Source organism: Arachis hypogaea, chromosome 10, assembly GCF_003086295.3.
Source record: "Arachis hypogaea cultivar Tifrunner chromosome 10, arahy.Tifrunner.gnm2.J5K5, whole genome shotgun sequence".
NCBI lineage: Eukaryota > Viridiplantae > Streptophyta > Magnoliopsida > Fabales > Fabaceae > Arachis > Arachis hypogaea.
This window is the reverse complement of record NC_092045.1, coordinates 14,936,516-15,008,604: the sequence shown is the minus strand read 5'-3', so window position 1 is coordinate 15,008,604 and position 72,089 is coordinate 14,936,516. Positions and strand designations below refer to the sequence as shown.

The window sequence follows — 72,089 nt, the reverse complement described above, 5'->3', positions numbered from 1 at the left end:
ACTCATGAAACTTAAAGTGGCCTTAGATAGATCAGAGACTATGTTTGCTAAGCTAGAGGGGCTCTGCTCAGCATTCTATGTCTGTTGCTGAGAAGATGATGGAAAAGGCTTGCTATTGCTAAGCATGTTTCTTCCACCATTATTAAAGCCTTGTTGAGGCTTTTGTTGATCCTTCCATGAGAAATTTGGATGATTTCTCCATGAGAAATTTTAGGTGTTCCCATAGGGTTCACCCATGTAATTCACCTCTGCCATTGCAGGGTTCTCAGGATCATAAGCTTCTTCTTCAAAAGATGCCTCTTTAGTACTGTTGGATGCATTTTGCCATCCATTCAGACTCTGAGAAATCATGTTGACTTGCTGAGTCAATATTTTGTTCTGAGCCAATATGGCATTCAAAGTATCAATTTCAAGAACTCCCCTCGTCTGAGGTGTCCCATTAGTCACATGATTCCTCTTAGAGGTGTACATGAATTGGTTATTAGCAACCATGTCAATGAGTTCCTGAGCTTCTGCAGGCATTTTCTTCTGGTGAATGGATCCACCTGCAGAATGGTCCAATGACATCTTAGACAATTCAGATAGACCATCATAGAATATATCCAGGATGGTCCATTCTGAAAGCATGTCAGAAGGACACTTTTTGGTCAGTTGCTTGTATCTCTCCCAAGCTTCATAGAGTGATTCACCTTCTTTCTGTCTGAAAGTTAGAACATCCACTCTAATCTTACTCAGTTTTTGAGGAGGAAAGAACTTGGCCAAGAAGGCCGTGACCAGCTTATCCCAAGAGTTCAGGCTATCTTTATATTGAGAGTCCAACCATACTCTAGCTCTGTCTCTTACAGCAAAAGGGAAAAGCATAAGCCTGTAGACCTCGGGATCAACCCCATTAGTCTTAAAAGTATCACAGATTTGCAAGAATTCAGTTAAGAACTGAAAAGGATCTTCTGATGGAAGTCCATGAAGCTTGCAATTCTGTTGCATCAGAGAAACTAATTGAGGCTTTAGCTCAAAGTTGTTTGCTCCAATGGCAGGAATTGAGATGCTTCTTCCATGTAATTTGGAATTTGGTGCAGTAAAGTCACCAAGCATCTTCCTTGCATTATTGTTGTTATTATTTTCGGCTGCCATCTCATTTTCTTGTTCGAAAATTTCAGTTAGGTCCTCTTCAGAGTACTGTGCTTTAGCTGCTCTTAGCTTCCTCTTCAAGGTCCTTTCAGGTTCAGGATCAGTTTCAACAAGAATGCCCTTTTCTTTGTTCCTACTCATATGAAAGAGAAGAAAACGAAGAGAGAAGAGGAATCCTCTATGTCATAGTATAGAGATTTCTTTATGTGAGTAGAAAAAGAGGAGAATAGAAGAAAGAGAAGAAAAAAATTCGAATACAGAAGAGATGAGAGGGTTAGAATTTTTGAGATGAAGAGAAGTGTTAGTAAATGAATAAATAAATAGAAAGAGATGAGAGAGAGAAAATTCAAATATTATTTTTGAAAAAAAAATTAGTGATTTTCGAAAATTGAGATAAGAAATACAATTAAAATTAAAATTTCAAACAATTAGTTAATTAAAAGAATTTTGAAAAAGAGTGAGGAATTTTAGAAAATTAGAGAGAAAAAAGTAGTTAGGTGGTTTTGACAAAGATAAGAAACAAACAAAAAGTTAATTAGTTAGTTGAAAAAGATTTGAAAATCAATTTTGAAAAGATAAGAAGTTAGAAAAGAATTTGAAATCAAATTTTGAAAGAGATATGATTTGAAAAAGATATGATTAAAAAGATATGCTTGAGAAGATATTTTGAAAAAGATTTGATTTTTAAAATTAAAATTGATTACTTGACTAACAAGAAACTAAAAGATATGATTCTAGAATTCAAAGATCGAACCTTTCTTAATAAGAAAGTACAAACTTCAAATTTTTGAATCAATCACATTAATTGTTAGTAAAGTTTTCAAAAATTATGAAATAAAATAAGAAAAAGATTTTGAAAATCAATTTAAAAAAATATTTTCGAAAATATAAAAGAAAAATGAAAAAGATTTGATTTTTGAAAAAGTTTTGAAAAAGATAAGATTTTTAAAATTGAAATCTTAACTTGACTGACAAGAAACAACTAATTTTAAAAATTTTTGACTAAGTCAACCCAAAGATTTCGAAATTTTGAGTAAAATAAGGAAAATATATTTTTTTATTTTTGAATTTTTAATGATGAGAGAGAAAAACACAAATATGACCCAAAACATAAAAATTATAGATCAAAACACATGATGCATGCAAGAACACTATGAATGTCAAGATGAACACCAAGAACACTTTTGAAAAATTTTTAAGAAAAGAAAAACATGCAAGACACCAAACTTAGAAATTTTTTCATGCTTAGACACTATGAATGCAAAAATGCATATGAAAAACAACAAAAAATACAAAACAAGAAAATTTAAAGATCAAACAAGAAGACTTGTCAAGAACAACTTGAAGATCATGAAGAACACAAGCATGAAATTTCAAAAAATGCAAAAGTTTTTAAAACATGCAATTAACACCAAACTTAAAAATTGACTCAAGACTCAAACAAGAAACACAAAAATATTTTTGATTTTATGATTTTATGATTTTTTTGGATTTTTTTTCGAAAATTACATTTTTTTAAAAAACGAAAAAGAAAAATTTTTAAAAGATTTTTGAAAAACTTTTTGAAAAAAAATTACCTAATCTGAGCAACAAGATGAACCGTCAGTCGTCCAAGTAATACCTTACGTGAGTAAGGGTCGATCCCACGGAGATTGTTGGTATGAAGCAAGTTATGGTCATCTTGTAAATCTCAGTTAAGCAGATTCAAATGGTTATAATGGTTTTCGAATATAAGAATAAATAAAGCATAAAATAAAGATAAAAATATTTATGTAATTCATTGGTGAAAATTTCAGATAAGAGCATGAAGATGCTGTGTTCCTTCTGAATCTCTGCTTTCCTACTGCTTTCATCCAATCCTTCTTACTCCTTTCTATGGCAAGCTGTATGTAGGGCATCACCGTCGTTAATGGATACTTCCCATCCTCTCAGTGAAAATGGTCCAAATGCTCGGTCACAGCACGGCTAATCATCTATCGGTTCTCGATCATGTCGGAATAGAATCCATTGATTCTTTTGCGTTTCTCACTATGCCCAACAATCATGAGTTTGAAGCTCGTCATAGTCATTCAATCCCTGAATCCTACTCGGAGTACCACAGACAAGATTTAGACTTTCTGGATTCTCAAGAATGGCCGCCAATAATTCTAGCTTATACCACGAAGATCCTGATTAAGGAATCCAAGAGATACGCGCTCGATCTAAGGTAGAACGGGAGTGGTTGTCAAGCACGCGTTCATAAGGACGGATGATGATGAGTGTCACGGATCATCACATCCATCAGGTTGAAGTGCAGCGAATATCTTAGAATAAGAATAAGCTTGAATTGAATAGAAGAACAATAGTAATTGCATTAATTCTCGAGGTACAGCAGAGCTCCACACCTTAATCTATGGTGTGTAGAAACTCTACCGTTGAAAATATATAAGTGATGGTCCAGGCATGGCCGAATGGCCAGCCCTCCTCAATGGCATATGAATTCGAAAATAGGGAAAAAGACCAGGTCAAAAGACGCTTAGTACAATAATAAAAAGTTCAATTTATACTAAACTAGCTACTAGGATTTACAGAAATAAGTCTAAGTGCAGAAATCCACTTTCGGGGCCCACTTTGGTGTGTGCTTGGGCTGAGCTTAAGCTTTACACGTGCAGAGGCTTCTCTTGGGGTTAAACGCCAAGTTGTAACATCTGTTTGGCGTTTAACTCTGGTTTGTGACGTGTTTCTGGCGTTTTACTCCAAAATGCAGTATGGAACTGGCGTTGAACGCCAGTTTGCATCGTCTAAACTCGAATAAAGTATGGAATATCATATATTTCTGGAAAGCTTTGGATGTCTAGTTTCCAACGCCGTTAAGAGCGCGCCATTTGAAGTTCTGTAACTCCAGAAAATCTATTTCGAGTGCAGGGAGGTCAGAATCCAACAGCATCAGCAGTCTTTTGTCATCCTCCTATCAGATTTTTGCTCAGGTCCCTCAATTTCAGCTAGAAAATACCTGAAATCACAGAAAAACACACAAACTCATAGTGAAGTCCAGTAATGTGAATTTTGCATAAAAACTAATAAAAACATCTCTAAAAGTAGCTAGATCCTACTAAAAACTACCTAAAAACAATGCCAAAAAGCGTATAAATTATCCGCTCATCAATAAACAACACAACATAATAAACAGGATAAACACTAATTACGAGGTATTTTTATTTATTTAAAAAAATGCCTGACAACAAAGTTAACCAATAAATTAAAAGTAAATAGTAAATTAATTTTTACTATTGAAATCACTAACTTGAGAAAATTCAGGAGATAATCTTCATTGTTTACATTGTTAAACGATAATTTGTACAGGCGGAGCTACACTCGACCTCTTTTAAAGTATCTAAATAGGTCAGAAGCTGATCTTGCTCTAGTCGAAGTTCATGAAGGAATTTGCAGCACACATATAGGAGCAAGGAGCTTATCCTCCAAAATTCTTCGAGCAGGATTTTTCTGGCTGAATTTACATAAAGACTACCATCAAAGGGTGAAAACTTGTAGAAACTGTCAGAAACATGCTCCAATAATACATATGCCAGCCGAGTTATTAGACCACTCCAATGTAAGTTGGCCATTCTATCAATGGGAGATTGATATCCTTGGACCTTTTCCTACTGCACCAAAATAGGTAAAAAATTTTAGTTGTAGCAATTGACTACTTTTCTAAATGGATTGAGGCACAACCTTTGGACAAAATCACATCACAACAAATAGTTTCTTTTGTTTAGAAGTATATTATATGCAGATTTGGTATACTTCATCATGTCATTACTGACAATGGTTGCTAGTTTGTCGATCAGAAATTCACATCTTTTTCCAGAACCTAAACATAAAACAACATTTTTTCTCAGTTGAACATCCGCAAACAAACGGATTAGCTAAAGCAGCTAATAAGGTCATCCTACATGCCTTAAGAAAGAAGCTGGATAATGCAAAAGGCCTTTGGGCCGACCTTATTTTGGAAATCATATGGGGTTATAACACCACTGCACACTCTACTACCAAAGAATCACCATTCTGACTAGTCTACAGATCCGAAGCAATGATTCCTTTGGAGATCTCTCAATCCTCACTAAGAACACAAGCAACATATCATGATGAAGCTCGGTGAATAGAACTATATTTAATTGAAGAAGTTCGAGATATAGCCTTTGTCCATCACCGAGCAATGCAACAAAACATAGCTCAAAGGTACAATCAGAAAGTTCATCCTCGCTCATTTCAAATTGGAGACTTAGTACTCAGAAAGACCGAACAAGACAGATGATCTCCATCCCATGGAAAGCTCGCTGCTAACTAGGAGGGGCCATTCAAAATCGTCGACGTCCTCGAAAAAGGATTTTATAAGCTTGAATCATTAGATGGTACAATGTTACCTAGTTCTTGGAATATTTCTTCTTTAAAGAAATACTATAGCTAAAAGACATGGACATGCTTGTACTCTTTTTCCTACTCACAAGATTTTTTTCCAAAAAAGAGTTTTGCTTGGAGAGATTTTACTAAGGCAAGCCAACCTACACCTTTGTAATCAAAGGTCATATAATAAATCATTGTGGCAAATAAAGAGCCGACCTATATCTACTATCTACTTTTTCAAAACCTAGATCTACTTATAACTTTTACCGATCATATCTACTCTTTCAATACATATTACGATTAAATACAAATCCGACTATATCATAATCGGATCTATACCAACTACCTTCCAAACTATGACTATCGATAGTCAACAAATCTCAATCAAATACCAACACTTATCAATTCGAGATAATTGTTCAAATTTAAGTCGCATCATTTCCAATGCGCAATCAATCTAAACAAACCAAACAATTCACCGTACAAAGGTGAACTAACGATATTTTCTCACTCGAACAATCTAACCCATATCAGTCATGGGGACAAATATGCCAGTAGGAACAATTCATGACCAAGCTAATTCAATTCAAATATCCAGCTATCAGATAAATATCAAAATTTCAGACATTATCATTCTGCTTATCAGGCCTATTTTTGGGCAAAGAAAATCTTATCAAACAAAATATAATATCTTCAAATAGTAATAAAACATTATCAAAAATAGCAGTTTAAAGACCAAATATTACAAGTTCAAAAGCCAAAACAAATTGGCAACAGTCAAACATTTACAACTAAGACAAACTTTTCTTAAAACAATAAATCGGTCTGCCAGGTTGTCATCACCATCCTCGGCCACATCTTCATCGTCCACCAATAGCTCGTCACGAACAACTTTACTCGGATCCATTGCCGCATAATCAGAACTAGGGACTAACAACTTGACCTGGGTAACAGCACGTTCAAACCCTTCAGCGAAAGAGTCCAAAGTCTCAATCTCACAACCACTCTCCAAATTCTTCAGCTTAACAATAACTTCAATAATATGATTATTCAGATTTGACAACTCATTTTCCTTTTTCTTCAACAACTCCACATCCTTATTGTTCATACCCTGGGTCGAGCTGTCCGACCTGGGATGTTCTACAGACAAAGCGACCGACCTCTTTAGGTTAGGATGATCCGACCTCTTCTCAAAGAGCTCGGCCAAGTCACAGGAAAGACCAATAAAGGGCCCAAATAGAGGAACACGTCCCGAATCCAAGGGCAGCCCAAGCCCGTAGAGATAAAGGCGGTTTCTTTGAAAGTACGAGGACCCCAATCAAAGATAAGATAAAGATAAGATAAGATAACTAACTTATCTCATCTAAAGAGGTCACTCTACACCATTATAAATACACTAGAGTACCCAGGTATAACTCATACTCTTATTCTACTCAATACCTGCTTAATACCCTTGCTAACTTAAGCATCGGAGTCCCTTGCAGGTACCCCCCACCCTCCAGAGACGAAGGAATCAGCACCTCCATCAAGTCTTACAAATCGAATACCTCCGTTCCGACCAGTACAGAAGATCTCATCCGAGATCGACCTACAGTTTCAGGTAACCCCTGGAACATTGGCGCCGTTGCCGGGGACCCGGAAGTCATCCCATTACCATGGCGGATGATTATGACAACGATCACACCTCAGATCTAGAAGAAAGAACGCCGCATAAAAACACGGACTCTACACCAAAAGATACTCCCCAAACCAACAATAAGAACTCCCCAAACAAGGGAGCCCTGGATGCATTTTAAGATCGGTTAAAACAACTTGAGGAAGACACTCTACGTCAATGAGAGGCCAAGAAGGATCTACAAAGAGAAATAAGGCGACACCGGGAACTGGAAACCAAACTCCTAAAACTTGAAGCTGATGTCAAGACCAAAGCCAACCGATCCACCCCCGAAGATAACGCACGAAAGGAGCAAGACCCATTCACCAAAGAAATCATGAAGGTGAAAATTCCAAAGGACTTTAAACTCCCAGACATGACCTTATACGACGACACTACAGATCCCAGCCATCATCTCAGCAACTTCAGAAGCAGAATGTATCTCACCAACGCCTCAGATGCAGTTCGTTGCAAAGCCTTTCCAACTACTTTAACAAAAACAGCAATTAGATGGTTCGACAATCTCCCTCCTAGGTCCATCTCAAGTTTCGACGACATGGCTAAAAAATTCCTGGCCAGATTCTCCATTCAAAAGGACAAAGCTAAACATGCCCCGAGCTTATTGGGAATCAGGCAAGGAGAACGGGAAACCCTGCATAACTACATGGAAAGATTCAACAAGACATGTATGGATATACAGAACTTGCCAACAGAAGCCGCTATTATGGGCCTCATTAACGGCTTGCGAGAAGGGCCCTTTAGTCAATCTATATCAAAAAAGTACCCCACATCTCTGAACGAGGTGTAGGAACGAGTGGAAAAATACATCAACATGGAGGAAAACTCCCAGTTAGGAGAAACCTCGAAGGCCGGGTTCACCCCCCGGGATAAAGACAAAGATTCCAGAAAGAAGGAAGATCGACATGGAGAGAAAATAAAAAAATACCACAATTATACCCCTCTTCGGGTGTCTCTTGTGGATGTATACAGAGAGGTTTGCAACACGAAAAAAATACCACCAGCTCGACCATTCAAAGGCAAAAAAGGAGGAAGAAATCGGGCTGAATATTGTGAATATCATCGAATCCGCGGGCACTCCACCAATGAGTGTTTTGACCTAAAAAATGTCATAGAAAAACTCATACGAGAAGGAAAGCTAGATCGATACCTGGCCACCCATGATGATGAACAAAGGAAAAGAAGAAGAGCAGAAGATGTCGGACCAACTGCCTGATCATCCCAGACACCAGAAAGACATGTCCACATAATACATGGCGGATTCGCCGGGGGAGGAATCTCCAAATCATCCCGCAAAAGACATCTTAAAGACGTATATCATGTCGCAGAAAAGGAGGACGCACCCGAAATCCCGGTGATCACTTTTACCAAGGATGACGCATCCGGCATCGCATCAGGGCATGACGATCCCATGGTCATCACTATTATACTGGAAAACGTAAATCTTCACCGCACGTTGATAGATCAGGGGAGCTCTGCCGATATCTTATTTAAAATCTCTTTCGACAAACTTGGCTTGGAAGAAAAAGAACTCAGAGCATATCCGGACAGCCTATTCGGGCTAGGAGATACCCCAGTTCAACCGATGGGATACATCTCGCTCCACACAACTTTTGGAAAAGGAAGTCAGTCAAGAACACTCAAAATATATTACATCGTCGTCGACGTAAGCTCAGCCTACAATGCCCTAATAGGTTGGGCAACGTTAAATCATCTCGGTGCAATAGTCTCGACTCCGCATCTATGCATTAAGTTCCCAACCGCAGGAGGGATAGCCACGATAAAGGCAGATCAGAAGATGGCGCGTCACTGTTACAACGAAAGTCTAAACCTCAGAGGCAGAGGAAAAGAATTCCACACAATCGAGCTCAGTGGAGTTTGGAGGCGGGAGGAGCTCCGCCCACAACCTGAAGCAGATATAGAGATAATCCAGATTGGAAACACCTCGGACCAAACAACCAACATCGGCACACTCCTAAAAGGGGACATAAAAGAATCACTCATACAGTTTCTACGCGACACCGCCGACCTCTTTGCGTGGAAGGTCACAGACATGCCAGGCATAGATCCCAAACTAATGTGCCACAAGCTAGCAGTCTACCCAGGATCTCGGCCGGTACAACAAAGGCGCAGAAAGCTAGGACCAGAACGCTCTCAAGCGGTGGAAGAATAGGTACTCTACTAGAGGCCGGCTTCATAAGAGAAGTCAAATACCCGCTATGGCTTGCTAATGTCATTTTGGTAAAAAAGTCAAATGGGAAGTGAAGAATGTGCACCGACTATACCGATCTCAACAAAGCTTGCCCGAAAGATCCTTATCCACTCCCAAACATCGACGCACTGGTAGATGCCTCCTCCGGATACAAATATCTCCTTTATGGACGCATACTCGGGATATAACCAAATCCCAATGTACCCACCTGACCAAGAAAAAACCTCTTTCTTAACCCCAAAGGCAAATTACTGCTACATTGTTATGCCCTTCAGTCTCAAAAACGTGGGAGCCACTTACCAAAGATTAATGAACAAAGTTTTTTCGGATCAATCCCGCGAAATGTACCTTCACAGTAGAAGCTGGTAAATTCTTGGGTTTTATGATCACACAGAGAGGAATCGAGGCAAACTCGGACAAGTGCAGGGCCATACTCAACATGAAAAGTCTGACTTGTATCAAAGAGGTACACAACTCAACGGGCGGTTGGCAGCCTTGTCCAGATTCCTGGCTGGATTAGCAATAAGATCTCTCCTCTTCTACGCCACTCTAAGGAAGGGAAAGGAGTTTGAATGGACCGCTGAATGCGAGCAAGCCTTCCAAGACTTCAAAAAATTTCTGGGACGGCCACCTATAATAAGTCGGCCACGGGAAGGAGAACCACTCATCTTGTACCTCGCAGTGGGAACTCGAGCAATAGCCTCAGCACTGGTCCGAGAAGACAACAGTGGGCAACAACCCATATACTTTATCAGCAAAGCGTTACAAGAATCTGAGCAGAACTACCAGAAAATAGAAAAGTTCGCTTACGCTCTCATAATAACATCTCGATGACTTCGCCCATATTTCCAGTCTCACACCATTAATGTTCGGACCAAACAGCCCATAAAAGGAATCTTACAAAAAATAGACTTGGCAGATAGAATCTTGCAATGGGCAGTCGAGTTGTTCGAATTCGACCTTCAATACGAAGCTCGGACGGCCATCAAATCTCAATATCTGGCCGACTTCATTGTGGAATTTACGGACACACCGAAAATCCCCGTAGAATGGAATCTATATGTGGATGGCTCCTCAAATAAAACGGGAAGTGGCGTAGGCGTAATAATTGAAAGCGACCAGGGGACCCAAATCGAACTCTCCCTTAAATTCGGGTTTTCTTCCTCAAACAATCAAGCGGAATATGAAGCACTACTAGCTGGTTTGAAGTTGGCTAGGGAGGTTGGAGCTCAAAAACTTATCATCTTCAATGATTCACAGGTAGTTACTTCACAAATAACAGGAAGCTACACAGCCAAAGATCTCACTATGAAAAAGTACTTGGACAAAACCAGGGAACAGCTCGAACAACTCAGAGAGTACGAGGTTCATCACATACCCCGAGAACAAAATGCCCGGGCCGATGCACTCTCAAAACTAGCCAGTACCAAACCAGGAGGCAACAATAGAAGCCTCATACAAGAAATTCTACAGAATCCATCAATATCAAAAGAAGAAAAAGTCCTAGCCATAACAGGTCACAATCAGGGATGGATGACTCCCATAATTAACTACCTCAGAACAGAAGTTCTCCCCACAGATGAAAAAGAGGCAAAGAGGTTAAAACGAGAAGCACAGTACTACACCCTTATAAATAATACTCTACACAAAAGAGGGATTTCAATACCACTGCTAAAATACGTGCCGACTTCCAAACAAAAGACGTCTTAGAAGAAGTACACAGTGGCATCTGTGGCAATCACCTCGGAGCACAGGCACTCGCCAAAAAAGTACTTCGGGTAGGATTTTATTGGCCAACTCTACAAAAAGAAGCCACAGAATTTGTAAGGACATGCTCACCATGTCAGAAGCATGCCAACTTTCACACTACTCCACCAGAGGAACTCATCAGCATAACCTCACCTTGGCCATTCGCAAATGGGGACTCGATCTCCTCGGACCTTTTCCTCAAGGATCGGGACAAGTCAAATTCCTCATAGCAGGAATAGACTACTTCACAAAATGGATTGAGGCAGAACCCCTGGCCAATGCCACAGCTCAAAAAAGTCGGAAATTTCTATATAGAAATATTGTCACAAGGTTTGGAGTTCCATACTCCATCACTACAGACAATGGTACCCAGTTCACAGACGCAGGCTTCAGAAAACTAGCGGCCGACTTGAATATAAAACAACAATTCACATCCGTTGAGCACCCCCAAGCCAATGGGCAAGCTGAAGCTGCTAACAAAGTTATATTAGCAGGGTTAAAATGGAGATTACAAGATGCAAAGGGAGCCTAGGCTGAGAAACTCCCACAGGTTCTATGGGCATATCGAATGACGCCACATTCCACCACAAAGGAATCACCCTTCCGATTAGCATATGGAGTGGAGGAAATGATCCCAGTGGAGGTCGAAGAAGGGTCACCCAGAGTGATCCACTTTAGCGAGAAAGCCAATCACCAACTTCAAAGGGAAGAGCTCGACTTACTTCCGGAAATCCGAGAAAAAGCCCGGATAAGGGAAGAGGCGCTAAAATGACGAATGGCTTCTAGGTATAACCAAAAGGTAATACGACGGACCTTTACTGAGGATGACCTCATCCTAATACGAAACGACATCGAAACAACTCGACCGGGAGAAGAAAAGCTGGCAGCAAACTAGAAAGGACCCTACCGAGTCATAGAAGTGCTGGGAAAGGGCTATTACAAGCTTTCCGAACTCGATGGGCGAGAGCTTCCCAGGTCATGGCATGCCTGCAACCTAAGAAGGTACTATAGCTAGGGGTGATAAAAGATCTTGGACAAGGCACACTCTTTTTCTTGAAAAAAAGGTTTTTTAACGAGGCGCCCTGCCAAGACTTACAAATCACCCGATTCAGGAAATTAACTCCTCATGTATATTTGCATTCTTTCTCAATAAAATTTGTTCAGATTCTCTACAAATGCTCAAATTGTATTATTCTGAAAACATTCATCGCCCGATTATAAAGCTACAGATCGACAAAAAGTGAAAACTGAATTCACTGCGCGATCACGATAAAAACGAGGGTTAAAACCCAAAATCTACAAAATCGGCAAAGATGAAAATAGAATAATGCAAGAAGTTATAGAAAGTGATCCATAGAAAGGACCTGACGAGGTCCTAATAAAATGGATTGCTATAAAATAACTTAAAGACTGGCTGGCACAAAAGTCGGACCAGCCACAACAACTCAAGTTATAAGTAAAGCCCTGGAAAGAGGTCTGGCCAACCCTATAAAAGAGAATTACTATAACTTCGAAGAGCCCGACATGAGGAAGTCAGACTCCTACAAAAAAGTTACAAAAGATAATCCCTGAAAGAGATATGAAACAAGGTCCAAGAAAGAGGATTATCAAGTAACTCGACAGGGCCCGACGTGACAAAGTCGGCCCAGAAAGATACGTTACAAAAGATAATCCCTGAAAGAGATCTGAAACAAGGTCCAAGAAAGAGGATTATCAAATAACTCGACAGGGCCCGACGTGACAAAGTTGGCCTGGAAAGATAAAGTTACAAAAGATAAATCCTTGAAAGAGATCTAAAACAAGGACCAAGAAAGAGGATTATTAAGTAACTCGACAGGGCCCGACGTGACAAAGTCGGCCCGGAAAGATAAGTTACAAAAGATAATCCCTGAAAGAGATCTGAAACAAGGTTCAAGAAAGAGGATTATCAAGTAACTCGACAGGGCCCGACGTGACAAAGTCGGCCCAGAAAGATAAAGTTACAAAAGATAAATCCCTGAAGGAGACTTGAACAAGGTCCAAGAAAGAGGATTATCAAGTAACTCAACAGGGCTCGACATGACAAAGTTGGCCCGGAAAGATAAGTTACAAAAGATAAATCCCTGAAAGAGACCTGAACAAGGTCCAAGAAAGAGGATTATCAAGTAACTCGACAGGACCCGACGTGACAAAATCGGTCCAAGAAACAAAGCTACAAAGGTAATCCCTGAAAGAGACCTGAACAAAGTCCAAGAAAGAGGATTACCAAGTAATTTGATAGGAACTGACACGATAAAGCTACCCTTGGAAGAGACCTTAAGTTAGGACCAAAAAGGAGGGCTATAAACAAACAAAAACCAAGTTGAAAAATCGGAAATCTTAGTATTACGATAAACAATAGTTTAAGATTGATGAGAGCAGCGTCAGGCCAAAGAATCAAGCTGATCATGTCAGAAAAAAACCTACGAAGGTGCCAAGATGAGTGCAAAGCAGACAGGATATAAAAACTACTAAGTTATGATAATAGCAAGCTTCAGAGGCCACCTAAATCAGCCCAGGAAGCTCGAAAGCCACTTTGTTTTTCAAAACAAAGTTGCTAAGCAAGCAACAAAAGTATCAACAGTCAACAAAACACCATTTACAAAATAAAAGAGTTCAAAGTCCACAAGCCGGGCTATACACAAATACATCAGAAATAATCAAAGAGAGTCCAAAGGTTTCCCAATAGTAGCATCCCGAGGTGAAGGAGGACGAGTCTGAAGAGGCACTGCATCTACCGTCCCATCATCCCGGTTCAGGATCTGGACATCAGGATCGGACTCAGGCTGAACGACTTCAGCTGCCTGAGAAGAAGAGGGCGGCACAACGGAGACTTTGGTAGAAGGAACAGGAGGAGGCTCAACATCATCATCATCAGGGTCCTCGGGAACCATTTTGCCATCCTTCACAACATTATCCAAGCTAAACAAGGCAAGATCAGCCTTCGGGGCAATAACCCGAACCTGTTCCTTCATGTTCTCATAGGCAGCAGTTACGCTGCCCACAAGATGACCCTGGAGCTCGGAATAATCAACCCGGACCGACTCTAGCTCCTCCCGGAGACGCATCACTTCTCGGTAGGACGTGACATAGCTTTCTTTGTGCTTCAAAGCCACATTCTCAGCCAATCGCACAGAGGCCGCCAGGGCAAGAGAGCTGGCCTTCTCCCCTTCCAGCTCCTTCTTCAGTTTAGTCACCTCCGCTTCAAACTCCTCCTTGAGACCCTTCATCCGATCAAATTCTCGCTTAGCTTCCTCCATAAAAGTTTTAGTAGCATGCAGAGGCAGATTTTGGGTAGTGCGATACAAAGCAGCTCCCATATGAGCCATCTTAACACTACTCCGAGTTATAAAATCCAAGTGATGAAGGAGAGATACATCATCCATTGAAAGAGCACCATAAGATGCGATCTGCTGGTCCACAAAACCAATAGGATCAAAATCCGGGACATCTAGATTGAAAGGTTTAACAGCTCGAGGTCTTTTTGGAGGAGGGGCGGCCGAAGAAGAAACCACAGCAGCAGTAGAAGATTGAGGGGGATCCACTAAACAGACCCGAGGTGTAGGGATCATTCTGACTTCCCTTCACTTGAACATTTCCACTGAGAGGATGGGAGGTAGCCACTGACAACGGTGAAACCCTTGCTTAAGCTTGCCATGGAAAGGAGTAAGAAGGATTGGATGAAGACAGTAGGAAAGCAGAGAGACGGAAGGGAAGGCATCTTCATACGCTTATCTGAAATTCCTACCAATGAATTACATAAGTATCACTATCTCTATCTTTATGTTTTATTCGCATATCACCATACCCATTTGAGTTTGCCTGACTAAGATTTACAAGGTGACCATAGCTTGCTTCATACCAACAATCTCTGTGGGATCGACCCTTACTCGCGTAAAGTTTATTACTTGGACGACCCAGTACACTTGCTGGTTAGTTGTGCGAAATTGTGTTTATGCCATGGTATTGAACACCAAGTTTTTGGTTTCATCACCGGGGATTATTTGAGTTGTGAAAAGTATTGATCACAATTTCGTGCACCAAGTTTTTGGCGCCGTTGCCGAGGATTGTTGAGTTTGGACAACTGACGGTTCATCTTGTTGCTTAGATTAGGTATTTTTTTCTTCAGAGTTCTTAAGAATGAATTCTAGAGTTTCATGGTGATTTGTTGAAGTCTGGCTGGCTGTGAAGCCATGTCTAATTTCATTGGACCGAGGTTTCAACTTATCATCACAAAAGCTTGTTGATTTCTATCAATCTTGCTTTTGGAGCAGTGATCTGCTAAGGCTTGGCTGGCCTTTGGCCATGTCTAGTGTTTTGGACCGAAGCTTTCCTTGAAAGCTTGGCTGGCTGTGAAGCCATGTCTAATTCCTGGACCGGAGTCTTAGACTAGCATTGCACTGATTCCTGGAATTCTCATTAAGAACTTTGATATCTTTTTCCACTTAATTTTCGAAAAAGCACAAAAAAAATTTACAAAATCATAAAAACAAAAAAATATTCTATGTTTCTTGTTGAGACACTAGTCTCATGTTAAGTTTGGTGTTAATTGCATGCATTCATTCATGTGTCTTAAGGATCTTCAAATAAATCTTGATGATTTCTTACTCTGATCTTTGAATTCTCTTGACTTGAGTGTTTTGTGTGTCTCATATGCATTCTCATTAGTGTCAGTAGTATACAAACTGCTAAGTTTGGTGTCTTGCATGCATTGTTATTTGATTTTAGTTACATTTTGATTATTAAAAATCCAAAAATATTTTTAATTTGTGTCTTCTCAAGTCAATAATACAGAGAATTGAAGATTCAGAACATACAGCAGAGGAATTGCACAGAAAAAGCTGGGCGTTCAAAACGCCCAGTGAAGAAGGACAGACTGGCGTTTAAACGCCAGCCAGGGTACCTGGTTGGGCGTTTAACGCCCAAAAGGGTATAGTTTTGGGCGTTAAACGCCAGAATGTGCACCATTCTGGGCGTTTAACGCCAGGATGGCACAAGAGGGGAGATTTTGTTTTTAATGCAGATTTTTTTCAGTTTTCAAACTTTTTCAAAATCAAATCTTTTTCAAATCATATCTTTTCAATCATATGTTTTCAAATTCAATTTCTTTCTATTTTTAAAAATACTTGCTTTCAATTAATGATTTGATTCAACATTTCAAGAATGTTGCCTGTTCTGTTGAGAAAGGTTTAATGTTTGAATCATATCTTTTCTTGTTAGCCAAGTCATTAATTTTCAAAATCAAATCTTTTTAAAATGTTTTTCAAATCATATCTTCTCAATCACATCTTTTTTAAAACTAATCATATCTTCTTAACCACATCTTTTTCAAAATAGTTTTCAATCAAATCTTTTTGATTTCTAATTTCAAAATCTTTTTCAAAAATCACTTGATTTCTTTTCCACTTTCATTTTCGAAAATCAATTGGTGTTTTTCAAAAATGTTTTCAAAATCTTTTACTTGATTTTCGAAAATTACTTCCCTTCTTCTCATATCCTTCTATTTATGGACTAACACTATTCCTTAATGCAAAATTCGAACTCCATCTTCTTTGATAAGTTCGAATTTTCTACTTCTGCCTTCTATTTTTCTTTTCCTCTGACACCTCAAGGAATCTCTATACTGTGACATAGAGGATTCCACATTCTCTTGTTCTCTTCTCTTTCTTATGAGCAGGAGCAAGGACAAAAACATTCTTGTTGAGGCTGATCCTGAACCTGAAAGGACCTTGAAGAGAAAGCTAAGAGAAGCCAAAGCACAACTCTCTGTAGAGGACCTAACAGAAATTTTCAAAGAAGAAAAACCCATGGCAGCCGAAAACAACAACAATGCCAACAATGCAAGGAAGGTGCTGGGTGACTTTACTGCACCTACTCCCGAATTTTATGGGAGAAGCATCTCTATCCCTGCCATTGGAGCAAACAACTTTGAGCTTAAGCCTCAATTAGTTTCTCTAATGCAACAGAATTGCAAGTTCCATGGACTTCCATTGGAAGATCCTCATCAGTTTTTAGCTGAATTCTTGCAAATCTGTGACACTGTCAAGACTAATGGGGTTGACCCTGAGGTCTACAGACTTATGCTATTCCCTTTTGCTGTAAGAGACAGAGCTAGGACATGGTTGGACTCTCAACTTAAAGAAAGCCTAGACTCTTGGGAAAAGCTAGTCAATGCCTTCTTGGCAAAGTTCTTTCCACCTCAAAAATTGAGTAAGCTTAGAGTGGAAGTCCAAACCTTCAGACAGAAGGAAGGAGAATCCCTCTATGAAGCTTGGGAAAGATACAAACAATTAATCAGAAAGTGTCCTTCTGATATGCTTTCTGAATGGAGCATCATAGGTATTTTCTATGATGGTCTCTATAAACTGTCCAAAATGTCTTTGGATAGCTCTGCTGGAGGATCTCTTCATCTGAAGAAGACGCCTACAGAAGCTCAAGAGCTGATTGAAATGGTTGCAAATAACCAATTCATGTACACTTCTGAAAGAAATCCTGTGAACAATGGGACTAGTCAGAAGAAAGGAGTTCTTGAGATTGACACTCTGAATGCCATATTGGCTCAGAACAAAATATTGACTCAACAAGTCAATATGATTTCTCAAAGTCTGTCTGGAATGCAAAATGCACCAAGCAGTACTAAGGAGGCTTCATCTAAGGAAGAAGCCTATGATCCTGAGAACCCTTCAATGGAAGAGGTGAATTACATGGGAGAATCCTATGGAAACACCTATAATCCTTCATGGAGAAATCATCCAAATTTCTCATGGAAGGATCAACAGAGACCTCAACAAGGTTTCAACAATAATAATGGTGGAAGAAACAGGTTTAGCAATAGCAAGCCTTTTCCATCATCTTCTCAGCAACAGACAGAGAGTTCTAAGCAGAATACCTCTAACTTAGCAACCATGGTCTCTGATCTAATCAAAACCACTCAAAGTTTCATGACTGAAACAAGGTCCTCCATTAGAAATTTGGAGGCACAAGTGGGTCAGCTGAGCAAGAAAATTACTGAACTCCCTCCTAGTACTCTCCCAAGCAATACAGAAGAAAATCCAAAAGGAGAGTGCAAGGCCATCAACATGGCCGAATTTGGGGAGGAGGAAGAGGCAGTGAACGTCACTGAGGAAGACCTCAATGGACGTCCACTGGCCTCCAAGTTCCCCAATGAGGAACCATGGGAATCTGAGGCTCAAAATGAGACCATAGAGATTCCATTGGACTTACTTCTGCCATTCATAAGCTCTGATGAGTATTCTTCCTCTGAAGAGGATGAGTATGTCACTGAAGAGCAAGTTGCTAAATACCTTGGAGCAATCATGAAGCTAAATGACAAGTTATTTGGAAATGAGACTTGGAAGGATGAAGCCCCTTTGCTCACCAAAAAACTGGATAACTTGTCTAGGCAGAAACTGCCTCAAAAGAGACAGGATCCTGGGAAGTTTTCAATACCTTGTACCATAGGCACCATGACCTTCAAGAAGGCCTTGTGTGACTTAGGGTCAAGTGTAAACCTCATGCCTCTCTCTGTAATGGAGAAGTTAGGTATCTTTGAGGTGCAAGCTGCAAAAATCTCACTAGAGATGGCAGACAATTCAAGAAAACAAGCCTATGGACTTGTAGAGGATGTTCTGGTAAAAGTTGAAGACCATTACATCCCTGCTGATTTCATAGTCCTAGAGACTGGGAAGTGCATGGATGAATCCATCATCCTTGGCAGACCCTTCCTAGCCACAGCAAGGGCTGTGATTGATGTTGATAGAGGAGAGTTTCTCATTCAAGTGAATGAAGAATCCTTATTGTTTAAGGCTCAAGGATATCCCTCTGTCACCATGGAGAGGAAGCATGAAGAGCTTCTCTCAAAACAGAGCCAAACAGAGCCCCCACAGCCAAACTCTAAGTTTGGTGTTGGGAGGCCACAACCAAACTCTAAGTTTGGTGTTGGGAGGCCACAACCAAACTCTAAGTTTGGTGTTGAACCCCCACATTCAAACTCTAAGTTTGGTGTTGGGAGGTTCCAACATTGCTCTGAGCATTTCTGAGGCTCCATGAGAGCCCACTGTCAAGCTACTGACATTAAAGAAGCGCTTGTTGGGAGGCAACCCAATGTTATATTTTATCTATTTTTCTTTGTTATTTTATGTTCTTTTGTAGGTTGATGATCATGAGAAGTCACAAAATCAATGAAAAAAGCAAAAACAGAATGAAAAATAGAAAGAAAAATAGCACACCCTGGAGGAAGAACCTGCTGGCGTTTAAACGCCAGTGAGGCTAGCAGTTGGGCGTTTAACGCCCAGTCTGGCACCATTCTGGGCGTTTAACGCCAGAAAGGGGCACCAGACTGGCGTTAAATGCCAGAAAAGGGCAAGAAGCTGGCGTTAAACGCCAAAAATGGGCACCAGCCCGGCGTTTAACGCCAGAATTGGCACAAAACGAGATTTTGCTTGCCATTTGGTGCAGGGATGACTTTTCCTTGACACCTCAGGATCTATGGGCCCCACATGATCCCCACCTACCCCACCACTCTCTCTCTTCTTCTTCACCCATTCACCAATCACCTCAACACCTCTTCCCCAAAAACCCTTCACCTATCAAATCCCATCTTTCTCTTCACCACTCACATCCATCCTTCATAAAACCCCACCTACCTAACCATTCAAATTCAAAACACTTTCTCTCCCAAACCCACCCTCACATAGCCAAACCATCACCACCCCCCACTCCTATATAAACCCATCTTCACTCCTTCATTTTCACACAACCTAAACACCACTTCTCCCCCTTTTGGCCGAACACAAAGCCATTCCCTTCTTCCTCATTTCTTCTTCTTCTACTCTTTTCTTTCTTCTTTTGCTCGAGGACGAGCAAACCTTTTAAGTTTGGTGTGGTAAAAGCATTGCTTTTTGTTTTTCCATAACCATTTATGGCATCCAAGGCCGGAGAAACCTCTAGAAAGAGGAAAGGGAAGGCAAAAGCTTCCACCTCCGAGTCAGGGGAGATGGAAAGATTCATCTCAAGGGTGCATCAAGACCACTTCTATGAAGTTGTGGCCTTGAAGAAGGTGATCCCCGAGGTCCCTTTTTCACTCAAAAAGGGTGAATATCCGGAGATCCGACATGAGATCCGAAGAAGAGGTTGGGAAGTTCTTACCAACCCCATTCAACAAGTCGGAATCTTGATGGTTCAAGAGTTCTATGCCAATGCATGGATCACCAAGAACCATGACCAAAGTGTGAACCCGGATCTAAAGAATTGGCTTACTATGGTTCGGGGGAAATACTTGGTTTTTAGTCTGGAAAATGTAAGGTTGGCATTCAACTTGCCCATGATGCAAGGAGATGAACATCCTTACACTAGAAGGGTCAACTTTGATCAAAGGTTGGACCAAGTCCTCACAGTCATATGTGAAGAGGGCGCCCAATGGAAGAGAGATTCAAGAGGGAAGCCGGTTCAATTGAGAAGGCATGACCTCAAACCCGTGGCTAGAGGATGGTTAGAGTTTATCCAACGCTCAATCATTCCCACTAGCAACCGGTCCGAAGTTACTATAGACCGGGCTATCATGATTCATAGCATCATGATTGGAGAAGAAATAGAAGTTCATGAGGTTATAGCTCAAGAACTCTATAAGGTGGCGGACAAGTCCTCTACCTTGGCAAGGTTAGCCTTTCCTCATCTCATTTGTCACCTCTGTTATTCAGTTGGAGTTGACATAGAGGGAGACATCCCCATTGATGAGGACAAGCCCATCACTAAGAAGAGGATGGAGCAAACAAGAGACCCCTGTCATCATCAAATCCCTGAGATGCCTCAAGGGATGCACTTTCCTCCACAAAACTATTGGGAGCAACTAAACACCTCCCTAGGAGAATTGAATTCCAACATGGGACAACTAAGGGTGGAGCACCAAGAACAGTCCATCATCCTCCATGAAATTAGAGAAGATCAAAGAATCATGAGAGAGGAGCAACAAAGACAAGGAAGAGACATTGAGGAGCTCAAGCACTCCATAGGATCTTCAAGAGGAAAAACAAGCCGCCATCACTAAGGTGGACCCGTTCTTTAATTTCCTTGTTCTTTATTTTCCTGTTTTTCGAATTTTAGTGCTTATGTTTGTCCATGTTTGTGTCTTGTGATCATTAGTGTCTTAGTGTCTATGCCTTAAAGTTATGAATGTCCTATGAATCCATCACCTCTCTTAAATAAAAAATGTTCTTAATTGAAAAAGAGTAGAATTGCATGAATTTTGAATTTTATAACAGTTTAATTATCTTGATGTGGTGGCAATACTTTTGTTCTCTGAATGTATGCTTAAACAGTGCATATGTCTTTTGAATTTGTGGTTCATGAATGTTGGCTCTTGAAAGAATGATGAAAAAGGAGACATGTTACTGAGGATCTGAAAAATCATAAAAATGATTCTTGAAGCAAGAAAAAGCAGTGAATACAAAAAAAAAGAGAAGAAAAACGAAAAAAAGAGAAAAAGAGAAAGAAAAGAGAAAAAGAGAAATAAAGTTGTGATCCAAGGCAATAAGAGTGTGCTTAAGAACCCTGGACACCTCTAATTGGGGACTCTAGCAAAGCTGAGTCACAATCTGAAAGGGTTCACCCAATTATGTGTCTGTGGCATGTATGTATCCGGTGGTAATACTGGAAGACAGAGTGCTTTGGGCCACGACCAAGACTCAATAAGTAGCTATGTTCAAGAATCATCATACTTAACTAGGAGAATCAATAACACTATCTGGATTCTGAGTTCCTAAAGAAGCCAACCATTCTGAATTTCAAAGGATAGAGTGAGATGCCAAAACTGTTCAGAGGCAAAAAGCTAAAAGCCCCGCTCATCTAATTAATACTGATCTTCATAGATGTTTTTGGAATTCATTGCATATTCTCTTCTTTTTATCTTGTTTGATTTTCAGTTGCTTGAGGACAAGCAACAATTTAAGTTTGGTGTTGTGATGAGCGGATAATTTGTACGCTTTTTGGCATTATTTTTAGTATGTTTTTAGTATGATCTAGTTAGTTTTTAGTATATTTTTATTAGTTTTTAGTTAAAATTCACTTTTCTGGACTTTACTATGAGTTTGTGTGTTTTTCTGTGATTTCAGGTATTTTCTGGCTGAAATTGAGGGACCTGAGCAAAAATCTGATTCAGAGACTAAAAAGGACTGCAGATGCTGTTGGATTCTGACCTCCCTGCACTCGAAGCTGATTTTCTGGATCTACAGAAGCCCAATTGGCGCGCTCTCAACGGCGTTGGAAAGTAGACATCCTGGGCTTTCCAGCAATATATGATAGTCCATACTTTGCCCAAGATTTGATGGCCCAAACCGGCGTACAAATTCACCCTCAGAAATCCCAGCGTTAAACGCCGGAACTGGCACCAAAATGGGAGTTAAACGCCCAAACTGGCATAAAAGTTGGCGTTTAACTCCAAGAAGAGTCTCTACACGAAAATGCTTCATTGCTCAGCCCAAGCACACACCAAGTGGGCCCAGAAGTGGATTTTTATGTCATTTACTCATATCTGTAAATCCTAGGCTACTAGTTCTCTATATATAGGACCTTTTACTATTGTATTCACATCTTGGTTCTTCTGGTTCCCTCTCTGGGACCGAAGCCAATGATCACTCTTGTTCTTATGTATTTTCAACGGTGGAGTTTCTACACACCATAGATTAAGGTGTGGAGCTCTGCTGTACCTCGAGTATTAATGCAATTACTATTATTCTTCTATTCAATTCCGCTTGTTCTTGTTCTAAGATATCACTTGTTCTTCAACTTGATGAATGTGATGATCCGTGACACTCATCATCATTCTCACCTATGAACGTGTGACTGACAACCACCTCCGTTCTACCTTCGATTGGGTGAATATCTCTTGGATTCTTTAACCGAAATCTTCGTGGTATAGGCTAGAACTGATGGCGGCATTCAAGAGAATCCGGAAGGTCTAACCTTGTCTGTGGTATTCTGAGTAGGATTCAATGATTGAATGACTGTGACGTGCTTCAAACTCCTGAGGGCGGGGCGTTAGTGACAGACGCAAAAGAATCACTGGATTCTATTCCGGCCTGATCGAGAACCGACAGATGGATAGTCGTGCCGTGACGGGGTGCGTTGAACATTTCCACTGAGAGGATGGGAGGTAGCCACTGACAACGGTGAAACCCTTGCTTAAGCTTGCCATGGAAAGGAGTAAGAAGGATTGGATGAAGACAGTAGGAAAGCAGAGAGACGGAAGGGAAGGCATCTTCATACGCTTATCTGAAATTCCTACCAATGAATTACATAAGTATCACTATCTCTATCTTTATGTTTTATTCGCATATCACCATACCCATTTGAGTTTGCCTGACTAAGATTTACAAGGTGACCATAGCTTGCTTCATACCAACAATCTCTGTGGGATCGATCCTTACTCGCGTAAGGTTTATTACTTGGACGACCCAGTACACTTGCTGGTTAGTTGTGCGAAATTGTGTTTATGCCATGGTATTGAACACCAAGTTTTTGGTTTCATCACCGGGGATTATTTGAGTTGTGAAAAGTATTGATCACAATTTCGTGCACCACACAACCTAGAGTTCAGGGGCATCCTTTGGAGGCAATCGGGGAATAAAGATTCAGGAAAATCCACATGACTAATGTCTCAGCAGAAACCCTTTCCCAGAAAAAACTAACGTCTCAGCAGAAACCCTTTCCAAGAAAAACAAACGCGAAGAAGATCAAAAAAGCCATTAAAAGGAGCAAACTTCCTCAAAACAAACAAAGTTCAGCAAAACAGGAGTAGCATACATAAAGGCAATAAGAAGACTAGAAGGCATGCATCACAGTAATAAACCGAGCGTGATAATATACAAAGATCCAAGCCTTCCAACATGCACTCAGTCAGAACTTTAAATACGGAGCAGCAAAATAGACGACGAAAGAAAAATAAAAACCAACCTGAAAAAGGAGAAGAATACAGAAGAGGGTTAAAGACGAAGAGGCCAGAAGCTGCCGTCGGAAGCACTCACGATCGCCGAAACCACGTTGAGATACCAAGAAACGTAAGCTTTCAGGGGAAAACAGAAGATGAGAAATAAAAGGGAAGTTACGAAGTAGAGAAGAGAAACCGTTTGGTGAAAAGTTCAAAAAGATCAAAGAAACGAAGCATTAAAACCAATTAATGAGGGCATTTAAAAACCTCGTGCGTTCCCACGGCAAGGACGCTAATCCAAAAGCGTGCGCTCTCAGAGGAAGCGAAACGTTCCGCATTCAAAAAGGAACTCTACAAAGATAAAGTCGACAAAATGCTCGAGTTTGGCTCCACCCGAGAAGGTTCAAAGTCTTAAAAAAAGAGACTTCACCTCCAAAGGAAAACCGAGCTCGAGCAGGGGCACTGTTCATACCCTGGGTCGAGCTGTCCGACCCGGGATGTTCTACAGACAAAGCGACCGACCTCTTCAGGTTAGGATGATCCGACCTCTTCTCAAAGAGCTTGGCCAAGTCATAGGAAAGCCCAATAAAGGGCCCAAATAGAGGAACACATCCCGAATCCAAGGGCAGCCCAAGCCCATAGAGATAAAGGCAGTTTCCTTGAAGGTACGAGGACCCCAGTCAAAGATAAGATAAATATAAGATAAGATAACTAATTTATCTCATCTAAAGAGGTCACTCTACACCATTATAAATACACTAGAGTACGCAGGTATAACTCATACTCTGATTCTACTCAATACCTGTTAATATCCTTGCTAACTTAAGCATCGGAGTCCCTTGCAAGTACCCCCACCCTCCAGAGACGAAGGAATCAGCACCTCCATCAAGTCTTACAAATCAGATACCTCCATTCCAACCAGTACAGAAGATCTCGTCCGAGATCGACCTACAGTTTCAGGTAACTCCCGGAACACTTATCATTACTACTGTTCTTCAGCTTGAACTCCTCATCTTTTTTAGCTAACTTCTTTTTCAAATCAAGAATCACAATTTTCTTCAAATCCAACTCTTCATTAAGACCTACAGTTTCATCCTTTTTCAGTAACAATTTCCTATTCCTCTTCTCCTGGCTCCGACTTATACTTGTCAGGCGAAAACCCAAAACCTACAACAAGAGGAAAAGATAAATATACACCGAGAACCACTAAGGCAATTATTAGACAAAGATAACTATTTTTTACTTGAAGATATTGGTCAATACCTACATCCCCGACCTCCTCAATCAGTGTAATGTCAGATGACGCCTGCACCACCTCATCAGCAACCACATTAAAAAGATAGCTCTTCTCCCAAACCGAGGAACCATCCCCACCATCGGCAAAGACATGCAGCTTCTCTTGCTTATCTACAAAGGTTGTCAGTTCTTCCAGAGGGATATCCTTCTCCCTCTCAGTCATATCATCAACCAAATTGATCACATCGGCTTTTCTCTTCTTAAACACAAAGCTCTTCTTTTTAGGAGGCAGTTGGTTAACCTCACCCTCTCCATCCACCTTCTCAGGGTTAGAAGAAGACCCTTCAAAATTTTTGAATTTAAGCCAAGCTCCCAAGGTTACAGCTGACACCCCAGGATATTTCCCACCTGTAAATCGAGCAAAAGTCATCAAACAAACAACCAAAACCAACAATTTATTAAACAAACCGCACAGCTAGCTCTCACCAAGATAGTTTACCATAGAGGCTCTATCATCTTTCCACGGAAACAAATCAAAAACAGATATCAAGTTTGACCTATCAACAACCTCAATAAGGTACACAATTATACACTCATTGATCGAACTTATAGTTTCTAGACTCAAAATTTGTTATGGTTCAGAACACCAAAACAAGGAAAACTTCTCCCTTAAATGCTCGTCAAGATAAAAAGAAAAATCTTCCTCAACACACTTCACTTTCAAAAATATTTTCTTAAATTCTTTGAGTGACGATTTATAAAGCTTAAAAATTGCAAAACCTGGCGAACTATTTAAATTTAGCCAAACCCTTTTCGCCTGGAACAACGAGAAAAATAGTTCTAAAGAAGGATTTATTTCTAAAAAATCCATTAATGTTCGAAAACACCTCAAAAACCCCAGCCATTAGGGTGTAGCTAGAATGACACACAATTCAACTATTTTAAAATATTACATTCAAAATCTGTGAAAGAAAGATTCACATGAAGCTCCTCCAACAAATAAATGTACATATAAAAATACTAAAAATGACTGTATCTATAAAAAACACAATCATCCCTTATGCATGGCAGCAACTCCACTCGAAACCAGACTTCACTATTTTCAACACATTTATCTCACCCACATTGTTCCTATCAATAAAAAGAGAAGCCCGAATCTTTACATCATCACTAACCTAGTTATAGGAACCATCATTCTCAACTTTCTACAATTCTTTCTCTTTTTTCTCACTTATTTTTCTTTTTTTTTTCACAACCCAGTAAAAGAAGAAAGCAAATAGTCAAACTTAGAAAACAAACAAGAACAAAAATTGGCCTATTTTATTCATCTTCGAAACAAGTATAAACAGAACTAAAGTTATTTTAATAAAACTTTTAGGATTTCAAATACAATTCACTCACACATTTATAAAATGTCTTAATTCTAAAATTAATATGAACCGTTATTTCAATCTAAATTAACGGACAATAAATGATTTTGGAAACCAAAATCTATCCGCTCTCAAATTTAATGATAAGACCCTTTTTTTCTCCTTTTATTTTTTTTCTTAAAAAGAAATTTTAAAATATCATTTTTAATTATTTTAAGATTATTTTGATAAAAACATTGAACTGGGTTCCATACCCATATCAAAATGTCGAGTTAAAACCCGATAAAAAAAGTTCAACATGTTTCATCAAAATACCACCAGGTCAAGTTTGGGGATTATGATATGAACGTTATACATCAGTCATAAAATTATAATTCGGCCATAATTTATAGATCAGCCATTAACGATGGTATCAAAACGTCAGATATGTTATTACTCTCCGACCATAATATTATTATTCGAAGATACAACCATTACTTCTCATTTTCTGATACGAAGGGAATGCTAAGAAGATTGGTATTTGAAAAAATTTAATACCCACTTATTTACTTGAATGTTGGAGTGCTTTTTACAAGTGCTCACCTTCTTATTTTTTCACCACTATCCGTATACCTCATCCTGACAAAGAAGGTACAAGCCTTCACCAGTAGACAAATTATATATTGGTAAAATTTTGTAAAAATAATAATTAATTTTAATTACAAATCAATTCTTTCGATAATAATTAAATAAATTATAAAAGGTAACTATCCTCTATTTACGAAAGAATTAGCTAAAAATTAATTTTTTTAATTATATTTTTTCCTTAAATAGAATCGCTCTTACTCTGTGATATATAAAATACATACCTGGCATTTAGCAAATTAGAAAACGATTTAATTCTCGTTACTTGAATAGTTGAATTTCGTCCAGATGCTTCATTATTATGTTATGCGTCGTTTTTGTTTTCATTTGAACTATTAATTAGAAAGGAAGGAATGAGAATAAAAAGCATGGAGGAAGAAGACCCACAGTGGAAAAGACAAATGGACAGCGCCACACCCAAACAAACATATAAAATCCCCGATTCATTCTCTCTCACACACGTCAACCCTCAAAGCTATGAGCCCCACCCCTTCCTAATCATCATTTACCATAAATAGTAAATAAAAGGTTAAATTACGAAGTTGATTCTTATACCTTTAATAAAATTATAAACTAATCTTTATATTTTAAAAATTTGTAATTGAACCTCTAAATAAAATTAAAATTTATAATTTAGTTATTGTCGTTTAAAAATATTTGATTTAATAGAATATTCTCAACATATTCTCTATTTTAAATATATAAATTGCACATATTTAACAATAAAGACCAATTTATAATTTTAGTGAAAGTATAGAGACCAACTGTATAATTTAACTATTTGAAAATAACCAAAAATTTCTTAAGCTATATGAACCCACATTGTCCCTCCCCAACTTTCTCACTTTTACTTTCTCACTTTCCAAAATAACACCCCAACTCCAGCGCTCTGTGTCTCTCACCTTGGCTCACTATCTCCGTGCCTCTCGCCTCTATCACCACGCCGGATCCACTAATAAATTGAGTTGCTATTTTTATGTTGATTTCTTGCTATTTTTTTCTTAGACATTGAATTGTTTGCTTTGAGCATGTTTGGGATTGGAATCGTTCTCTTCTATTTATCGGTGTTTAATATTGGAATTGAAAGAGAAGAAAAAATTGCCGGATGAGAAAGGCGAAATGGAGGAAGGAGACGAGACCCGACTCGTGAGCACAAATGCGATGGATCCGGTGCAGCAACGGTGAATCGAGGTGAGAGATAAAGAGCGCTGGGGTTGGGGTGTCATTTTGGAAAGTGAGAAAGTCAGAATGAGAGAGTTGGGGAGGGGCGAGGTGAGTTCAGATAGTTTAGGGAGTTTTTGGTCATTTTCAAATGGTTAAATTACATAATTAGTCTCCATACTTTCACTAAAATTGTAAATTGATCCCTGTTATCAAACATGTACAACTCACATGTTTAAAATAAAATAAATTTTGAGAATATTCTATTAAATCAAACACTTTTTGAACGGTAGAGACTAAATTGTAAATTTTAATTCTCTTTAGGATCTAATTATTAAATTTTAAAGTGTAGAGACCAATTTGCAATTTTACTAAAAGTGTAGAGACCAACTGTGTAATTTAACCTAAATGAAAAGTATAGATAATCAACTAGGTAGGAAGGTGCGAGTCATATATTCATATACTTGATTTTAATATTCAAAAAATTATTTTTGTACTCACGCAAAATATGTGCTAGGGGTGTTCATGGATCGAATCCAATCCACATATCTGCGGTATTTATCTGAAAATTGTGGATATAGATCCGATCGGATCCGATCCGCACGCTAGTAAGATCGGATTGCAGATTTTGTGTAGGTATCCACATATCTGTACATCTGCAAAAATAAAGAAATAAATAAATAAATATTCTTTTTATGTTTTATTTCAACTAATAATTATTATGTTATCTTATTTTAATTTATTATTTAAGAAAAATATGTTTAATATTACAGTAAACATATGTAAAAGAATAGAAAAAATGAATTTTATTGATACTTTTTAATAAAAATAAACTTTTAAAAATATTTTTGTGTTTTGCGGATATATCCGATATCCGATCCGATCCACAAATTTGTGGATCGGATAAGATCCAAGTTTAAAAACTGTGGATATCGTATCTAATATGATCTGATGATTTTTATACGGATCAGATCAAAATTTTGGCCCTATCCGATCGGATCAAATCCGCGTTCATCCCTAATAATATGTGCCTTACTACTCCAATCAATAATGTTTTGGAACCGTGATCTTCTTCTCCTCCGTTGCCACAATGTCACCTCCCCTTCACTCTTCGCAGCACCGGCCCCTCTTAGTCCTTCGTCAATCGTCGCACTGTTGCATATCTGCGCTTTCTCATCCAAATGCTTCTCACTGCAATGCTCATCTGCTTGTGCAAGAATGGCACGACCGTAATTTTTCTTTCATATGTTGATGCGATGTTGCCTCCCCTCACTCTCCATGCCACCGGCCTCTCCTGATTCTTCGACAGTCATTACGTCGTCGCACATCCGCACCTTCTTTCAAACGTCTCTCACCGCAAAGTCTATCTCCTCGTGGAAGAACGACGTGACCACCCTCTTCATCTACTTGCAAAAAATCTTTTTCTTACTAGTTTTATATGTTCTTTCTCCGAAGTTTCAGATGTTTTTTTTCTTTAAATTTTAAATTTTTTTATTTTGGATTTTTTAAAATAGTGTTAGATATTTCTTTTTTAAATTTTCAAATGTTTTTTTTCAATAATATTGTATGTCTCATTTTTTTAGATTTTGAATTTTTTAAAATGATTTTGGATATTTCATTTTTATTAGGTTTTTTTTTGTTATGTTATTAGGTTTTGGATATTCTCTTTACAACGGTATTCTTCTTTTTCTTGTAGATTTTGGATGATTATTTTTACTTATTTTGGATGTTTCTTTTTTCTAGGTTTTTGGATATGTATTTTTTATATGTTTTGGATATTTTTATGTGTCTTCTTTTTAGATTTTGAATGTATTTTTTAATAGTTATAAATTTTTTTTAGTTTTCGTAGGTTCTTTTTTCAATGTTTTTTGTTTTGTTAGGTTTTGGAATTTTTTAAATGATTTTGGGTATCTCTTTTTTGTTAGATTTTAGATATTTTTTGTTATATTTCAAATGTTTTTTTTATTAGGTTTTTGAATATTCTTTTTACATTATTGTATATTTATTTTTATTTGGTTTTAGATGTTTTTGTTTAATTTTAAATTTTTTTATTTAATTTTAAATGTTTCTCATGATAATTTAAATTTACATTTCTTCTAAAAAAAAAGCTATTTAGCTGTTCTCTTATTTTTAAAATTATTATATTTTGGTTATATACTTACTCCATATAAATTGTTAGAGAACGTAGAAATTTCAAAATTTACACATAAACCACTACAAAAATGTAGAGTGAAAATTGATTAAAGTCATAAATTATTAGAAGCAATAGTAGTTTAAGAAGAAGCAACTTCAACACATAAATCACAACAAACTATAGCAATTTATAAAAATATTTAAATTTTATATATAAATCTATTAAATACATACATAAATTAGATAAATAATTATAAATATTAAATCTAAATATTAGAAAATCTATTTAAATTTTAAAATGTTTTATAATAGAGTAATTTTGGCCAGCATTTTATTTATTTATACAATTTATCCCTATACATATATAGGTTTTTGATAAATTAAGGTAAGCAAGTATTTGTTTAATTATTTTGTATGTGTCTCTTTGTTGTTGATGTTATTTTTCATAGTTGTTTAGTTGGATAAAAATATTAGCATAAATAATATTTCAACCCTTTTGTTGGACACTTGGACGTGGTGTAATCAAATTTGGAGGTATAAATTAAAATATTGGTTGCTTATAAAATATGTGTATGTATATTTGTTTTTTTAATAAATATTGGGTTATTTGTTTATTGCATGGATTTTTTTGTTTTATTTTTTAATTCAAATACTTTGTTAATTATTTTTAGTTTATATGGTTTTTTCAATATTCTTATAAATGACAAAAAATATATAAGATTATTTTGTCTAAATTAAATATATAGATGAAATGTTTATTTTTAAAAAATTTAAACATAAATAAAAAATAATTTAATTTTGATGTATTAACATCTTAAAAAAAATTTATACATGCATCAAATTATATATCACCATATCGGTCAAAATAATCACTTTTCATAATCAAATATAAATAATCATATAAAATAACGAATATAATTATGGAGACTATATAAAAATTAAAAAATTCTATGCCGCACAAAAAATAATTGTTATGTATTTATTTATAAATAAATATATATTATTTAATTTAATTTTAATGTATATTTATATTTTAATATATAATTTTATAAAAAATTTGATTTGAAAATTAATTTTAATGTACGTTTAATATAATTAATGTAAAATAATTTAGACAATTAATTCATCGAAATCAAACTTTTAAAAAAATACATATTTCATACAAGTAGATACACTAATTTTTATCCTCAATGAATTGGTTCACACTTTTGTAGAATTAAATCGCTTTTGATAAATATTGAAAATCTGTATCAATTTAATATCTAAAATAAATTAATAAATAAAATATTTATCAGAATTAGAATAATGGGAGAAAAATTGATATAAAATTTATGAATATAAAAAATTATGTTAGTTCTTTAATAAGATTTTAAGCATGAGTATTAAAAATGAAACTATAAAAAAATTGCTTGAAAAGGGTTATTCTTCTATAAAAATTTGAAAAAAAATAAATAGGTTTTTTATTTTTTGTGATCATTTGAAAATATTTTTTAGTCTTTTGACTAATTTAAAAATTAGATATATGAATTCTTCTATTTATATGGGTTCGTTAGACCAATAAAAAAGTCTGAAGTGACTTTAATTGTGTTGACCTAGCTATTATAGATGCACACATAAAAATTTTTTTAAAACGGAATAGATAAGTCCGTATGTTTCAAAATGACACCATTTACTTAGCAATCCTTTCCTTTATGGTTGTATATTTCTTTTTGTTTCTCCTGTGAGTAACCATACAAGAAGAAGAAAAAGTATGTTTTCAAGGTTGATATATTCTTGTAGCGGTGGCGGTGGTGGCGAAGGAGTAGAAGAGATGATAATGCAGAACGAAGGAAGAAGAGGAGAGCCGTGTCTAGTTTTGACTTCTGATCTGAAGCCTCGGCTTCGTTAGACCACTGACCTCCATGAACGCTTCATTGATGCTGCCACTCAAGTCGATGGTGCCACTAGTGAGTGACTCTCACTCTCACTCATTTCTTCTTCTCCTTATATACAAAGATTTTGAGAAGGGATGCAAAAATGGTGCGTTAATAATTACTAATTGTTTATAATAATCTAAACGTAACTTACTCATTGAATAATTATGAAATGAATGCTAGCTTCATATTCTCTAGTGCTAGTGTCATTTTTACTGTCCCAAAGAATTGAAAGCTGCCTAACTTCACTTGAGAATTTTGGAGAATTGACATTAGAAGGATCTCTAAGTGAGACAAAAAAGAGAATTTTTAATTTAGAGTCAGTGGTAGCTAACATCGACGGTGGTAGTTAACGTCAAGGCTACAAGTGTAGCTATCAAATGTGACAACAAACTGTACAATGATGTTGGGTCAGAATCAAAGTCAACAAGGGGCTGACGTAGTCAAGGATGAGATTGGAGGAGGGATGTAACGTCGACATAGTAATGATTATAATAGTCGGCAGTGATTTTTGAAAAAGAACAAAAAATTTTTTCTTTTTATTTGTTTTGTTATTAAAGAAGGTTTAAAAAATAAGAAAAAGGTAATTTTGTATCTGAGACGAGATGGAGAAAAGACTTGAAGAGAAAGAAAGAAGTCCTGTATTTTAAAAGAGGTAAAGAAAAAAGAATAAAAAACTAATATGTTTTTTAATTTTTTGGGAGCTTTTTTGTTTTTAAATTTTTTTGACACATTCATGTGATAATAATGACCATATCTGAAAAACAATATTTACGTCATATTTTCATTACATTTTATAAGTTCAAATGGACAGGCAAGGTCTAATACTTTGTTTGGATGGAAGATGGAAATTGAGAGAAAAGAAAATAGAAGGAAAGAAAATGAAAGGAAAAGTTAAATTTTTTTATATTGTTTGGATGAAGAGAAAATAAATGAAAAAAATAGGAGTAAATTTTTTTTATTTGAATAGAAGAAAAAGTAAGGAGGGAGAAAATCATAACCAAGTAAAATTACATTAATACCTTTTCCTATATTATATATAAATAATTAAAATAATAATATAGTAATGTATTTTTACCATTATTTATATGAAGGATAAATTTGTAATTTTACTATTGTTTATACTTTTTTCTTTCGTTTTCATCTTATGTCTGAGAAAAAAAATTTTAAATGGCTTTCGTATTATTTTTTATTTTCCTCCCATTTTTTTACGCTGATTCAAATAGAAGAAAAGTTAATTTTTTATCCATTTTTTATCTTTACATTTTCTTTCTATTCAATTTCCTTTAAATCAAACAATGCCTTAGTGTCCTAATTTAAAGAGATTAAAAATTTAAATATATTTTTTAATTCTCAAAAAATTAAATGTTCTTGTGACAAAAAATTAGAGATCTATTTATATATATATTTTTTAATTTTAGTCAAGTTAAAATAGTTACTTTAATGGAGAGGGAAAAAACTCAAAAAGGACAAATAATCATTTCACATCAAACCCACCATGAGGCCATCACCGTTCCCTTTCCCATTAATAAATAAATACACAGTAACATAAATTATGTGCTGTTTTGTTTTGTTTTGTTTTATCCAGACACAGCTACACCCACACTCTCACTCTCACTCTCACAAGTCACAAACACACAGTAACCTCCTCCACACACACACCAACGACGACACGCTTCCCCGTCGTTCAAACTCAAATCTTCCCTCAGACAAACCCCTCTTTCTCACTAATCACACTAATTAACACATCGTAATCTCTCGTTTACCCGCTAATCACTCACACACAAAACACTTGCACTTAAAAATCGTATAGGATAAAGTGCTCGCATAGATCTCGATTCTCCGATCTCGATGCGGACACGGTCGGTAGTTGCTATTCTGTTACTCTCCTCGTTATTGCTGATGCTCTCTCCAACGGCTTTCCCAATGCCGTTGCAACCGTCCACCTTCTCGGCCAAGCTGATTCACCGTTTCTCCCGAGAACTGAACCTAGTTCGCCACCGGTCCCGTTCGGTTCCGGACCGGCGAACCATTCTCTATTACCAGATGCTTCTACAAAGTGATAAGATCAGGCTCGGCGCTCGCCAGCTCCTCTTTCCTTCTCGCGGTGCCAAAACGATGGCACCCGGCAACGACTTCGGCTGGTAACTAAGCTAATAGTATTTTCTTTTTTTTTTTTTTTTGTGAACATTGAATTTGTATTGCTTAGACTTATTTTTTATTTTTATGTAGCATGGTATTAGTAATAATTTGCTAAAATAGTTGGAGGGACGAGATAAAATTGTGAAATTAACGTAAGAGTAAATGCCCATCCCTGACCATTACGACCCTCTACAATTTGAAAATCCCCGAGCAGTCCTCAATCATTTCTGATACCGGTCTAAGCGGCCCTTTAACCATCACTAAGTCACCGTGGGCCACTTAGACCAATTAGTTGAATTAATCATTTGAGCAAATGGTCAGGTGCCGAAGAGCGCATTTACTCTCAATGTAATTTTTTTATTTTTTTATTTTTTTTATTATTAATATTTTTTTTATAACTTTTTGTGATTTGGTTAGGTTGCATTACACTTGGATTGATATAGGGACACCGAGTATTTCGTTTTTAGTGGCATTGGATGCCGGGAGTGATCTGTTATGGGTTCCATGTGATTGCATACAGTGCGCTCCCTTGTCTGCCAGTTACTATGCCCCTCTGGTATGCTGCCTAATCCTGTTCATCTATCTATCTATCTATATGATTTGCCATGGTTGTTAAAACTGTAATATTATGGTAGCAATTGCAGTTGTGTGATTGTAGCAATTTAAAACAATAATTTAGCATTCCATCATGCAAGAACTACTTATGTTTGAATGGTAGGCTTTGAAGGGAAGGTACATAGTTCTTGTTTTTGAAGTTAGGAAGCTATAGTATAAGCCATTAGTCTCTAGAATGCTGTTTGAGTCAAGTCTGGCTTTACTACAGGGGAAAGCTCCCAAAATACCAGGTGTTTTTTTAATAATAATAAATAATAAAACAATCTGTCAGACTTATACATGGGATTTTGTTTAAGGAAAATAAATGTTGAACCACTTGAATTAACAAAGTGTAAAGTACTTGAGCAAGTGCCAACACACACACACACACACACACACACACACACACACATATATATATATATAATGAAAACCCTACTAGCCTTGTCCCTGTAAAACTCTCTTTTCTAAACATAGCCTTAATTGGAAATCAAATTGTTAATAGGATGCCAATCATGACAATTCCCCTAGTGTTAATCTCACAGTAATATCAGTCAAGATCTCCGGTCAAAAGACGAAAGTGTTTAATGTTAAATATAACTCCATTTTCAATGAAGTTAGAGGGTAAGCTAAGAGACAATAACGAGATAGGTTTAGCAATTAGCACTTATTTTGCAATAATTGATTGGCAGGTGCTCCCTCATGTTTGGGGCATCTATTATGCAGGATAGAGATCTGAATGAGTATAGTCCTTCTCGTTCAAGATCCAGCAAGCCTCTGTCTTGCAGCCATCAGTTATGTGATCTGGGTTCAAACTGTAAGAGTTCCAAGCAGCAGTGTCCATACACAATCAATTACGTATCAGAAAATACATCGAGTTCTGGATTGTTGGTTGAGGACATATTGCATCTTCAATCAGGAGGTGGTGGTAGTGCTGGCGGATCTAACACTTCTGTTCAGGCTTCGGTTGTTATCGGGTGTGACTGCGTTTTCCTATCTTAATTACTAAACATCATTCCCCTGATGAATGATGGTGTTTCTGTTTCACTGTGTTAGAAATAGTTGCTTGATTTTACGTTATTTTATTTTTTCCGACTTCATTTTTGACGAGTGCAGGTGTGGTATGAAGCAGAGTGGCGGGTATTTAGATGGGATAGCTCCGGATGGCCTCATGGGTTTGGGACCTGGGGAGAGTTCAGTTCCAAGTATTCTTGCAAAATCAGGACTAATCCATGATTCTTTTTCCTTATGTTTTAATGCTGATGGTTCTGGTCGCATGTTTTTTGGGGACCAGGGATCATCCATCCAACAACAGTCTACTTCATTCTTGCCATTCGATGGAATATAGTATGGAACTATCTATGTGCTTTAAGTCAGTTTTCAATCTTTTGCATTGAAGTACTTTAGAAAACTCCATCATGCTAATTGTGATGAATTTGCTTGTTAGTTCAACCTACATTATTGGAGTGGAGACATGTTGTATTGGGAATTCTTGTCTCAAAATGACAAGTTTTAAAGCACAGGTTGATAGTGGAACATCATTTACATTTCTTCCTGGGCATGTGTATGAATCCATAGCAGAGGAGGTACTTCGTTTTTTAGAATTTGATGTAGACAATTATTAGTTGTTATTGTACATTTGTACTTATGTAAATCCTTCACAGCTGGCTTAATATGGTTATATTTGTGGCAGTTTGATAAAAAGCTAAATGCCTCAAGAGCTACCTTCAAAGATACTCCCTGGGAGTATTGTTATGCTTCCAGGTGAATATACTCTATCTCACTCATTTGTACTTTTCTCCTCAATGTTTGGATGTCCTAAATGGATGATTGCTATAATTTCTCCTTTTTTTTTCCTTTTTAAAATCTTTGTTCATTCAGTTCACAAGACTTGCCAAAGATTCCCACCTTAACACTCATGTTCCAGCAGAATAACAGCTTTGTGGTCTATAATCCTGTGTTTGTATTCAATGTCGATCAGGTTGGTATAGATTAAGTGATTCTTTTCTGTTTTCTCGCCTCGTTATGTTGGTTGTCCTCTAAATCCTGAGGACTGATCCATTTTGTGCAGAAAACAACTGCATTTTGTTTAGCCATAGAGCCAGCTGAAGGGGATATGGGAACAATAGGACGTAAGTTTACATATTTTCTATGGCAAAGTCTATTGATTGCTCCCTATTCTATAGGATAAAAAGATACTTATTTTGACCCCAAAGCTAATATAAATATAACCTTTTGCAGAGAACTTCATGACGGGATATCGGTTGGTATTTGATCAAGAAAACAAGAAGTTAGCATGGTCACGGTCAAATTGTGAGTCGTTTCTCCTTATCATATGAATAAAAAATCAAATGCTGATTTTATTCAAATCTATATGCTTCTAAATCTTAAAGTTAAAAATTAAAAAACATAGTGAATCTGTATCCCCAAGTCCCTTTTTTTATGAAACCCTTTTTGCTTAAATGCTATATGAATCTGTAGGTAAGGATCTCAATCTAGGTAAGGCAATGCCCCTTTCGCCTCCAAACGAGACAGCCTCGAACCCATTACCGGCAGATGAGCAGCAGAGAACTAAGGGGAATGCGGTTGCCCCAGCTGTTGCCGGAACAGCTCCTCGCAAACCTTCTGGTGCTACGTCTTTGACGATTTCATGCCGGCATCATTGGCACTGTTATTTGTTTCTTCTATTCCAACTTCTAGTAGCCTTCTTATGAGACCTTCACTTTCTAATGTATTTTCATATGTAGCATGTCTAGTGTCTAGATAGCTTTACATGTATATGTATATCCAAATCTGTTAACATTTTGTCCTCCTAGCTTTGTAAGTAAGTTAGATCTCACGCCATATAATGCTGTTAGTTTTCAACGTTACCAGCATTTAATTCCTTGCGGCTTGTAACGGACCATTTTTTTTTTCCTGTTAACCCCCACTGTTCTTGGGGCGAGGTTATGTAAATTTAATTTGCTTCTTGTCCGAAAGAGTAAAGAGTAAAGACCAGCCTATTTACATTCAAAGTTGCTATTTTCCTAAAGATTAAGTGTTTGTTGGGGTCTTATTAAATCGATGAAAAAAGATATTTCTTATTTTTTAGTGTGCTTGATAAATTTTTAATAAATCAATAAAAAGTATTTTTATTTTATTTTATCTAAATATAATTGATAAATAAAAAGAGTTTTTTACACGAAATATTCAAATATAAAATTATTTTTATTTTTGTAAATGATCTTTTAAAAAAATATTATTTAAAAAAAGATCTTTTTTAAAAATGATGTCTAAACAAGTTCTAAGTACATGAAACTAATTTTTCATTAGCCAATATTAGTCCATTTTTTTTTTAATTGTAAAAATTGGAAGATTTAGAATTTAGGATTTAGGGTTTAAAATTTATAATTTAAGATAAAAAATATATTTTTAAATATTGTGCTACTTTGCTCACTTTGCAAGTCCTACTTGAAACTCTTGTGAACTGTGCTAAATATTGTGCTTTTTGTGCATCCTCACTTGCCAAATTCTGTATTAAAATAGTCTGAATATAAGTCATTTAAATAGTTCAAGCTATGTTAAAAAAAAAAAAAAAAAGATAGGGAAGAAAATTATTTCAAGCTCACTTTATATATATATATATATATATATATATATATATATATATACACACATACACTCCTGATTGAATAGTTCAAGTTATTTATACATGATATACTTGGATATAAGGGCAAATCATGTAACTAAGCCAATGGAGTAGAATATTATACAAATCAACCAAACCAAAAATTGGTTCATAAATCAACTAAACCACATTTTTATGTAATTTGAATCAGGTCAATTCGAATTACACACACGCACACACTCACTAATTCGAATCAGGTTGATTCGAATTACACCATTGCACGAAACCCCAAGTAGTTCGAATCTGGTTGATTCAAATTACTCACATTTTGCCTTTAGTAGTAATTCGAATGGAGTTATTTCAAATTACACTGGATTCGGCTATATAAGGAGTTCGAACCCACCTCATTCGAATCACTTTTCCATTCTTATATCCCACTAAATCCCAGAGAAAACGACTCAGATTTGCTCCGACAAAGGCTCGAGCAGGATACCTAGCCGATGGGGGACGATCCGGAAAGACTATATCGTTTGGATGGAGTTGCTCATATAGCTGGGGTCATCAACGACGAGGTTAGTAGTTAGGTTTTTTTTTGTGGTTTCTTTTAGTGGTTTTGCATGTGGTTTATGTTAGTGGTTTTTCATGTCGTTTATTTTAGTGATTTTGCTTGTGTTTTGGTTGGTGGTTTATGTTAGTGGTTTATATTAGTAGTATTGCAAGTGATTTATTTTAGTAGTTTTGTTTGCGGTTTTATTGGTGGTTTTATGTTAGTGGTTTATGTTATTGGTATTGGAAGTGGTTTTGTAGGTGGTTTTGCATGTGGTTTATGTTAGTGATTTTGCATGTGGCTTATTTATGTGGTTTTGTTTGTGGTTTTCTTGATGGTTTATGTTAGTGGTTTTGTTAGTGCTTTATGTTAGTGGTTTATGCCAATGGATTTGCAAGTGGTTTATGCTAGTGGTTTTGCATGTGGTTTATGTTAGTGGTTTTGCATGTGGTTTATGTTAGTGGTTTATGCTAGTGGTTTTGCATGTGGTTTTTGTTAGTGGTTTATGTTAGTATTTTCTGTTACTGCTTTCTGTTAGTGGTTTCTGTTGTTAGTAGTTTTGTAAGTGGTTGTAATTATGCGGTCCATCTTATGCGCAGCCCCAGCGATGCATATCGAGCATGCGGCGGCAGCAGGACATGCTCCTCGATGAGAGGTACGTTCCGTAATTACAGATGGCTGGATTATACCATCTTGCGAGATTGAACGATAGATGGTTCAGATTGGATGAGCCCCTGGTCAGTGCTTTCATCGAGCGATGGCGTTCGGAGAAAACACATTCCACATGTCGTTCAGTGAGTACACGATCACACTACAGGACGTGGCGTACCAGTTGGGGTTGCCGGTCGACGAACGCTACGTCAGTGGTTGCCTGACGGATTTCCAGATATACATCCAGGGTGGCCGTCGATTCCAGGAGTTGCTTGGTGTCTTACCGCCTGCGAACCAAATTCAGAAATTCGCAGTGAACTGCACCTGGTTCTAAGAGACTTTTGGAGAGTGCCCCGCGGGAGCCGACGAAGAGACAGTGAGGCGCTATGCTCGTGCTTATATCATGATGCTGTTGGGCACTCTACTATTTACCGACAAGTCCAGCAACCGTATTCACATCAGATGGCTACCCTATGTGGCTAGACTTGAGGAGATGGGTGGCTACAGCTGGGGGTCGGCAGCATTAGCATGGTTGTACCGGTGCATGTACTGAGTGGCCAACAGATATGTGGTCAAGTTAGCTGGCCCATTACAGTTACTTCAGTCTTGGATCTTTTGGCGCTTTCCTGGGTTTAGACCTCTTGGGTATGATAAGTTCAGCTGTCCCTTGGCCTCGAGGTATTGTTGTCGAACTTTTCTATTTCGAGTTAAATTATTTAATTCCATGTCCGCTTATAATGTTATACTATTTTGTCATACTTTTCTTTCGTAATAACACCGATGTGAGTTGCAGGTGGTCAGGTCACAATCCTTCCGGTAGCGAGAAGGGAGCTCAAGTGCAGATGTGGAGGCTGAGGATAGACATGTTACAGGCCAGGGATGTGAGTATACTAACCGCTTATCTTTACTTAAGTAACCTTTCATACTTCGAATCACGATATGGCCTAACGTTGTTGATATGTTTTTGCAGTTTATCTGGATGCCGTATAGCTCTCCCGAGGTACTTCAGGTTGTGCATCTAGAGGTGTTGGAGCCTCGTCATACGACGTTATGGCGGTGTGTGATGGCATTGATATATTTTGCCGTCATAGAGTGGCATCAGATTACCGCAATTCGGCAAATTGCTGACCAACCTGAAACTCTGTCAGACCTCTTTCTAGTATTCTTTGTTGTGAGTTTCATGCTATTTGGAGAGGGCTTGTTATGGCTTGGGATTGCGAGTGCAAAGAGGTCATATGTGAAACTGATAATCTTGATGTGTTTCTTCTTGTTTCGCAAGACACAACCAGCATGATTACGAATGACTCTGATCTGCTTGACAAAATCAAAGAGATGCTTTAGCGCAATTGGACAGCTACTTTAGTGCTCATCCAGCACACAGCAAACAGAGCGGCTGATTTAATGGCTAAGACTGCTGCTTTAAACAAGCATGTGTACTTAGAGTGGTTACTGTCCCCTAATAATTTAGACATTATTATTAGAGAGGAGTGCTACTCTTTCTCTTAGGTCCTTTTTATTTGTGTTATGTTCAGTTACAAAAAAAAACCGCCCCATTATCACGTATTCTTTCCTTTCCCATCGTTGACCTTCACGATCATGCCCCAATCCCATGGAGTTGCTGTCGCCACGCGCCATGTTTTCTTTCCTTCCCCATTGCAGACCTCCACAAAAGAAATATCTATATAAAATACAAAAGAAATATTCACTATCCTATAATAAAAAAGATCCATTTTTCCATATTAAGAAAACATCCAGGTATTTCAAGAAAGGGAAGAGGATGAGGCAGTGGTCACGTGGTGATGCGGCATGGAGGCAGGGACGGAGGAGATTAGTAACGCTGTACGTAGGAGCGCAGGCGCGATGCAAATGATGACCGGCCGTGGTGCTTCGTTGGATGGCGCAACATAGTGCTTTGTAGGGAGGCGGTGTGACGTGTTGCTTGGTCAAACGGCGCAGAGTGGTTTGTCGGCAACGACAGCGCGATACTTTTTCATTGTCAAGAATGGATGATGCAGAGAGCGGAATTGTGAAAGTGCAGAAAGGGGACTGTAGTGAAAAGTGGAGGCGGTGAAAGGATGGAAAGATGAATTAAGGTAAGAAAGGGTAAATGGGAGAAGACTTTTTTTATTGTGTTGGGCTTTGGGGTTCAACCCAATAAGAATTGTCAGAAATTGGCAGGACTTTTTGTTGGTTACCTAGTAGGATTGTATATTTTATTCATGATTAGATAGTAAGAAATAAATCAAAATTCTTTCTTTGTTTTGCAAAAAAGCTCCTTGCAACTTATTTTTGTTTTAACTTTTAGAGCCTGTTATTCTTATTGGTCTCTTGTTAGTTATATAAAAATTTAATTATTCTACATGTTTTTATAGTTCTAACTAATTTTTAATTAGATTTTTATATTTTTTTCTTTTCAATTAAACTCTATACCATTTAATTTTTTTCAATTAAGTCCCTATTAAGGTTAAACATCTAAAAAACATTAGTAAAGTATGAATTTAATTATTTATCTATACCTTATATGTATAATTTCCATCCTCACCGTCTTTCACCACTTTCTCATCTTGTCCACCATCTTCTCACCCTCCTCTTTTGTCTCCTGAAGAACGGATTTCCTATCGGTAAAGAAATATAAAAATATGATTGTGTTGTAGGCATAGCTTCTAAACCAACAGAAAATCCTTTCTTATAAACGTTTGGTTGTCACAAGTAACAAACCCAATAAAATTTATAAACCGAAGTATTCAAACCTCGGGTCGTCTTCTCAAGGAATTGCAGGGAAGTGTGTTTTACTATTGGTTATGAAAAACAGTGTTTTTGGGTTTTGAAAAGGTTTTGAACAAGAGAAATGGATTGCAGGAATTAACAAATTACTAACTAAGAAATCTCTTGGCAAGGTATAAAAACTGAAAGTCCTATCCTAGTTATCCTTATCAATGGTGATTAGAATTATATTTTTGCTCCCACTAAGTCAACCTCTAACTATGAAGGTAAGTTAAGTGGACAAATCAATTTAACACCTAAAGTCCTAGTCAACTCCTTAAGGAAAGACTAGAGTTATAGGAATCTAAATTAATCAGCAAAGGTAACAATTATCAATACGATGAGTTTGACAACTCAAGAGTCACCAATTAATCAACCAAAGCCAAAAGGAGAAAATCTAAATTATTTATATAATAAATAGAAGAAAGCAATCATGAGTCTGAAATACCTCAAATTATATTAGTTATGGAAATCCTAACATGAAAAGTTCATAAACAAATAAAAGAGAAAATAAATAAAAAGAACATTGAACCTGAGATAAAGAAGATGAAAGTATTCCTAAATCCTTTAAGAGGAATCCTAATCCTAATCCTAAGAGAGAGGAGAGAGCCTCTCTCTCTAAAAACTATATCTAAATCCTAAAACTATGTATGAATGTATGTTGTATGATGTATCCAGTGTCTACTCCCTTGATGAATTGATGGATCCCTCCATTTATAGCCCTTTAATCTGTGTTCTCTGGGTTTGGATCTGGACCAAAAAAAGGTCCAGAAGTCGCTGGGGCCGACTTCAGCAAATTCTGCAGATTGCGCACGTCACGCGTCCGCGTGGGTCACGCGTCCGCGTGGGTCACGCGTCCGCGTGGGTCACGCGGTCGCGTCATCTGAAGTGTTGCTCTTCCACGCGGTCGCGTCAGTCATGCGTCCGCGTTAGTTGTGTTTCGCGAGTCACGTGTTCGCGTCATTTATGCGCTCGCGTCGATGCCAATTTACGCAAAGCACGCGTTTGCGTCGTCCATGCGGACGCGTCACTGTCAGTTTCTCCAAAAACTCCAATTTGTGCTTTCCTTCCATTTTTGTATGTTTTCTTTCCATCCTTTAAGTCATTCCTACCCTATAAAATCTGAAAGTACTTGACACACAAATCACGGCATCGAATGGTAATAAAGGATAATTAAATTTAATAATTTTAAAGCATAGGAAACATGTTTTTCTCATATGTAAAATCATGCAAATTCATATGAATAAGTGGGTGAAGAGTTCATAAAATCATTCAATTTAAACACATATCATAAAATAGTGGTTTATCATCTCCATCATCTCTCTACTAACAAATTCCTTTTTTACTGTAGTAAAATTTTTGCCATAATCGACACAAATCCAGAACTAGCATGATCAAAAACATGTTCTCTTCCTCCACCGTTGCCAAAAATTAACCTACTTTTTCTAATTTTTCTCCGATTCCAAAGGTTGAATCTTTTGTATTTTTTATTTTCATTTGCTTTCATTAAAATGTGTTCTATTCATTTTAAATATCTCCTTTTTTAAAAAAAAATTATATTTACAAATAAAATTAAACATATAAACCTATTTTATTGATAGAAGGCTTTTACAAAAACATTAGAGGAAGGAATACTCTTCTTCGTCAATAGAAATTGAGACTTATAAACAACCATAAAAAAATCAGAAAAAAGATTTTGACTTTAGAAGATTTTTACAAGTGAATCTTTTCTTTTCACTTAAATTGACTTTGAAGTTACAGTGGGTTGGAAGAGAAATGGCAAAAAAATATGACAAATTGACAATGGTGTTTTACCATTCATCTTTTGAAATCATTGAAAGATTTTAACTTTGCTTCTTTAACTGAAATTGATGTATTGGTGCTCGAGGAGAAATCGGTATGCAAGATCGACCAACCCTTTGTGCTTGGAATGGATTGATTGGAGGGCTCAATCGCGTGAGCCACACGTTGACGTGGAGCGCTGCCGTGTGAAGATGTAGTTTCGGATGACGATATAATTGGTTTTGTGGAGTCGCCGACGAGGAAAACAACGTTGGGCTCAATCTCCTCCTCGATGAGGGAGTCGACAAGAAAACGAACGGAGATGGAGATGGGGGCTTCAATGTCGCAGATTCTGAAGACATCGTACGATGGTTTCTGGCGACAATAGAGGCGGTGCTATTGATCTCAGAAAAGAACTTCTTGAGATAGCAAGGTGAGCGACAAAGGTGAGAGTAATCTCATAAGTGCTTATCGGAAAGGAAGAAAGGTTGGGAGTGTGTGTGAAAGAATGTTGACTTTTTTAAAATTTAGAAAATAAAAGGTGTTCTCGTTTAGGAATTGTATCTTTTATGTATGGTATATTTGTTTGTTTACTAGAATATTTTATTAATTTTAATATTTAGAGAATGTTACGGTATAGATTCATGAAAATATTTATACCTATAGAAATGACGTATCTTAGTTTTTAAGTAACAAGTGGTGACTTATATGCTGTTTTTGTCAAGTCCAAACCCAAAAACAGTCATACCTTTGATTGATTAAAATAATTTGTCTGCTTAAAATATACGGTTTTTAATTTTGATATTGGAGAGTAGTTGGTGTTAGGCGTGGATATGGGGGGACTGGGTGCTTAACAAGGGTGTGGTGTTAGGAAGAATGCTATAACAGGAATCGGACCCAGCGATTCCCCCCCCCCCCCACGAATCGGACCCAGCGATTCCCCCCTCCCACGAATCGGAGCCAGCGTTTGGAGGAATCGGACCGTCCGATTGCACCCCCTTCCACGTGTCGGACAGCAGCTTCTCCCCAGGACGGTGCCCCAGCAGCCAGCATACCCCCTTTCCCCCACTTCCTCAGTCCGAAACATCATTTTCAAGCCTGAAACCCCATTTCTTCCTCTCTGAGTTCATCCTCTTCCTCCCTTCTTCTTCAAAAACTTTGCATGCAATAGAATCTGTGGAAATGGCTAAAAGACACAAAGTTAGAGATGTTGATCGTCCTGAACTTCACATTGTAAATTATCTGTCTAATCCTGATTATGTAAGTTAAATTTTTTAATTTTTTGCAAATTTCTGTATTTTAATTAAATTTTGTAGAAAATTTTTTTGTATTTTATGGTTAAATATTGCAGTTAGGTAGATAGATATGTAAATGTTGATTGTTACAGATTTTGTAAGAATTTTTTCGGAGTAGTATTAGAAATTTTAATTAATTAATAAAATCTGATGATTAATTTAAAAATTATAATATTAGCAATTATGATAATTTTTTGTTATTATGTTTAGATATTGTTAGTTAATTAGAAAATATGTTAAAAAAATTTTTGTAAGACCGTTAGAAATTTTGATTAATGAATAAATTTTGATGATTAAACTTATAAATTATGATTGTAAATTGTTTGTTATTATGTATAGATGTTGTTAGTTAGTTGGAGGAAATGTAAGATATTATTTTTCGAATAGATTTAGAAATTATAATTTAGTAACTTAGCTTTTATGATTCATGTTATAAATTATAAGTTTAGGAATTATTTCCACACATTTTTGTTGGAAATTATATATTTAGGATTTATTATAATTTTTTGTTGGAGAATATGTTAGAAATCTTTTTGTAATACGAGTAGATATTGTAGTTAACTAATTAACTTTTGTGATCAATGTTGGAAATTATAATTCTGATTTTGTAATAGATTTAGAAATTAGAATTACTTAATTTACTTTTGTTATTAATTTAAGAATTTATAATCCGGAACTGCATCATTAATAACGATATTTTTTAATATTAATTGCAAGGCCAATTTACTTAATACATAGTTCATTTGGGAAGAAAGGTAAATTATAAGAATTCAATTATAAATAAACTAAGAATACTAAAGTAACGTTAATTTCGTATGTTGTTAGTTAGACAATGTTTTTCAAATGTTGTTTGTAAATAGTTGAGAAGTTATAATTAACTAATTAATTATTATGATTAATTTTTGGAAATTATAATTATAGGAATTATGATAATCTTTTGAAGTTATGTTTACATGCTGTAGTTTGATCATTTGTTAGTTATTTTTTGTAATTGGACTAGAAAGTATGATCAATCGATTAAATAGTATGATTAATTTAAGTTGTAAATTAGTAATCATTCATGATTTGACTAGTAACATGTTATGTTTTTTCAGAGTTCACGGATGATGACATGTGACCTCCCACTGCCTCCTGATCGGTACCATCCAAGTGTAGAGGATCATTTACGGGTTACTGGGTTTTATCATGCCTCTCAGATTGGAGTAGTTCAATGCCAGAAAGCATTGATAAATGCTTTAGTGGAGAGGTGGCGGCCGAAAACACACACCTTCCACCTTCCGATTGGTGAGTGCACGGTGACCCTGGAGGATGTAGCCGTTATTTTGGGCCTCCCGACGAACGGCCTTCCGGTGACGGGGATGACCTTGAGCAGCTTTGAAGCATTGGAGGGTGAGTGTTTCCATCAGTTTGGGGTTGCACCGAGAAAGGCCAACTGCAGAGGGAGCGGCATAAAAATGACATGGCTTAGGAATCTAAAAGAACGTATACAACTGACTGACGAAAACAGTATGCAGAGGTACGTCAAGTGCCACATTATGTTGTTATTGGGTACTATCTTACTTGGAGACAAGTCAGGGGCATCTGTGCACTGAAAGTTTCTGCCTTTGTTCCGGGATTTTCATAGTATCAGTAATTTTAGTTAGGGATCGGCATGTTTGGCGCACCTATACCGGTCCTTATGCCAGGCATCTCGTTTTGATTGTAAAGAAATCGATGGTCCGTTAACACTTCTGCTAGCTTGGTTTTGGATCCGCCTACCCTATCTTGCGCCCTCTACTAGGAAACCACGCAGTTTTCCGCTTGCAAACAGGTAACATTGTCAACTTACTTGTTATGTTCATAATTCTATTTAAGATGTGCTAGTGACATAAATAATTTCAGGTGGCGTAACTGGGAGCGTGGTGACAATCGGTATAGATATCTTAGTCTCGCCCACTTTAGGAAGGCATTAGATGAGGTTCAGGAAGGGCATGTGTGTTTTTATTAGAAAATATTTGTCTCGAACTGAGGTTGACTGTTATTTGGCTTGTAATCACGTATGTCTTATGCTGTGTGCAGTTCGTGTGGGTTGCTTATGGTGTGGATCGCATTGATCCGGGCATAATCCCAGAAGACATCCTCCTGCACGCAGTAGTCTGGAGCGCTACGGTTCCGTTGATTTCATTCGAATCTATTGAGTGGCATGCAACGGATAGAATTAGAAGACAGTTTGGTTTTGTTCAGGGAGTTCCACCTGAGGAATGGAATCTGGGAAGGGCACATGGAGAAACACTGGCTGGTCCTAAGAATCTTGACTGGGCCACAGCCCCGTCCCATTCATGTTGGATTATGCACTGGACAAACAGGTATAATAACGTTCTGAGTGAGTATCTGGAACCTTCACAGCATCCGTTGGATGTTTACATGGACTGGTATCGTACACGGTATGGCAACCATTTGAAATTGTCAAATGTTGTGGTTCAAGAGAACGATGAAGGTGAACAAGTAATGGATGATGAGGGTAACCCAGGTATAAATGATGATGGTAGCCCAGTAATGGAGGATGAGGGTAGCCCAGTTATTGATGTAGCCAATGAAGAACCGGGGGCACAGTCACAGCCACATCCACCTCCACCTCCAGCTTCTCAAGAACAATTTCAGGCCTCGGTACCATATGTTGTTCAGACACAATTTACCCCGTCATACCCAATAGATCAACAATACTGGAGTACCCCACAGTGGGATGCAGGAGAGGGTGCTTCTTTTAGCCAGTTGCTTGGGTTCATGGCTGCGGATGCAGGGCAGTCACAATTTGGCCATCAACCTGAATTTATGCCCGGTAGGTATTCTTTGGACGCGAGGATTCCATGCCACACTGCCTCAGTTGCTTCTGGAGGTTTGGAAACTGGAGATTCCAGTAGAAGTGACGGCGGTCGGGGGATATTTAATAGCCGGAACCTACGGCGTGTATCAATGGGTCAGATTGAAGAAAATGCCGGGACAGGTGAGCATGAGACGAATGAGTATCTCGTGGATGAACCGGATGATGAGGATCAAGACGAGAGCGACGATGAGGAGATGGATGAGGATGAAGAATCCCGCAACAATGCCCCTGATGATGGGGATGATGCAGGTCCGACTTGATTTCACTGTCCATTGATTATGTTGCATTCGTCTCACGACTTGTGTCTTTATGATTATGTTTTGAACTTGTTGGTTTTTTTTTTTGCCTTTTTATCCCGTGTTTGCATCATTTTGGATAGTCTGTTTCATTAAATTATGTACAGGTGAGACAGGTAAACATTACAATCTCAGGGTGGACCCGCCACGTCGGAGCGCTAATCGATACACCCCGTCCATGTTCAAGAAGGCCAAGAAGAAATGCAAGAACATCGTCGAGAACATAAAGTGGGCAATAAGAAAGTAGTTGTGTTTGTATCATAAGTATCGTGTATGTATGTCGGAAACTCGTAATTTGAACTTAATATTGTGTATCTATGTTGAAAACTTGTATTTTGAACTTAATATTGTGTTTGTATGTTGGAAACCTGTGTATTAATTCTTTTAGTCATGCAAATTTAAGATATTTTACTTATCTTTTAGTCATATTAAATTAATTTATTTTTGTTTTACATTTAATCTTTCTTAAATTAATTACTTTTTAATTATATCATTATTAAAATAAAAATTAAACTTTGTTAAATATCTATAAATTAATATTTTTGTTTTATTTTTGTTATTGATAATTATATGATATCTATTAATATTAATATTTTTTAACATATATTTGAATAATGTAATAGATACTAATTAATTAATGAATTAGAAAATAAGTTAATTTGATAACTATGGTTGAACCAATGACCCAGTAACCCAGTAACTTAGTCGGGTCGATTGCCGGTTCGGTTCTGATAACTATGGTCATAAAGAAGTCTCAGGTGTCATAAAGAAGTTTCATGAAAGAACAATGTTCCGATAAACATAAACAAACGGATAAAAATAAACAAGCAAATGCCATAAAGTACTACAATGAAACATGATAGGCATAAATCTACTGTCCTGGGTTGCTGGGACCTACACCAGCTGACCGACGGCATCTACTTCGGCTGTGTCCCTCGGCTCCACATTGCCGACAACGCCTAGGAGCACGTAACATTCGTGTGTCCATTTCGTTCAAGAAACGTGTCATCCTCGGGCGACCTTTCATCACCCGTCTCAGGTTCGGATTCGGGACAAATCGAGGGCCGCTGTACACAGGCCACGTTGTGGGATTCCCCAGTGGCTGAAACCTAGCTCGGTAAACCCTTCGAACTTGGTCCATCTTGTAAACTTCGTGGACATACACTCGCCAATCCAGTCGCTGATTCGCACAACATGCAAAAACATGTCGACAGGGAATCCGATCCACCTGGAACTCACCACAGTCACATCGTTGTTGACGGAGGTCGACGGCATACTCAGTTCCACCTGGCATCTCACGAACCTCGAAGACCTCATTCATCCTGTCGAAGCAATTAACCTGGATGTTTGAACATGCAAGTTGATTTGCATTCAATTTCGACGTGACAACCTCAGAAAAAACATGTCCAGCTGTTATCCGCGACTCCGCCTCGGCTCTTTTTCTAGTGAACAACTCGTTAAGCCTGTAGAATGTGGCTTTGACAAGTGCAGTTATAGGAAGATTGCGTGCCCCCTTCAACACTGAGTTGATGCATTCCACTAGGTTTGTCGTCATGTGACCCCAGCGGTAGCCACCGTCATACGCCAACGCGTACTGTTCGCGTGGGATTCGGTTAAGCCAGTTCGTATATGCCTCGCCCCGTTCACGTAAACGCTGGTAGCGCTGTTCGTACTCGCGCACCGTCCTCGAATAACCTGCACAACAATCAAAGCCACACAAGAGAAGAATTCATGAGAAACGCTGCTTGAAGGTAACTCAGTTAATAACGAAATTCGAATTACTAAAATTTACCTATATTGACCACAAGTTTTTGCAGGTACGGTGCCGTGAACTTTCTCAAGAAGTTCGACTCTATATGCCTGATGCAAAACATGTGGAATGCTCTCGGGGGCGACCAAGCTCCGTTGCTCCGGGCAACAGCTGCATTGATGGATTCGTGCCTGTCAGAAATCAGTCCCACACCATCCCGAGTCACAACATGTTGTCGCAGGTTACTAAGGAAAAAGTGCCATGCATCAGAAGTCTCCCCCTCCACAATTGCAAACGCAATAGGGACGATATTATTGTTACCATCCTGTGAAACTGCGACCAACAAACAACCCTTATACTTTCCGTACAAGTGAGTCCCATCAACCTAGACAACTGGCTTGCAGTGTCTGAACACTCTAATGCAGGGGTAATAACTCCAGAAGACTCTGTGCAATACCCGGATATCAGTTACTTCCTCATCACCTTGATATGCAGACATAGTCTCGAAATGGACGATTGCTGATGGCTCCTTGTTACACATGGCCTGAAACCATATAGGCAAAGCTTCATATGATGCTTCCCAACCGCCAAATATTTTTTTCACTGCTTTTTGCTTCGCCAACCATGCTTTCCGATAGCTGATGGTGTAATTGAACTTCGACTGCACTTCCGCAATAACTGATTTCACCTTTATCGACGGGTCAGCCTCAACCAACGGCTTTATTGCTTCCGCAATTGTGTTCGAATCCAGCTTCGAATGATCCTGAGAAATAGTGGCTCTAGTACAAGTGTGAGAACCGTTGTACCTCCTTATAACCCAACAATACTTTCTGCTGATCATGCTAACCCTGATAAGCCAATCACACCCTGATCCATACTGTGTACACTTCGCATAGAAGGTCAACGGCTCCGACTCATACACACGGTAGTCTACGCCTCTTCGGATGGTATAATCTTTCACCGCCATCATAACAGCTTCCCTAGGAATTTCTACCATAGGAATTTCTACCACAACGACAGGCAAATCAAAATAATTTAAGGCAAATACATTTAATAACTGAAATTAAGACTACGTCAATGCTCCCTATATCCACATAAATATAAATATTATTCCTATCATGTTGTCATCCCACTTTTAACATCATACAAACATAAACACATAAAAAACTTTGGACGAATGCGCACAAATTAATTTTCACGTGACTTATATTCTTATTTACATCTATCAACATAGATTATTTCCCAAAGTCTACTACTTTCTATATTTATATGTTAATACGTACCGGCACTCATATATTCCGGAAACTCCGGCGCATGCATGGCTTCCAAGTCCAGAACCCGCATGAAGGACGGCTCCTCAAAGGGATCTTCGTTTGCAAGTGCATTTGCAACGTCTCCCACATTTGGAGCCACCACCCCGTCACCTTGATCTTCTTCTCCTTCTGGAGCAACAGCTTCGTAATTGCTTTCAAACTCTTCCTCACTGTCACTATCGTTTCTTCCCCTTCAATATTTCGGTCCGCTTCAGATTGTTCGAATTCGACGTACAATTCTATCACCGATATCTGACCGCGACTTTCAAAATACATTGAAAACATCTCCTGCATACTCGCTTCGTCGCTTACATACTTGGTTTGATACTGCATGAAACCACCAAATAGCGGTATGGGATATATGTATACCATACATGATATTTTTTTGGATATCTGAAAACCTATCTTCTCACAAATCACACCTTTTAGCTCCTCAAATGAGATTGTGAACGGAATAACAATATCTAACGGCTTCTCACAACTAAATCTCACTCCTTCAGATGTTTGTAATAGAATCTGACCAAAATAATATACACTAAGTGTAACTCTATCAACCATTTTTCATACTCTCATACATAAATATCTACACACACACACACACACACAAAATTTTTTGTGTGCAACAAAACGAACCCAACGACTCCATAAAAACAAAAAAAAAATTCTGCCAGAAAACGGACCCAACAACTCCATGATAAAAAAAAATTATCTGCCAGCAAACGGACCCAACGAGTCCATGAATAAAAAAAAAAAACCCACTAAACGTACCCTCCGATTCCACTTTCATACACAAAATAAAAAAACTTAAATTTGGTCCCTTGAGGAATCGGACCCTACGATTACTACCTACAAGTTCAACTTTTTCTCCCGCGCAAGGCAATCGCTCGGTCCGACTCCCCCCTGCCATGGCTCAGAAAAAGTTGCCCCACACCATTGTCTAACACCACCATATTCCATATCCCTGCACAACTCATCCACCCGTCCAATATTGAAAAAACTGAGCCTAAAATATAATTACCAGTTAGAGTTACAATTTTTTTTATTGGGCCAAACAAAAATGAGACCAATCATAAATTTTAGCTAAAAGTCTACAATAACTAAATGTTAGTTTTCTTCATTTTTTTTTTGTTATTTTTTTCTTTTTAACATTTTATTTTATTTTTTTATATTTAAATATAATAAAATAAAAAATTTGATTTGATCAGAAAATAAGAATCTATGGTCGTCCACTTTCTAGACTAGACAACCTCGGCCTTTTATTTTATTTCTCCTGTTTATGTTATTAAGATTATATCTATTATAATTATTTAGTATTTAAAATGTTATTTATAAAAGAATTTTAATTTTTAAGTAAAATAAAATTTATGTGATATAAAATAATCATTTCTGTTAAATAACTTGGTACAATTTTAAATAATTTGATCTCATTTTTGTTAAATAATAAATCTTTTAATAACTATTCATTGGTACACTAAATACTACTAATGTGATAAGCTGAAATAATATTACATCAAAATAATTTTATCAGAAAATAAATAATACACTATTAAATTGGTTTTTATATTTATCAAAATAAATCATTTTTTGCTATATACATATAATATTACAATTTTTTTGCAGAACTAATTTAATTATAGTTTAATTATTTTATTAGTTTCTATAGTTTGATCAAAATTGTAATTAGATCTATATTTTTTTTAATTGGATTCTTATACTGTTTTTAATTTTATAATTAGATTCTTATCAATATAAAAATATTAACGTTAACGAAATATTTTTTTTAAATAAAAATACTTACAATTAAAAATCTAATTAAATCTTTGACTAAGTTTTTTAAAAAAAATATTTTATTAATAGTGTACCAATCAATAATTATTAAAAGACTTATTATTTAACAAAAATGAGACCAAATTATTTAACAGAAATTGATCGTTTTATATCAAATAAATTTTATTTTACTTGAAAATTAGAATTCTTTTATAAATAACATTTAAAATTCTAAATAATTATAAGACATAATCTTAATAACATAAATAGGAGAAATGAAATAAAAGGAGGAGATTGTTTAGTTTAAAAAGAGGACGTCGATAGATTTTTATTTTTTGGTTAAACAAATTTTTATTTTGTTATATTTAAATGTATAAAAATAAAATAAAATGTTAAAAGAAAAAAAAAGATAACAACAAAAAAATAGAGAAAGCTGACATTTACTAATTTTAAATTTTTAGCTAAAATTTATGATTGATTTAATTTTTGTTTGGCTTAATACAAAAAAAATTAACTTTAATTATTAATTATATTTTAAGCAGACAAATTATTTTATGTGTTGTCAGTTATCAATCAAGACATGATAGTTTTTAAATTTGGGCTTGACAAAATCAGCATATAAATCACTAGGCGTCATTTAAAAACTAAGCCACGTCATTTTTATGGGTATAGATATTTTTATCAATTTATACCGTAGTATTTTTTTTGATATTTTTATCACGGTAGAAATTTAATTACAAAATTTTATATATTATAAAAATCTAATTAATAAAAAATATAAAAACTTAATTAAAAATTTAATTTTTTTCTCAAAGATAAATGTTATTTTATTAATATAAAATAAAAGTGTTTCCATAAGGAAGTACAAAAGAATTGGGTATTCCCATTTATCACCAACTGTGACTGAAAGACTAAGAGTTTAAAGAAGAGTAAAATAAGAGTAAAAAAAATTAGCAGCATCTATCAGGTATGGCTCACGAGTTCACACACTAAACTGCTAGCTTCTTTCACTATCTCTGGTGCCGGGCTTATTACCTTCTCAAAAACACACTGATTCCTCGCTTTCCAAGTGCTTCAACACAGCGCCGCTATGAGGATGGTCTTTTGTCTACCGTCCAATTGAGCCGCTGCCCAGGATAAGACGCGTTGCCACCAATTAAAAAATGTCTCTTCTTCTCTCATCCATAGAGGTCAGGGGTTATTAAGTTTAGTCTCCATATTATTGAAGATAGGGGGCATTGGAACAAAGCATGAGAAATTGATTCAGCCTTCAACATGCATCTTGGACAAGTGGCAGGAGTGGATGCGAACCGGCTGTGGACTTATTCCAACACTGGAAGCTTTTCATGAAGACTTTTCCATAGAAAAATCTTAATTTTATGTGGTAATTTCAACTCCTAAATGCTATTCTAGACTCTGTTGTGTATGTTCTGGGGCCTCAATGAAGTAGGAGAATGAAAGAATCCATAAGCAATTTTGTATCCTGACCCAACTTCATATATACCAGATTTTGTCCAGCACCAATTAACTTCATCCTCCTCCTCTGTTGGTTTGATTGAAAAATTTTTATTGCATATATCAACTGAAAAAATCGACTCAATCAGATTTCTATTCCAGCTTCTATCAGGATTTAGTAACGCACTAACGTAATACACTTGCAGATCTGGCGGGATTGTGAGTGCATTTTGAGGGACATGAAAAGGCACTGGTGGTGGGAGCCAGGGGTCATGGAAGATGCGAACATTAGTGCCAGAGCCTATTTTCCATAACAAGTCTTTCTCGATCACCTTGCGCCCTTCAAGAACACTTCTCCAGCCCCACGACGGTACGCTTCCTATCTCTGCATGTAGGAAATCTGTATATCTGAAATATTTAGCTTTGAGCATTCTTGATATAGTAGAATTAGGGTATTTCATTAGACGCCAACATTGTTTTCCCAATAAAGCCAAATTTTGCGCCCTTAAGTCCTTGATCTCCAGCCCTCCATCTTTCTTTGGTCTCGTCATTGTGTCCTATTTAATCCAAACCATTCTTCGTTCTGCGCCTTTTTGACCCCACCAAAATTGCGAGAGCATGCTATGAATCTCAGTCAATAGCGTGTCCAGGAGCTTGAAACAAGAGAGTGTATAAATAGGAATCGCCTCCCCCACCGCTCTCAATAGCATGTGCCTACCACCTGATGACAATAGACTTCTTTTCCAACCCATAATCCTCTTCTGAACTTTATCCTTGATAGCTCCAAAGGTTGCTTTCTTTGATTTTTGAACTATAGAGGGCAGTCCCAGGTATTTGTCTTGTGCTCCGATATGTTCAATATTTAGTGTCTAAGCAATTGCTAGTCTTGTGTTCTGAGGTGTGTTGTGACTGAAAAAGATAGTTGACTTATTCAGATTGACTTTTTGCCCACTGAAACTCTCATAGATCTCTAGCAATTCTAGAATACTTTGGCTTGTATTAGGTGTACTCTTGCAAAAAGGATTGAATTATCAGCAAACAAAAGGTGATTAACTGTTTGGCATCTCCGATTAACTTGAACTCCTTGAATTAATCTGTTTTGCTATGCCTTGTGTAGCAAGAAGGAAAGCCCTTCTGCACAAAAAAGAAAGAGATATGGAGATAGGGAGTCACCCTGTCGGATGCCCCTATTTGGCCTAAAATAGCCAAAAGGTTGACCTTCCACAACGATAGAGTAAGAAACAGTCGTTACCAATTCCTTAGTCCAGTTAATCCATTTAGCATCAAAGCCCAGCTTATCCATAATATACCATAAAAAATGCCATTCGACCCTATCATAAGCCTTGCTCATGTCTAGTTTAATAGCCATCTCATGCTTTGCCCCACTTCTCTTATTTTTCAAATAGTGCATACATTCATGGGCAATTAGGATATTATCTGAAATGAGTTTACCTTTGAGAAACGCACTCTGATTTGGGCTTATAATTTTATTCATAATACCTTGTAATCGATGCACCATAACTTTAGAAATAATTTTATACATAACTGAAGACAAGCTGATCGGTCATACCTGAGTCATGTCATTAGCATCTGGCACCTTTGGAATCAAACAAATTTGAGTATGATTGAAGCTTTTTAGAATTCTGCCACTGTGAAAGAAACTTCTTACTGCCTTAAAAACGTCACCTCCAACTATATCTCAGAAAAAGTGACAAAACTTAGCTGTAAACTCGTCATCACCAAGAGCACTTTGAGCGTGAACACTAAATGTAGCTCTTTTGACCTCATCCATAGTTACTGGTCTTTGGAGCCTATGGTTCATGGAAGCTGTAACCTTTGGCTCCAAATCCTCTAAGTATGGATTCGGATCAGCCGAACAAGAAGAAGTAAAAATATCGCAAAAGTAGTCTTCAGCTATCTTTGCAATATCCTCCGGTTTCGATGTAATCTCATTGTCCCTCCCCACTAATCTCCAAATTATGTTCCTTCGCATCCTTGATTGAAATTTCTGGTGAAAGAATCTAGTATTCTGATCTCCTTCTTTTAGTCACTTGACTCTAGATTTTTCTCGCCAATAGCTCTCTTCTTTCAAATATGCCAGCTCCAACTTCTTCTCCAAACTGGTAACCTTCTCTCCCCATTGATTCCAGCCACCCGCAACTCCTCTAGTTTAGCTTGAAGGTCCTCAATTTCTTTTCAAGAGTTTGCTTTGTGAGTTTTCTGCCATTGAACTAGTCTATGTCTACAAACTTTCAACTTTTGGGCCAAGGAGAACATAGCTGAGCCTACAACTTCCATTCTCCACACTTCACTGACAATTCTCTTGACATCCTCTTCTCTACACCAACGTTCCTGGTATTTAAACCGCCTTTTACTATGCCAGGATTAAGGTTCGGTTTCCATCAAAAGTGGAGCATGATCCGAGCCTGACTTTGTGAGCCTGTGCACCACTGCATTCGGAAACTTCAACTTCCATTCCATCCCAACTAAATAGCGGTCAAGCCTCTCCTTCACCAAATCCTCTCCTTGTCTTCGATTTGTCCACGTGAAAGGGTGCCCCACCATTCCAATATCTACTAATTCGTTACTGTCAATAAAATTAGTGAATGTTGCAATGGTGGTTGCTGATTTTTGGCCTCCACCCTCCTTTTCCGCTTGGCTTGTTATAACATTAAAATTGCCTGCTATTACCACTTTTCCTTCCAGGTGTTGGCTCATTGTTGTAAGCTCCTCAAACTGTAAGGATCGAATTTGTTCCGAACAACTCAAATGGACACCAATGAACGCCCATACCTCACTGCTTCCGACTTCCTTAATTTCGGCTGCCACAAAGAATTCTCCACTGCTAATAATTTGAACACTGATGCTGTCCTTCCAAGCTAGCACAAGTCCTCCTGCCTCTCCTGCCGGGTTAACAATATGCCAGTTTTCATAGCCGCATACCCGAAGTTTTGCTTCCACCTGTCGAGATTGGTTCTTTGTTTCACTTATAAACACAATCTCGGGGGAGTGGGATTTACAGATCCCTTTTAAGGTGTGAATTGTCAGGGGTCTCCCCAAACCCCGACAATTCCAAACTATAGTTCTCATGGCGCCTTGGGTGCCATTTGTAGGCTGGCACCCTCCACCATCTCTTCAACTGCATTTTCATCCTCTATTCTCGCTTTCTTTGTAGATCCTTCAGCTATACCACTCATCAACCTTTTTTTGGGTTCACTTTTAGTATCTGACTCTGCAGCACCTTGTCTTACTAACCTTTTCCACTTCCTACCTTTCTCTGTGGTGAGACACTGCCCAATAGCGAATTGCATAAGCTGCCCTTCATCCTCCTTGGTATTGGACTAACCAGCTATGATAACCTCCATGCATTCTGTTCTAGAATTGGCTGATTGAGGTAACTCAGGTGCTACCCTATTACCAGTGTCTTGTGGTTTCAAATTTTGTTTCCCTTCTTGCATTGACATCCCTGCAAATTCTTCCAATAAGTAGTTTAAGACCGGTTTTTTCTTACGTTGAGTGGCCTTATTCTGGTTTTAGGTTGAGTTGTTGAATGCTCTTTCTCCTTCAGAGTAGATTCGCGTTCCCACTTGGCTGGCTTTAACCCATTCGCCAATGTCATCCTCTTTTACCATCTCACTCTTTGTGTCCTTCAGCAGATCATGGCAGTTTTTCACCTCGTGCCCCAATTTTGCGCAATAGGTACAGAACTTTCCAAGTCTCTCATAGCGCAGTGCCACTTCTACCTCCTTTTTATTAGATCCTGCCACTATTAACTGATCTCTCACTTGCCTGGCAGCATCAATATTGATTTTGGTCTTCACAATCCTAGTTTCTCTGCCTCGCATCTGAAATTTACCTACCTCCAACACTGTGCCCAATTTTTCTCCCAATTTACGTCCAACTTCGAGGGTTTTAAACGATTCTGGCAAACCCCAAAATTGAACCTAAACTGGAAAATTGGAAATAATCTCTTCATCACAGTTCTGATCTTCCTTCCATCTCTTGACATGGAGCACATAATCTTTGAATAGCCATGGAGAACCACGTTCAACACGCAAGACATCCACTTCTTTATTAAAAAAGAATTGGAAGGAATTATCCCCTTTATCACTCACGCTAAATCCTTCCGGGTTTCCCCATATAGCCTTTAAAGCATTCCCCATGGTTCCAATTGAGAAGGTTTTGGAAGCAAAGAGTCTACCATAGAGACTATTGGAGCAAGCGTTAATACCTTATGATATGTCTGCCTCTTCCAGTAGAATCACATTCCTACCTCCTTTCTGGTTGTCTTCCTCGGTCCGATCTTCATCCCTCGTTGTCTCAGCCATGCAGATTACGGAGACTTGTATTGAGATTTAATTGACGTTGACAATGTAGCCTTGACGGCAATAGGAACTCCATTAAGAAACCCTAACAGAGCACTAAAAAACTCTAACAGAGCACTAAGCTAGTTATTTATAATTATCTTAATTAAAAATTTAATAAAACTATAAAAATTTATAATTAAATTTTATATAAATTCATATCGAAGACACAAACATTTCTATTTTATTTTATTTTTTTGGTTAGTTTAGAGGATAAAGATATGGAAATTCGAGACACCTCAAAATACTTGTCTGATGTAATAAAAAATGATCACCACCACTCTCATCATTAGGGGTGGCAATAGGTAAGGTAGGATTTGAATCCAACCCTAACCTTACCCGCGGGTTGAGAATATCCCAACCCTAACCCTACCCGTTCTCAATCCGCGGGTACTCGACCATATCCACGGGTTACAAAAAAGATGCAAAATTATTATATAATTTTATGATAATTTAAAATAGAACTGACTTCTATGTAAAAAAAAAGTATTAAATTATTAATTAATGATATTTTTTTAGTGGCTAAGGATCTTTTACATTTAGTGAAAAGTCTTTGGTTCAACATCCACTTAAAACATATTTTTATATAAATATATAACATATACATATATAGGGTGCGGGTTGGTCGAGTAAGGTTGAGACTCAATCCGCATCCTACCCGATCCGCACGAAAATCCAACCCACATTCTACTCTACCCGTTGCGAATCGGGTTAACAACCCTACCCGATCAGATGGGATCGAATTGGATACCCGCAGATAGGATACATGTTACCACCCCTAATCATCACCACTACCATACGAAGAGAAAAAAGCTGTTGCGGACTTGCAGACCAGAGTTAATGGTGAGAGTGGACTGTGATGACTATGAGCTTAACATCAAGAAAGCCCTCTCCTCATTAAATGGTAACTCTCATTTGTGATTAGTCCTATTTTCTTTCTTTGGTGACATTATGTCTATTATGTTATTCAACATTTTATTTTATCAACATTATAAATTAGTCTGGCAATAAGAAATACTGGTCATGCCATGAGTTAGTTATTTAATTTTTTGTGTTCAAATTGACAAATATAATTTTATTATTATATAAGATATGAAATTTATTGGATATAAATTCACATCTTAATATTGAAAGAAAAAAATTCATATGTAAATTATTGTATTTGTATGTCAATATTTTTATTTTAGATTTTAATATGATCATCATTTTAACATTTAAATTTTTTATTTTAATTCTTAAAAACTGTATTTATTAATGAATTTAATTTAACATAAAAAATTTTGTACGCTTATTTAATCAAAGTCATACATTTAGATGACTAGCAGGTTTAAAAATCAGTTATTTTTACTAACAATATATCAATAGTGTACGCATAAAAATTAAATTATATTTATTAATATATATGTTTAAATACTTAGATTTTCAATATACAAATATCCCTATAATAATAGAAAAATTGATGCAAACCGACTCAGTCCACTTAAAAAAAAAATTCAAAACATTTCTCAAACAATTTAAGATTACTTTGATTAAGGAACTAACCTATTAATAACATTATATTCATATATTGTTAGGATAAAGAATTGATCATTCAATTTTTTTTTCATTAAAAATAAATTGGTGGTTAGTGTAACATCTTAGTTTTTTAATCATATTTATTATTTAATAATTAATTAATTAAATTTATAATAATTTAAATTTTAACTTTAAAAAATAAAAAGTTAAAAAGAGAAATCACTAATTATACTAAATTTTTAATCATCAATAAATCACTAATTATACTAAATTTTTAATCATCAATAAACAAATTTTCAAGATCAACAATACTCTGTTCTCTAAAAGAACTTATTGTTAGCTTCTTTATAATTACATTACTTTTAATCATTCTAATTTATTTGTAGAAACACAGGTCCCTACATGGATGCCTTTTTTCTCGTATATTCAAACAGAGAAATGAAAAAGGTGATGGCGCATAAATATTAGATTTAATTATTCTGTTGGTTTTATAATTTTATTAAATTTATAATTAAATTTTTATATATATTTTTAATATGGATCTTTATATTCAGAGACATATTTTTAAGTATGTAGTTGTAATCAGAGTAATTATTCCACTATAATTTAAATTTTTTTAATAGTATATAATAGTAATATTTATTTATTTTTATTAAATTATTAAATTTGATCTCACAATAATTCTTTATTAAATTTTTGGTACTTAACAGTCCATTTAAGAATTTTATATTAGATATTTGTTAAAATAATCAATTCTCAAATTTAAACAAGATTAATATTTTTTTTTAGAATTTGATTCGAAAGATTATTATTTATCTTTTTTTTAAATTAATTTTAGTTTTTTTATAACAACTACATTAATCAAAAGAACTTGTCTATTTAAATATTAATAAGAGTCATTTTCTAATTGTATTATTGGAAAGTGAATTTCTAAATAATTGTATAGTGATATATATAGAAAGAGAAAATTTTCGATTGTGCTATCAAGAAAAAGATTGCTTAATCTTTTTAAAATGTAAAATTTAAAGAAATAAAATTTTTAATTATAATTATTATTTAAATTAGTACTTTAGTATTTTAATATATAACTTAGATATTTTGAATACTAATCATATTTTAAAATAACAAAATATAATCATAACAACAATCATACTAAATGTGCATAAAAAATAACAATCCATATAAAATATATATTAATATATAAAATATACATTGAAAATGAGTTAAATAATACATATATTTATCATGTTATATAAACTTTTTCCTCACAGTACTTTTAATTTTATAATTAGATTCTTCTTAGTGTAAAAAAAATTAGAGTTAACTGAATATTTATTCGCAAATTGAAAGTATTCATAATTAAAAATCTAATTACATCTTATAAGGTATCAGTAGCTGGCAACAGAGTAAGAATCACAGAGTAAAGGAGCCAATTAGACAAGAAGAACAGAGAGCAAGAGAGAGAAAAAGAGCACTGCATTGTGATTGCAAAATGTAATTGATATAGAGTTAGTGAGCTAATTCTTATATTAGTTGGGTGAAGTGCAAAGTGTGTGTAGGTGTGAAGCTGCAAGTTAGTTGAGAAACTAACAGCTGTAACTAACTCCAGCTGAGCTAGCACATGCAGCTTCTAGAGAGTGAATAGAGAGAACTTCTAGAGAGTGACTACACTAACATGCCCTCTCAAAACAAGAGCCTATGATGATGCTGCATCGAAGACTCTGAACATGTTTCTGAATTTGACAAAGGTTGTAGCTGAGAGGGGTTTAGTTAGGGTATCAGCCAGTTGGTCTTTAGTTGGGATATGTTGAACAAATATTTTTTTCTGGTTACATAGCCTCGAACAACAGACTGGTTGAGGGCAAAATGCCTAGACTTGTTGTGCAGAATTGGGTTGGCAGAGAGCAGGATTGCACTTTGATTGTCATAGTATACCACAGGTTTTGTTGAGCACGAAATTCTGATTTCACTGAGAAAGTTTTGAAGCCCGATAATTTCCGTCACTGTATCTGTAATCCCCCGAAATTCAACTTCAATGCTGCTTTTTGACACTGTTGTTTGCTTTTTGTTGGCCCATGAGACCAAATTTGAGCCGAGGTAAATGCCATACCCATTGGTTGACTTACGATCATCAATATCACTGGCCCAATCAGAATCACAAAAGCCATAGATCCTGAAGTTTGTGAATTTGCTGAACCTGAGACCATACTTTATGGTGCCTGCTAAGTACTTGAGAATTCTTTTTACTGCTTTCCAGTGGGACTCAAGAGGATTGTAAAGAAATTGAGATACTTTATTCATTGAAAAGAAGATTTCAAGCCTTGTGATTGTGGCATACTGCAGACCACCCACTATGGACCTGAACAGCGTGGGATTGCTAAAAGATCCATCTCCAAAGGAAGACAGCTTTAGGGAGGAGGTCATGGGGGTAGGTACAGGTTTTGCATGAGTCATTTCTTCCGTTTTCAAGATGTCCTTAATGTACTTTGTTTGTTTGAGAGTCACTGTGTTGTCAGAGGTTTTTACAACCTCAATGCCAAAGAAGTAGTTCATTTTACCCGTTCTTTTAAGGCAAAGGTACTATGAAGTTCAGTCATGAGTGTCTCAATTTCAGATTCAGAGTCACTAGTTACAAGGATGTCATCTACATACACCAGGATGTATGTGGCTGAAGATGACGTGAACTTTGTGAACAGGGAGACATTTGATTAGGTGCTTGTGAAGCCAAATTATTGAAGTCTAGAGATGAGCTTTGCAAACCAGGCTCTAGGCGCTTGTTTGAGTCCATAAAGAGACCTTTGGAGCTTACAGACTTGGAGGGAGTTTAGGGCCTTGAACCCTTATGGTTGCTGCATGTAAACAGTCTCGTGAACATCCTAATTGAGAAATGCATTGTTGAAGTTGAATTGATGAATCTTCTACCCTTTTGCGAGAGCTACACTAAGCATGACTCAAACTGTAGCAGACCGCACTACAAGACTGAAGATTTGGTCATAGTAATCCCCTTTGCGTTGGTGGAAGCCTTTAGCTACAAGCTTTGCCTTATATTTCTGGATTGTGCCATCAGGATTTTTCTTTATCCTGATAACCCATCTGCATCCTATAGGTTTAGAGTGCAGAGGTGGGACAACCAGTTGCCAAGTGCAATTCTTTATCAGTGCTGAGTATTCCTCTCCCATGACCTTTCTCCACTGTAGAGTTGCAAGTACCTTAGTGATTGACTTTGGTAGAGTACTGACTGAGATTAATGCTGGATACACTACTACAGTGAGAGCTTTGGGTTTAAAAATTCTACTTTTGCTCCAGGTTTGCATGTGGTGTCTGTTCTGAGCGGCTGTTTCAACAAGAGCAAGATTGTGAGGCTGAGAAGATATGGGTTCATGTGCAGCATTGAAAGGCTGCAAATTTGGCCCGATCACCACCTGCAAAGGACTAGTTTTAAGGAAATCTGCATTTTCAACAGTATCAGCATTTGCTTTAGCAATATTAGTGACTTCAACAGGTATAGAAGATAAAGATAAAGACATAGTATTGATGTTTGTGGGAGGCATATTATGCATGTTTGGGTAAGGATGATGAAAGGTGAATGTAACTGGAGGGACAGTGTTTGAGTGTTGTGTATGGTTAGGTTGGAAATGGTTGAGAAAGAGGGTTGGATAGGGATACTCTTGCTCACAAAAATGACATTTCTGGATGTATAGAATTTACCTGAAGGAGATAGGTAGGTATAGCCTTTATGGTCAGGAGCGTAGCCTAGGAATATACATCTTGTTGATCTATGATCAAATTTGTGTTTATTGTAGGGACTGGGCAAGGGATAGCACAAGCAGCCAAAGGATTTTAACAGGGCATAGTGTGGTGTGGTGTTGAAGAGTACTTCTAATGGGGATTTAAAATTTAGTACTGGTGTGGGAAGTCTATTTATTAGGTAGGTTGAGGTTAGAATTACTTCATCCTAGAAAGAGAAAGGCAGAGAGACTTGGGAAAGAAGAGTGAGAGCTGTTTCAGTTAGGTGGCGGTGCTTGCACTCAACACACCCATTTGGTTGGTGTGTATGTGAGCAGATGAGTCTGTGATGAATTCCTTAGTTCCTAAGGTACTGTTGGAAGGTGTTGGAGAGGTATTCTTCACCATGGTCAGTTTGTAGGGCTTTGATAGTGTTTTCTGTTTGTTTTTCCATCAAGGTTTTGTATTAGAGAAAGGTTGTGAAGGTTTAATTTTTGGTGTTTAGTAGATAGGTGCAGGTGTATCGGCTATAGACATCAATGAAGCACACATAATATCTGAAGCCTGGCCTGCTGGGTTGCGGTGAAGGGGCCCAGAGGTAAGAGAATACTAGTTCTAAGGACTGTGTGTACTGAGTTTGAAAGGGAGACAAGTGGAGTTGGTGAATTTTGTTGATGATGCAAGAATTGCAAAGGAAAGTGATTTTGGTGGTACAAAAAGGGAGTTGTTGACTGTTGAGGATGGCTCTAGTGATATTGTTAGAGGGGTGACCAAGACTTTTATGCCAGAGGTCAAATGTGGTTAAGGCTGATGGTGAAGAGTTGTTGGTCTGGCTGGATCTTTTGGGTGAATGGTTTCTTGTTTGCTTGGCATTTGTGAGTCAGTTTCTACTGTTATGGTTGCTAGTTTGGCTGAAGTTTGGGAGTGAAAGGTTGTGGGATGAGAGATTGATGGGATAGATGAGAGTGGATTGGGTGGAGTGGGAGGTGAGTTGAGAGAATCATGGGAAGTGATGGGTGATGGGATGGATGAATGTGGATGAAAAAGAGGGTAAGGAGGAGGGAGAATGGATAAGTTTGAATGGTTAAAAGTAGGTGCAGGTTGGGGTTTAACCATTGGCCAAAACTCTTCTCGAAATTCAAAACTGCCCTGCTGGGCGCTAAATGCCAGTTCTGGCGTGTAACGCCAGCAAGGGATCAATCTCCTCTTTTTGATTTTTGAGACGAGCACCCTTGGTGCTAAATGCCGAAGGGGGTGCTAGAAATGTGTGAAACACCCAATTTGGGTGTTAAATGCCCATGCTTGTTGCTCCTCTCCTGGCGCTAAATGTCCTCCCTGGCATTTAGCGCCCCCAGCATGTCTTCTCCAAGGTGTTCTATTTTTCTGTCTAAGTCTTCCTGTCCCTGTTCTAAGTGCTGTACATGATCACAAACATTAGAAAACTTAGGAAAACTATGAAAATAAAATGATATGAAATCAAACTAAAATAAAACTGAAATGAAACTGAAATAAACTAAAGGATACTTATGGTTGGGTTGCCTCCCAAAAAGTGCTTCTTTACCATCACTAGTTTAACAAGCAGTTCCTCTAAGGAGAATGATCATAGGGGTCAGATCTTCACCCCTCATTGTGAACTTCTTTCCTATACTCTCATAAATAAACTCAACATGCTCTAGAGATGATGCGTGAGCATCGTATCTATCTTTTCCTTGTGAATTTGCACTTGAATTGTTAAGTTTAATCAAGAATTAATACATTTTAGCCACTATGGATGCTACTTTGAGCTGTGTACCATTCTGTTTATTTCAGGTAGTATTTTGGACGGATTTCGCAGAGTTTAAGCCAAGGCCAGAGAACGGAAAAAACGAAGAATTGTTGCTGACCACTCCACGCTGAACTTGGAAATTTCCAAGTTCAACGTGGAACTAATCCTCCATTCAAGCAATTCGGCCTTGTCCACGCTGAACTTGGGATATTCCAAGTTCAGCGTGGATTCAAAGGAAAAGCGTGGAATTGTCACTGCCTCCTCCACGCTGAACTTGGAAATTTCCAAGTTCAGCGTGGACCCAATGGAATGCAATAAGGACGCCTCTACTTATCCCACGCTGAACTTGAGGTTTTTCAAGTTCAGCGTGGATCCTAACAACCAAGTGGTCCCCAGGCATTCAAGAAAAGGTGCGAATGAAGCTAGATTTATCTTGATTGAATTTTGTATTTTATTTTAAAATAGGAAAAGATATTAGTTTAATTTTAGAAAAGATATTTTACATTAATTAGGATTAGATATAAAAGGGAAAAAAATCTTCTCTTCTCTTGTACCTCATTCCGCACTTTACAGTTTTTTAGAATCCTTATTTTCTCTCTACACCATGAGCAACTAAACCTCCATTGCTAAGGTTAGGAGCTTTGTCTATTGTATGGATTGATACTATTATTTTTCTATTTTAATTCATGTATTGATTTATATAATTCAAGAATTGTTTTCGTTCTTTATTTTATGAATTTGGGTGGAACGGAAGTATGACCGTCTTTCTAATTGAGTTCTTGTATAACTTGGAAAAGCTCTTTACTTGAACAACAGCTTGAAAACATATTCTCCAAAATTTCTAATTATCTGAACTTAACAGGATACGTGACATATAATCCTCTTATATTTGGGTAAGATTTATGTGGCATATAACTAGGATTGAACTTCACCCTCTAATTGGAATTAATTGACCAAGGAATTGGCGGTTGATGAGAGTTAGAGGAGACTAAAAAGGTCTAAGGAATTAGGGTTTAGTCACATATAGTTTGCCATGAATTCAATCTTGCACGATTAAAGTAGTTAGTTAGAAAAGTCAATCAGGAAAATAGATAACTCTGAAGCCTTAACTGTTTCTCCATATATTATTCCCAACGTGTTTACTGCTTGCTTTCTAATATTCTGAATTTACTGTTAATGCTTTTGAACCTTCAAAATCATTTTCTATGAGTCTAACTAAGTAAATCACTTGACCATTATTGCTGAGTCCATCAATCCTCGTGGGATCGACCCTCACTCACCTGAGGTATTACTTGGTATGACCCGGTGCACTTGCCAGTTAGTTTGTGGTTATAAATTCCGCACCAAAAGACAGGGTTCTGTTCATAGTATGTGGTATGATTGGGCTTCTAGTGAACACCACCTTCATGCCAGGTGAGAAGTACTCAGTAGAAATCATCTTGTTCTTCCAGTCCTTAGGTACTTTCTTCTTGAGGCCTCTTCCATCTTTGGTAGGTGGTGAATGCCCAACACCAAACTTAGGTTTGATGTCAGGGGGTACTCTATAGCTTTCCACCAAGTGGGAGGGCTTAAGCTTTGAGCTCTGTATACAGGTACCTCCTTTATCAAAAATTGGTGGAGGTTTAAAGACTTTAAAAACCATGTAATCCTTATGTAACCTCAACACCAATTCGCCTCTTTCAACATCAATGAGGGCTCTTCCAGTGGCTAGGAATGGCCTTTCTAGGATGATGGCGTCATTTGTTTCTTCTCCCATGTCAAGTATTACAAAATCAGCAGGGAGAAAGAGCTCTCAACCTTGACCAGTACGTTCTCCACTAGCCTATATGCTTGCTTCTTAGACTTGTTATACATCTCCAATGCTATCCTTGTAGGTCGCGCCTCTTGGATTTCCAGCTTCTTCATCATGGATAGCGGTATCAGATTTATGCTTGAACCAAGATCACACAGTGCATTCTCAAACGTAATAGTCCTAATGGTACAAGGGATCAGGAAGCTTTTGGGGTCTGACATCTTTTTGGGTAGCTTCCTTTAAATCAAAATGTTGCACTCCTTGGTCAAGACCACAGTTTTATCTCCCCTCAAGGCCTTCTTCTCAGAGAGTATGCTTTTCATGAAGGCTATATAAGGAGGTATCTTCTCTAACACCTCAGCAAAATAAATATAGATCTGCAACTTTTTAAAGATTTTCAAGAATTGGGTGAATTGCTCATTCTTAATCTCCTCTTGAAGTTTCTGAGGGTGTTGTACTTCAGGCTCTTGTGCCACCAATGGAGCATGCAACAGTGCTTTTCCAACTTCTTATTGAGCTTTTTCTTCCTTCAAATTCTCAGCAGCATACACCTCCTTAGGCTCAGCCTCTTTTGCCATAATGAGATCCTTACACTCTTCTCTTGGATTTATCTCTGTGTTACTAGGAAGAGTGTTGGGGGGCCGCTCAGGTATCCTCTTACTCAACTGACCCACTTGTACTTCCAATTTCCGAATTGAAGCACTTGTCTCTTGCATAAAGCTGTGAATGATTTTGGAAAATTCAGAGACTATTATGGCTAAGTCAGGAGTGTCTTGGCTCTAAGAGTATCCTTGTTGCTGCTGAAAAGGCTAGAAGTGTCAGGTGTTGAACCTATTCTGATTGGATCTATCCTGCTTGTTGTTGAAGCTTAGTTGAGGCTTCTGTGACTGCTCTCTCCGCCCAAAGTTAGAGTGATTCCTCCATCCCTAATTAAAAGTATTCGAATATGGATCATTGTTGGGATTTCTGGAGGATTTGCCCATGTAATTAACTTGTTCAGTGGCGGGTTGAGCATGGTCACAAACTTCCCCTTGGTTGTAGCTTCCAGTCATGTCATAGGATGCATCTTGAGTGTTGACAGCTAAAACTTGCATCTCGGTCAAGTGCTGAGAGATTATGCTAATCTGCTGGGACATGATCTTGTTCTGAGCCAAGATGGCATCCAGTGTGTCCACCTACATGACTCCTTTCTTGTGCATAGTCCCAGTGTTCACAGGGTTCTTCTCAGAAGTATATAGATATTGGTTGTTGGCAACTATCTCAATAAGCTCATTCGCCTCTTTAGGCGTCTTCTTCATAAGCAGGGAACCACCTGCAGAGTTGTCCAGTGACATCTTGGCCATCTCAGATAAGCCATCATAAAAGAATTGCAGCCTAGTCTATTCAGAAAATATGTCAGGAGGACACCTCCTGATCATCAACTTGTATCTATCTCATGCCTCATAGAGGGACTCTCCATCTTTCTGGCTGAAGGTTTGAAACATTCACCCTAAGCTTAGTCAGCTTTTGAGGTAGAAAAAATTTGGTCAGAAACCCATTGACCACCTTGTCTCACTTGTTCAGGCTCTTCTTGGGCTGAGAATCAAGCTATTGCTTTGCTCTGTCTCTCACAGCAAATGGGAAGAGCACGAGCTTATAGACCCCAGGATTCACTCCATTCGACTTCACAGTGTTACAGATCTGCAAGAAGTTAGAGATGAATAAATTTGGATCTTCTTGCAAGAGTCCATGAAACTGGCAATTATGCTGCACCAAAGTGATCAACTGTAGTTTCAACTCAAAGTTATTTGCACCAATAGTAGGTATAACTATACTGCGCCCATAGAAGTCAGGAGTGGGTGCAATGTATGAGCTAAGCATTCTCCTTGCCTGCTCATCAGCATTCATGTTCCCACCATTAGCATTCATGGTGGGCTCTTCAGTTTCTTTCTCAAAAGTTTCTTTGAGATTTTTTCCGGATTTGTAAGCTCTAGCTTGTTGCAAGCGCCGCCTCAAGGTCCACTCAGGTTCAGGATCAAACTCAAGAAGGGGTTCTTTGTCCCTCTTCCTGCTCATAAACAAACAAGAGACAAAGAAAAGTGGGAGTCTCTATGTCAAAGTATAGAGAGTTCCTAGTAAGATATCCAAAAAATAAGAAATAAAATAAATTAAAGTAAGCAAATAAACTAAGAAATTTGAAAAAATAAGAATGAGAAAATAACTTAAAATTTTTGAAAACTAAAAAGAGAAAAACCCAAAAAAATTTTTAAAATTAAAAAGAGAAAAACACTAAAGGGACACCAAACTTAAAATAAAAAAATAAAGGAAAATAAATAAAACAAAGTTCGACAATAAGGAAACTAAATACAATTAAAAATAAAAAATTAACAGAAAAAGTAAATAAACAAAACTAATAAAAATACCTAATCTAAGCAACCAGATAACTAGTAGTTGTCAATTACAAACAATCTCCAGCAATGGTGCCAAAAACTTGGTGCGGGAATTCGAGATTCCCACAGCTTAACTGACAAGTGCACCGAGTCATTCAAGTAATACCTCAGGTGACTGAGGATCGATCTCACGAGGATTGCTGGATTGAGCAATAATGGCTATCCAGTTGGACTTAGTTAGGCGAATCAGAAAGTGGCTTTAATGGTTAAAAGCGCATAAAACAGTAATCAAGAGAGTAAAGGAAGCAGTAAACAGGTTTGGTGTAAAACAATGAAAGAAAACAGTTAATGTTTCAAAAATGCTTACTTTTCCAGATTAAAAGTTCTTACCAACTATTTTAACAATGCATGACTTATTCCATGGCAAACTATAAATGTCTAAATCCTAATCTCTTAGTGATTTAGCCTCCTCTAACCTTCATTAACCACCACTGCTGTGGTCACTTAATTCCGATTAGAGGGTTAAGTTCAAAAACTAGTTTATAGCTACAAAAATCCTAATTACCCAAAGCTAACAGGATTATCTGTCACATTTCCCAATTAGTTCATGTAATTAGCAATTTATCAGACTTTTTAGTTGGTCTTGAGATTTGTACATCATCAAATTCATATAGACCATTGCTAAGTCTGCCTTGGAGTAGGATCTTCTTGGATTCCTGGTATTTTACAGCACATAAGTAAGGCCAGAATTCAAAGAATACTCCATTATCTAGTACAAACTTAGATACACTTACAAGGTTCTTTGAGATAGTTGGTACATGAAGCAAGTTCTAGAGTTTAAAAAACTTTTTGGACATGGATGCATGCATAATAGACCTCCCAATATTAGCAATACTCATACCTTTACCATTACCTCCAAATACTTGTTTAGGTCATTCATATTCCGAGTTGTTGATCAAGTTCATTTGATTGAAGGTGATATGATGCGATGCTCTTGAGTCTGGATACACCCCTGGTCAGAGCTATTGGATGCAACCAGTGCCTGAGAGGGCCTTGACTGGTGTGACTGGAGTTTCCTGGTTGCTGTACTGGTGAATAGGCTGAGTGAAGGTGCTGATGGAAGACAACAGTAGGTGGAGAAGGCCCATTGTTGGAGGTTTGGAACTGAGGGTTTTGGTAATTCTTGTTGAACCTGTAGAAGCATTCCCA

The 72,089-nt window shown here is 37.3% G+C and overlaps 3 protein-coding genes and 1 non-coding gene across 5 annotated transcripts; 1 reads left to right on the top strand and 3 right to left on the bottom strand.

Moving 5' to 3' along the window:
* Positions 1-17,377: 17,377 nt before the first annotated feature.
* LOC112719215 (small nucleolar RNA R71) lies at positions 17,378-17,485 on the bottom strand. Its single transcript, XR_003161526.1, has one exon. It is a non-coding gene; the product is annotated as a small nucleolar RNA R71 (small nucleolar RNA).
* Positions 17,486-34,085: 16,600 nt separating this feature from the next.
* Positions 34,086-38,291, top strand: LOC112715232 (aspartic proteinase-like protein 1). 2 transcript variants are annotated; one of them, XM_025766991.3, is made up of 10 exons: positions 34,086-34,668; positions 35,084-35,222; positions 35,987-36,237; positions 36,377-36,607; positions 36,708-36,846; positions 36,954-37,024; positions 37,142-37,241; positions 37,332-37,392; positions 37,502-37,573; positions 37,742-38,291. In XM_025766991.3, the coding sequence occupies exons 1-10, from the start codon at positions 34,376-34,378 to the stop codon at positions 37,972-37,974; spliced, it is 1,590 nt and encodes a 529-aa protein (XP_025622776.1). In that variant the 5' UTR covers positions 34,086-34,375; the 3' UTR covers positions 37,975-38,291. The 2 variants fall into 2 exon arrangements, with proteins under 2 accessions (XP_025622776.1, XP_025622777.1); XM_025766992.3 differs by having other exon boundaries at positions 34,087-34,668; positions 35,953-36,237.
* Positions 38,292-49,935: 11,644 nt separating this feature from the next.
* LOC112717355 (uncharacterized) lies at positions 49,936-52,499 on the bottom strand. Its single transcript, XM_025769415.1, has 6 exons — positions 52,363-52,499; positions 52,098-52,318; positions 51,662-51,819; positions 51,272-51,577; positions 50,857-51,199; positions 49,936-50,759 (listed from the first exon to the last, which is right to left on the bottom strand). The coding sequence occupies exons 1-6, from the start codon at positions 52,497-52,499 to the stop codon at positions 49,936-49,938; spliced, it is 1,989 nt and encodes a 662-aa protein (XP_025625200.1).
* A 5,235-nt stretch (positions 52,500-57,734) lies between these two features.
* On the bottom strand, positions 57,735-58,439 carry LOC140175591 (uncharacterized). The gene has a single exon (XM_072204110.1). It carries the CDS (start codon positions 58,437-58,439, stop codon positions 57,735-57,737), a length of 705 nt encoding a protein of 234 aa, XP_072060211.1.
* Between the last annotated feature and the right edge of the window lie 13,650 nt (positions 58,440-72,089).

What these genes read in the sequence shown, in the direction of transcription:
- LOC112717355 (XM_025769415.1), bottom strand. Translation starts at nt 52,499, where the DNA reads ATGGTATACATATATCCCATACCGCTATTTGGTGGTTTCATGCAGTAT. An exon ending in AGGAAGTAACTGATATCCGG is followed by an intron (nt 51,200 to 51,271) that starts GTATTGCACAGA and finishes CCAGTTGTCTAG; the next exon opens with GTTGATGGGACTCACTTGTA. An exon ending in AAAACTTGTGGTCAATATAG is followed by an intron (nt 50,760 to 50,856) that starts GTAAATTTTAGT and finishes ATTGTTGTGCAG; the next exon opens with GTTATTCGAGGACGGTGCGC.
- LOC112715232 (XM_025766991.3), top strand. Translation starts at nt 34,376, where the DNA reads ATGCGGACACGGTCGGTAGTTGCTATTCTGTTACTCTCCTCGTTATTG. An exon ending in CAGGCTTCGGTTGTTATCGG is followed by an intron (nt 36,238 to 36,376) that starts GTGTGACTGCGT and finishes TGACGAGTGCAG; the next exon opens with GTGTGGTATGAAGCAGAGTG. An exon ending in AGCATGGTCACGGTCAAATT is followed by an intron (nt 37,574 to 37,741) that starts GTGAGTCGTTTC and finishes ATGAATCTGTAG; the next exon opens with GTAAGGATCTCAATCTAGGT.
- LOC140175591 (XM_072204110.1), bottom strand. Translation starts at nt 58,439, where the DNA reads ATGAGAACTATAGTTTGGAATTGTCGGGGTTTGGGGAGACCCCTGACA.